At 37.6% G+C, this 72,089-nt stretch overlaps 1 protein-coding gene across 2 annotated transcripts; it reads left to right on the forward strand.

Moving 5' to 3' along the window:
* The first annotated feature begins 29,802 nt into the window (after positions 1-29,802).
* Positions 29,803-34,369, forward strand: LOC127118770 (probable pectin methyltransferase QUA2). Of its 2 annotated transcripts, XM_051049027.1 has the most exons (9): positions 29,803-30,109; positions 30,708-31,381; positions 31,614-31,746; positions 32,031-32,271; positions 32,378-32,591; positions 32,733-32,905; positions 32,985-33,288; positions 33,537-33,675; positions 33,906-34,369. In XM_051049027.1, the coding sequence occupies exons 2-9, from the start codon at positions 30,717-30,719 to the stop codon at positions 34,062-34,064; spliced, it is 2,028 nt and encodes a 675-aa protein (XP_050904984.1). In that variant the 5' UTR covers positions 29,803-30,109; positions 30,708-30,716; the 3' UTR covers positions 34,065-34,369. The 2 variants fall into 2 exon arrangements, with proteins under 2 accessions (XP_050904984.1, XP_050904985.1); XM_051049028.1 differs by lacking the exon at positions 29,803-30,109 and having other exon boundaries at positions 30,157-31,381.
* Positions 34,370-72,089: the final 37,720 nt, after the last annotated feature.

The raw sequence follows: 72,089 nt of genomic DNA on the forward strand, positions 1-72,089 counted from the left end.
ATTCTTATCCACGGTCTGCCGGTAATGGATATTATATCTCATGCGCTCTTTGGGTTTGTGTCCCCAGTTGAGTAAGATTCGTTTTCCCGTTGTGGATTCGAGTGTCCATCCTGTAAGTCGATTTGCTTTTTCAAGCCCTCCTTTCGGATGATGAGTGTTTTGGCATATATACCAATTCACGTCTTTGGTTAGTCACCTATTATATACTTTGGTATCTCTGGTGTCTTTTCCTTTCGAGTATATTATTCACGGTCTGCCGGTAATGAATAATATGTCTCATGCACTCTTTGGTCGGAATCCTTTGTTGATCTTTCCCAGTTGAGTAAGGTTCGTATTCCTTGTGGAATCGAACATCCATCCTATAAACAAGTCTGCTGTTCTAGCTTTCTTCAGGGTGATGAGTGTTTTGGAACACAAACCAATTCACGATTTCGGATCTTATCCTATAAACAACCTACAACCCGGTTCAGGATAATCTTCCTTTGTGAGTATTCTATCCACATTCTGACGGTAATGGATATTATATCTCGTTCGCTCTTGGGTCAATCTTTTGATTGTTTTCTCCGCAGAGTAAGATTCGCATTCCTTGTGGAATCGAATGTCCATCCTATAAACAAGTCTGCTGTTCTAGCTTTCTTCAGGGTGATGAGTGTTTTGGAACACAAACCAATTCACGATTTCGGATCTTATCCTATAAACAACCTACAACCCGGTTCAGGATAACTTTCCATGCGAGTACATTATCTACGTTTTGACGGCTATAGATAATATATCTCATGCACTCTTTTGTCGAACACTTTGTTTGTTTCCCCAACTGAGTAAGATTTGCATTCTTTACAGAATCAAATATCCATCCTATAAACAAGTCTGCTGTTCTAGCTTTCTTCAGGGTGATGAGTGTTTTGGAACACAAACCAATTCACGATTTCGGATCTTATCCTATAAACAACCTACAACCCGGTTCAGGATAACTTTCCATGCGAGTACATTATCTACGTTTTGACGGCTATAGATAATATATCTCATGCACTCTTTTGTCGAACACTTTGTTTGTTTCCCCAACTGAGTAAGATTTGCATTCTTTACAGAATCAAATATCCATCCTATAAACAAGTTTGCTTTCGCTCTCTTCAGGATGATGAGTGTTTTGGAACACACACCAATTCACGTCTTTGGTCGGTCACCTGTTACATACCTACAACCCGGTATCCTTGGTGTTCCTTCCTGATTTTTGTTACCCTTATACCCGGTAACACCTCATTTTCTTTGGTGCTTCCTCAGTGAAGTTTTCCTTTTGCTTCTCCCCCAGGAGTCAGCTTGTGTCTCTCCAATGGATTTATTTTCCTTTGGAATTTTCTTTTCCCCGGTGTGAGTCCTTCACTCCCCAGTGAGGTCTCCAGTCTGTTTTCTGTTATTTCCCTAATCAGAGTCGTGTCTCGTTCACGCGGTGTCAGTTTTGTTTATCCCCAACTAGAGTCTTGTTAGAGTCTCTATTCCTGGTGAGTGTATTACTCCGATGGATCGTCTTTTCTTCTGTGTGAATCATATTCCCCACAGAGTTTGTGTCTTTTGCATGCATACATTTGCATCATGAGGTCTCTTAGGGACCAAAATTTGTCTCATTACTGTTATTTAAGCCCATTCTACCGCGTCGAGATGAAGATTTCTAAACTTCACTTCTCCGGCTAGAACGACCTTAAATAGGGGCATCTGTAAGACCCCAATTTTGGCCCTAAGATCCCTCATGGCCCATAACATATCATATCATGGCCTCAAGGATCATTGCATGCCCTTGCTTCCCTCCTAGTGGGTAGATTGCCTTGTGAGTTGGTTCTTGATCACCAAGCATGTTTTGCATTTGTATATCTTTGCTTTTCATATGTTTACTAACCAAAAAGTACAAAAATATTGTCATATAACCATGTTACTTGCAGCTGAAGCAATCATCAGTCAAAATCAGTCAAAGGCAGTCATTGCAGTGGATGGTGGCCATTCTTGCAGAATTTGGGCACCATGATCAATAATCAAGAGTTCATATATGTTGTGACATCATTTGGAATCAAGATCTCAAGGAATTAGGGTTTGGAATTCATCAGAACATGCTTCAGTCAAGCAAAACCCTAGAAAGTCAAACTTGGTCAACTGTCCATTTAATCAGTGATTTGATGATGGAATTTGGTCTGAGAGGTCTCATTCATGCCTATACAAGCTTCATATATCATGTCAAGCATCCACAGTGAAGAAAATAAAGTCAGACAAGAAATTTCCAGAAATAGAAAGTTGACCTGTAATTCAAATTTGCCAAAAATGGAAACTTCTTGATCCTAATCTTGCATCATGATACAAGCTCCAAATGAATTTTTGCCCAACATGAACGTTGAAGATCTTGTTCTCCCATTTCCAAAAAGTCCAAGAACACTCAATTCCCATGTATGGTTTGCAAGTTATGATCATTTCAATTTCAAAAATTTGTGAACTTCAAAAGGCCATATCTCTCAAACCATTTGGCCAATTTTGGTGGGGTTTTTTCCTACAAGTCCTATTTAACCCCCTCTTTCCAAAAATGTCATTCTCATTCACCAAAACTTCACCATTCAAAATGGCCTTTTTGGACTTGCACTAATTAAATTCAAGTATGGTGCAAAAATGACTTTTTGAAATAACCACTTTTAACCAAATTGGCAAATTGGCAAATTTGGTTAAAAGTGGTTATTTCAAAAAGTCATTTTTGCACCATACTTGAATTTAATTAGTGCAAGTCCAAAAAGGCCATTTTGAATGGTGAAGTTTTGGTGAATGAGAATGACATTTTTGGAAAGAGGGGGTTAAATAGGACTTGTAGGAAAAAACCCCACCAAAATTGGCCAAATGGTTTGAGAGATATGGCCTTTTGAAGTTCACAAATGTTTGAAATTGAAATGATCATAACTTGCAAACCATACATGGGAATTGAGTGTTCTTGGACTTTTTGGAAATGGGAGAACAAGATCTTCAACTTTCATGTTGGGCAAAAATTCATTTGGAGCTTGTATCATGATGCAAGATTAGGATCAAGAAGTTTCCATTTTTGGCAAATTTGAATTACAGGTCAACTTTCTATTTCTGGAAATTTCTTGTCTGACTTTATTTTCTTCACTGTGGATGCTTGACATGATATATGAAGCTTGTATAGGCATGAATGAGACCTCTCAGACCAAATTCCATCATCAAATCACTGATTAAATGGACAGTTGACCAAGTTTGACTTTCTAGGGTTTGCTTGACTGAAGCATGTTCTGATGAATTCCAAACCCTAATTCCTTGAGATCTTGATTCCAAATGATGTCACAACATATATGAACTCTTGATTATTGATCATGGTGCCCAAATTCTGCAAGAATGGCCACCATCCACTGCAATGACTGCCTTTGACTGATTTTGACTGATGATTGCTTCAGCTGCAAGTAACATGGTTATATGACAATATTTTTGTACTTTTTGGTTAGTAAACATATGAAAAGCAAAGATATACAAATGCAAAACATGCTTGGTGATCAAGAACCAACTCACAAGGCAATCTACCCACTAGGAGGGAAGCAAGGGCATGCAATGATCCTTGAGGCCATGATATGATATGTTATGGGCCATGAGGGATCTTAGGGCCAAAATTGGGGTCTTACACTCATGCCTCCGGTTCTAGGGAGGCCGCTGATTATGTACTTGACAGTACTAGACAATTCCATGGGTTGTATTCTCGGTCAACACGACGAGACAGGTAGAAAAGAGCATGCCATCTACTACCTGAGTAAGAAATTCACAGACTGCGAGTCGAGATACTCAATGCTTGAAAAGACATGTTGTGCACTTGCATGGGCTGCTAAGCGATTGAGACAATATATGCTGACTCAGACAACCTTATTAATCTCCAAGATGGATCTAGTCAAGTATATATATGAGAAGCCAGCTCTCACCGGAAGGGTTGCTCGTTGGCAAATGGTACTAATAGAGTACAACATCCAGTATACATCCCAGAAAGCCATCAAGGGGAGTATTCTGTCAGACTATCTTGCTCAACAGCCGGTTGAAGATTATGAGCCGATGAAGTTTGATTTTCCAGATGAAAACATCATGTTCCTCAAGATGAAAGACTGCGAAGAGCTAGTTGTTGAGGAGGGACCTGATCCAGACGAAAAGTGGACTTTGTTGTTTGATGGGGCTGTCAATGCCAGAGGAAGAGGAATTGGTGCTGTCATTACTACCTCGAAAGGTGCCCACATGCCTTTCACCGCTCGTCTAACTTTTGAGTGCACTAATAATGAAGTTGAGTATGAAGCATGTATCTTGGGTATCGAGCAAGCCGTTGATTTGAGAATCAAGACTCTGGACATCTTTGGAGATTCAGCTCTAGTAATCAATCAAGTGAATGGTGATTGGAATACTCTCCAGCCTAATCTGGTCCCCTACAGAGATTACACGAGAAGATTGTTGACTTTCTTCACAACAGTAAGGTTGTATCATATACCCCGTGATGAGAACCAGATGGCAGATGCTCTTGCTACTCTATCCTCCATGATCAAGGTGATTCGTTGGAATTATGTTCCCATGATCGATGTTATGCGCCTTAATAGGTTCGCGTATGCGTTTGCTGCTGAACTGGTAGTTGATGGCAAGCCCTGGTACCACGGCATCAAGTGCTTTCTGAAGAATCAAGAGTACCCTGCAGGGGCATCCAACAATGATAGAAAGACTTTGAGAAGATTGGCAGGCAGTTTCTTCTTGAACAAAGACGACGTTCTGTATAAGAGGAACTTCGACATGGTTTTGCTCAGATGCGTGGATAGACACGAAGCAGACATGTTAATGCAGGAAGTTCATGAAGGCTCCTTCGGTACTCATGCCGGCGGACATGCAATGGCTAAGAAATTGTTAAGAGCGGGTTATTACTGGATGACCATGGAATCTAATTGTTTCAAATATGCTCGGAAGTGTCATAAATGCCAGATTTATGCTGATAAGGTACATGTGCCGCCAAATCCTTTGAATGTGATGTCTTCACCGTGGCCTTTTGCTATGTGGGGCATCGATATGATTGGAAAGATTGAACCTACTGCTTCTAATGGACATCGCTTCATCCTAGTCGCGATTGATTACTTTACCAAGTGGGTAGAAGCAGCTTCCTATGCCAATGTTACCAGACAAGTGGTTGCTCGATTCATTAAGAAAGAAATTATCTGTCGTTATGGGGTTCCTGAGAGAATCATCACTGATAATGGTTCTAATCTCAATAACAAAATGATGAAGGAGTTGTGCCAGAACTTCAACATTCAGCATCACAATTCTTCCCCTTATCGCCCTAAGATGAACGGCGCTGTTGAGGCAGCAAATAAGAACATAAAGAAGATTGTGCTGAAGATGGTCGTCACGTACAGAGATTGGCATGAGATGCTACCCTTCGCCTTGCATGGGTACCGTACTTCAGTACGTACATCGACCGGGGCAACCCCTTACTCCCTTGTGTATGGTATGGAAGCAATCCTACCTGTTGAAGTGGAGATTCCTTCTCTAAGAGTCCTGTTGGATGTCAAGTTAGACAAAGCGGAATGGATTCGGACAAGGTTCAATGAGTTGAGTCTTATCGAAGAGAAGCGAATGGCAGCCATCTGTCATGGGCAGTTGTATCAAAGTCGGATGAAGAGAGCCTTTGATCGGAGAGTGCGTCCTCGATGTTTCCAAGTCGGGGATTTGGTGTTGAAAAGGATCCTTCCTCCTCAAACAGATCATAGGGGCAAGTGGACTCCTAACTATGATGGACCATACATTATCACCAAGATTTTCGATGGTGGGGCCTTAATGCTTGCAACTATGGATGGTGAAAACTTCACTTCCCCTGTGAACTCAGACGCAGTTAAAAATTACATCGCATAAAATAGACCCGCTGGACAATAAAAAGAATAGTCCAGGCAAAAAATGGGCATCCCGACGAACCAAGAAAATGAAAAGGTTCGGGCAAAAATTAGGGATTAAAAATGAAAAGATTGTACACCCGGTAAGTTGAAAACCTGAAAGGGCAACTTAGGCAAAAATGGGTATCCCGGTGGATTGAAAACCCGAAAGGGCGATCCAGGCAAAAGTTAGGGATTAAGCGAATGACTGCGTTCTGAGTAGTTCTGAAACTGGAAACTTTCGAAGGATAGGAAACAGTCCAATCACCTTTTTCAGAAAGCTGATCATCTGGAGGATCTTGAAGACGAGCGAGTCATAGCAGAGTTGGAGCCCGATAGGAATCCATTTCAAATTGCCATTAGATTAATTTCTGTTTTTATCTTTTGTGCGATTACCTCTTTCTAGGGATTGCTTCCTGATGTAAACGCCTATTCAGAGGCCACTCAATCAATAAAATCATGTTATTCAGTACATCTTTGTGTTCATTTTCATTTTACTATTTTGTGTGCAAAAATGACGTCCGAATTTTTGATAAATTTTGCATCGTGAAACATAAGAGCTTTACAGGTACGTGCTCAATAAACATTGAAAATTGCTGTAAATTTTAAGTGCTTTGGATCTTCTATTCAGAACAGGTACAATCGGGGCATTTCCTTAAGCTCCCCATCAAATGGTCGCAGATGTTTTTCCTCAACAGTTGGAATTTGGTATCTTATCCCTACAGAGCTGGTCCGAGCGTTGGAACCTTCAATCCCTAGCAGACTCTCACCACTGTACTCCCCAAGCATTTGTTTCAGACTATACACTCCCCAGTAGAGTTGACAGTGCCAGACTATATATCCCCAACGGAGTTGACAGTGCCAGACTGTGTCTTCCCAGCAGAAGCGGCTGCTCCTCAGAGTTCGGTGTCAGATTGATGATCTCGACGCTAGATCCATGGTCTCTTTCCTTGAAGCAGAGTCTCGGTACCATATCGGTGTTTGCTTCCCCTACTGAGTCGTCTCTCTCGCAGATTTTGGTTGCCAGAACCACTGTCACTTTCCTCAGCAGCAGGCTTTCAGTGCCATTTCCAGTCAGAGTCTCAGTATCTTGTTATCGTCAGAACACCGTGTGGTGGGTCATTTCCCCACAGAGTGCATTGTGCGGTGTATCTCCAACAGCATTGCCAGGGTCCAGAGGACTGTGATCATTTCCCCAGCAGAATTCCTTGCCTTGACTTGGCAATCTCCCCAGCAGTTCACATCCCTGCATGTAGAATCATATTGCATTGCATCCTCCCAAATCGCGTAGCATTTCCATTTTCATGGAGCATTACGCCATTGAAAAATTCAAACATATGCATGTAAAGCGTAAGACATTCTCGGTATCCCAAGTGATAAACCAGAAGTTTGTTTCCAGTGCTCAGACTGGAGTTTGTTCATGACTTATTATCCTCAACATGGGTCGTTGGCCCACGTGCCGCCTCAATTATCATGTTCCCTGTTCTGCCGATGCTGACAGGGTATGAAATTTTCCGGTATTTAGGCTAATTTTCCGATGTTCAAATCGAAGAAGTTTCTGACATTCAGGTCGACGCAACTTGTGGCATTCAGGCCAAGTTTCTGGTATTCAGACCGAAGTGGCATTCAGGCCAGTTTTCCGATGTTCAGATCAAAGAAGTTTCCGACATTCAGGTCAACGCAACTTGTGGCATTCAGGCCAAGTTTCCAGTATTCAGACCGAAGTGGCATTCAGGCCAGTTTTCCGATGTTCAGATCGAAGAAGTTTCTGACATTCAGGTCGGCGCAACTTGTGGCATTCAGGCCAAGTTTCCGGTATTCAGACCGAAGTGGCATTCAGGCCAATTTTCCGATGTTCAGATCGAAGAAGTTTCCGACATTCAGGTCGACGCAACTTGTGGCATTCAGGCCAAGTTTCCGGTATTCAGAACGAAGTGGCATTCAGGCCAATTTTCCGATGTTCAGATCGAAGAAGTTTCCGACATTCAGGTCAACGCAACTTGTGGCATTCAGGCCAAGTGTCCGGTATTCAGACCGAAGTGGCATTCAGGCCAATTTTTCGATGTTCAGATCGAAGAAGTTTCCGACATTCAGGTCGACGCAACTTGTGGCGTTCAGGCCAGTTTTTCGGGTACTCAGACCGAATTGGCATTCAGGCCAGTCTCTCGGTGTTCAGACCGATATTAATAATCTCATATCTTCCGATGCTCAGATCGAAGTCATTTCCAGTATTCAGACTGATGAGCGGTATTCAGGCCATGGTTATTTTTGTGTTACCATTTATTTTGGTATCCAAGTTAACATTCTTTTTCGGTATTCAGACCGACTCTCACCGTACCAGACAGATTCTTCTTTCAAGACCACCTCTTTGCCGATTCTGACAGGCATTGTTACTTCACTTCACTTCAGTGTAAATTTTCGGGCTTTTATTGTATTCAATCCCTTGATACCTCAAAAGTGCGAAAGCCGCTGCTATCTTCTTTTTGGGTCTCCAGTTGATTGAATAGGGGCAGCTGTAGCACCTCAAACTTTCCCCCCTCATTCATGCATTCATTTTTAGGTCATTTAACATTTCATATTGCATTTCATCATGTCAATCAGAATTAGATCCAAGAGGCTTGAATATCATCCAAGAGACTTTGTGGGTTCTATCTGGGTGATTATTCAACACAAGGGAATGACTTGAGTTACTTCCAACATGTTCAAACGTGGTCTATTCATCATTCAAAACGCTAATCTTGAAGGAGCAAAAGTCTGTTCCTGAGTTGTCATGCTCGCTAGACGAGCAGCTCGGTTCGCCTAGCGAATCTGAACGGTCATGCTCGCTAGGCGAGCAAATTCTTCGCTAGGCGAAGCGCACACGTTTTAAAAATAAAAAATATAACAGAAAAATCTTGGACTTGGACCTCTCTCATTTGAGCCCACAAAGCCACGAAAATCAGGTTATAAATTCTAAAAATTCAGTGAAAAAAGAGAGAGAAGAGCTAACAGAATTCAGAGCAACCTCCATAGACACTGAAGAAAAAACTCCTTTGCACGGGGTCACCTCTACTAATTCCATCTCATTTAAACCCTAAGATTGCTTTGCAAACCCAATCGGGCAATTCAATTTCATTCGATCTCTCCAATCAGGTTTGCCCTATCTCCATTACTTTATGCTTTCAATTTGAAATTTCTGAATGTATGAGGCATCATGGGTGAATTTGGAAGAGTGTGTATCGTTAGGTTTCACATGTGGTTTTAGATGTGCATGAATGTGTAGAATAATGCCTTGAATGTTTAATCACTTCGTTGCTGAGATGGATACCATAGGGTTTGGGGTTTCTGAAATCGTAGTGTTATCAATGGAGAATCCAGAACCCGTAGGCATTCGCTAAGCGAACATGTAGCGAAGCTTCACTAGCACCTCGCTAAGCGAAGCAGTAGCGATCGTGACAGTACTTGTTTTTTTTCTGTTTGCTCTCTAATCTGTTTTGTGTGACATGTTTTCTATTGCATCCGTGCACTGTTTACCTGACGCTGTTGTGGTTATGGTCCTTCTGTTTGGTGCAACTCTTGATTGCACCCCATCTTGTTATTCTAACTTGTTTGTTGAGTTTTTGTGAGGGCTCACATGACTCTTGAAGAGATAGCTTGCTTGGTATTCCACTTTATTTGTGGGATACCATTTGGAGATTTATTCCGATTACTTTGCTGACTCGCTTTCTTTGATGGTGCTAGCTTGAGAGATCACCGGGTTTCTTGCTTCTTTAGTTGTTATTACTTCGGATTTTTATCCGTGTGGTAGATCTCTTGATCCCTTTATCTTTCCCGCATTTTACCGTTTTCTTAGCTGGAAGACCTCGATAGGAGGCGATGTTTTTTGTGTGTTTACTTTTGTGCCCCAAAGACCTCCAAGAAGAGGCACCCGTGCTAAAGACCTCCACGAAGAGGCAATTGACGGATAAAAGGGATTAGTAGTCAATCCCCCGTTATTCAGTGTGTCGTTATTTATGCTCGCACTACGTGTCGATGCTTCAGAACAAAAGCCCAAGATCTTTTGTCCGGTCGGTCAGTGGAGAGAGTTCCACCTTTCTGAATCCCCACTTTTTGTCATGAGCTCACCCTGTCCAGGGTTAAGAGCTATGAGGTCTTATCCTTATTACCCTTTTGATCTGCTCACCCTGATGTTCAGTGTCAGTAGTTAAGAGCCCGTTTGATTACCCTTCCATGGCTTGTTTGTCGAGGTTGATATGACCCCTCTTGACTAAAGCCCTACCCATGTATGTTTGAGCCCCCTTGTTGGCGTGTTTACTTTATGCATGTTTATTTTGTATGGTGTGATCGTCTCCCCATAGGATTGCTAGGCTTCGTATAGTCTCTCATTTGCATGTCAATTAAGGTAGCACGGTTCCTTCGTCTAGGACTTCCTCTTTTGCATGAGCATTCCTAAATCACAAACAAACTCATTGATTTTTCTTCTCCTAAGAACACGTTAACTCCTTCTACTACAGGCGAGTAAGTCTCCAAAGGTCGAGCATCCGGTAGATTGCATAGTAACGTCGTTCACCTAAAAAACACAAAACAAACAAATAGGTTAGCCGAACTACGACTTGCTCTAATTCTCATTCCAGATGAGATACGTAGGCATAAGACGCGATGTCTTAGCGAGCACACTCCTCTTTAACCCATAGGTAGCCGAGCTACTAAGACTCTGATTCTCATATTCATATGAGATACGTATACAGTGGATGCGACATCCGTGTGAGCCATTTTCTTTTGACCCCCTCTTTTAGTAAATAGTACACTAGATAAACCCACCCCCTTTAGACAAGAACAACAAGAGTGGATCCCGTAGAGTACTACGGATGCGTAGGGGTGCTAATACCTTCCCTTCACATAATCGACTCCCGAACCCAAGATTTGGTTGCGAGACCTTGTCTTTTCCTTTCCTTTTTCCAGGTTTACTTCGAGCGTTTCCTTCCCCTCCTTTGGGATAAATAACGCACGGTGGCGACTCTTCTGTCTTTTCTTTCTTTTTTTTCGCCGGTTATTTCGTTTTGCATTTAGGTTGCGACAGCTGGCGACTTCACTGGGGAAGGAAACCTTGGTTCGGTTCAAAGGATAGTTAATTTAAAACTCCATCTTCATTCGAGATAATTTTGTACACACTACTACAAAAAGTACATACTATGAAGCCCAACTCACCAAGGTTCATTAAAGGACCTTGGTGATATCTTGAAAATCAGATGCCATCATTTTATTTGTTTATTTTATTAAAAATAATTTACATTTTACCATGGTTGGATAAAGCAACTGTGGGGAAATCTGGTAAAGTTCATGGGTTTGAGTATAAATATTGTTGTTCCTTTTGGATTGGCTGCATTATGCAAAACAACACGGAGTTTGTTTAACCTATTTCCGGTGCATAAGGGACACATGTGGAACACGATATTCCAACATGTGTGCTACAACATCTAGTCTCTGACAACAGACAAATGATATTGCAGTTTTTGGTTTAGAACTATTTTATCAAAGATTCACTCTACAAAAAAGATATATAATTAACGGAGAAGAGTTAATTTGGATGTTTAGTGCAACACGTGGAACACGATGTTCTAGCATGTGTGCACTACAACATTTGTCCCTGGTCAGCATGCCATGATGTATGGTGCAAAATTTCTGATTGAGATTCAATCAGATTTGTTGTAGATTATTTAGCAATATTTGTTTGATTTGTTTGAAAACTGTTGAAGTTCAAATCAGCTTTAAATGGAGATTTAAATTTGAATCTAAAATATAACAAATCATATATTTTGTTGGAAAGATTTATGGAGAAAATCAAATCCAACAAGATTCAAATATTATTTTGGATGAATTTAACTAAGATATCCAAGGAGAAAAAACCCATAATACATTGTTATATAAAGAGAATCAATTATCATGTTTTGTGGGGTTTTGTGCGCTAGATTAAGATCTTAGTGCCTTGGGTTTGTGAGTCTGTTATTTCTTGTATTCCATGCTAATTTTATATTAATATTGAGTTTATTTGTGTACACCACTCTATGTTTTAGTAACTTGGCATAGTTGTTGGTTTGTCTTAGTTGAGTTGTAAATTCAACAATCAATAGATATGTTATTAGAGGTTAGTGGTTGAGATAAAGTGAGAGGGGTTCTCATATTTAGGAGGAGTCCTAAATAGAAAGTCATTAGGATTAGGAAGAGGCATTGGACATCATGGGGTTAATGTTCCTATAAGACTAATTATACTAATTTGAAGTAGTGAATTTAGGTAGAGTGCCCCCCAAACGTATGTGTGGTTTCACCGAACTGGGTTACCAATCTCTTATATTATTTTATTGCTTTCTACATTGTTTTATTGTTGTTGTTATATTATTGTCTTGATGATTTAACAAGTTGGATCAGATGTCCCAACATCGTGCCCAACATTTGTCCCCTCAGGAACAAAATTTCAATTTTAATAAGAGCATGCACCCTGTTCTATTTGGGTGAGCTCCAGGGAAATATTTTTTATTCTTATGGACAACACAAATGATGAAGGGTCTATCAACATACTAACTATTTTGGATGCCACAAATTATTACTATTGGAAAGCTAAAATGACTACTTTTATCAAATCCATAGAAATCAAAAATTGGAAGGATGTGATTAAACGGTGGAAACATCCTGTGATTACTTCTCAAGATGGTACAATAATTTTGAAGACTGAAGTTGAATGGACTGATTCCAAAGATAATGGAGCTCTTGGAAACTCCAAGGATTTGAATGCTATTTTTAATGGTTTTGACAAGAACATGTTTAGATTAACCAATACATGTACTGAAGCCAAAGATGCTTGAGAGATTCTCAAAACTTACCATGAAGGAACATCTAAGGTTAGTATGTCAAGGTTGCAGCTCCTTACTACAAAGTGTGAAAATATGATAATGGATGAAGGTGAACCTATCTCTAGTTTTAAAATCAGACTTAGAGACATTGCCAACAATTCATTTTCCTTGGGAGAGAAGATGTCAGAAGAGACTGGTCAGAAAAATCTTCAGATCTTTGCCTAAGAAGTTTAACATTAAGGTAACAACTATTGAAGAAACTCAATATTTAAGCACCTTAAAGGTTGACGAACTCATTGGATCTCTTGAAACCTTTGAAGTGGCTATAAATGGAAGATCATAAAAGAAGAACAAAAGTATAGTTTTTGTGTCCAACACTGAAAAGGACGAAGTTCAAGGAGGATAAAGTTTTTTAGAGGCTATAACTCTTGTTGGGATAAATATTAACAACTCTTTGAAGAAACTTGACCGAAGATTGAGGACAAATGTCCTAGACAAGGTCTCATACATCATTCCCTTGAACATAGGCAAAGGAGTCCAATGTCATCAATATTAAGGGTTTCGTCACATTAAACCTGAATGCCCTACTTTTCTAAAGAAACGAAAAAAGGGATTTCAGTCACTTGGATTGATTCTGATGATGAAAGTGAAGTAGAAATATCTAATAAAGTGTTGGCTTTTTTTGGGAAATATGACTCTTGCAGTAAGTCTAGTGATGAAGAGATGTCAATAGAAGAACTTGTTGAAACATATAGACAATTGCTCATTGAATGGAAGGAATCTTTCTTTAAAGAAGATAAACAAAATAATACCATAAGTGATTTACTCCTTGAAAAAGAGGAGCTTGGTACAACCATTAGAGATTTGGAAGAGGAGGTCACATTGTTAAAGTCCAAACTTAAGAATATGACAAAATATGTTCATATGTTAAATAATGGTTTTGATATGTTAGATGAGATCTTAGAGATTGGGGAGAAGAAAGCCATAGGGTTTGACTATAGTTCCATGAACAAAAAGGTCAAATTCCCCACTAAGAATTTTACTTCTCCTGAAAAGAAAACTGAGTTTCAGATGAAGGACCAGATGTCCCAGCATCCAGCTCAACATGTGTCCCTTCATAACAAAGGCAAGAAGAAATCATCTTGGAGGTGTCACCACTGTGGAATATATGGTCATGTAAGACCCTTTTGCTATAGACTATATGGAATCCTCTGTCTTATAGTCATCAAGGCACAGTAAAAGGAAGGGGAGGAAAAATCAAGCAAAGAAAATATGGAAGCCCAAGGAAACAGTCACTTGTCTAATAGCTCATACATCTCTTAGAGTTCCCTCGAGATAAGATTGGCATTTTGATAGTGGATGTTCAAGGCACGTGACTGGTGAAAAGACATATCTTGAATAGTTAAAGCCTTACTCTAATAGTTATGTTAACTTTGCAAATAGAACTAGAGGAAGAATCAAAGGCATAGGCAAACAGGTTAGTCCAAGTTTTCCTTGTCTTGATGACGTGTTATTGGTAGAAATATTAACTGCCAACTTGATCAACATAAGTCAACTATGTGATCAAGGTCTGAATATTAGCTACAACAAGTCTGAATGCATTGTCTCTATAAAAGATCAAGAGGTGTTAATGAATTGTTCAATATCTAAAGACAACTATTATATGTGGATCTCTCAGCCTTCATCCAAGATTAAGAGCATGAAGGAGATCATATTTGAAGATGTTGTTAATGGATTGCCAAAACTCGTGATTGAAGAAGGAAAAATCTGTAGAGAGTTCCCAATTGGGAAGCAAACCAAGATGTCATACAAGATGCTTCAACATATTACTCATGATTCTAAATTGCCACTTATGGACTTTATGAGAATCATGCAAGGATTTTTCATTGAAGGGAAGGTTGATGGTCAGGTTGGAGATCCTCCTAACATTGAACAACCAATAATGTATTAGAAGAAGAAGCTAAAGGAGATCAGTGATTGTCATACCCCAAAATTTTGTCTCCCTTTTTAATTTCCATCTAAACTTTTTGTTTAAGATTCATTTTCATTCATGTGCATATCATTTTGTGTACTAACCTCATCATAGATTCAAAGGTTTAAGGTTGATTTTACTTAACAAGGACCTAGAGTTTGTTTGAGGATTAAGCCCTAAGAGTTGTGATGTTATGGTCATTGAGGAGAGCCCATCATGGTGATCAAGGCAAAACCCTAATTGATAGGTGCTTAAGGCCTTAGAGGTTGCATCTTGATGTTCATTCCAAAATAAACACTAATTCTTGATCTTGTGACTTGCTTTGAGGGAGTTAAAAACCCTAGTGTGGCTAAGAGCATTTGTGCATTGCTTGTGTTGATTACTTCTTAGTTTGAGGCCTTTGGTTATTGTTTGGCTTTGAGATTTGATCTAGCTAAACCCTAGTCCTTGGCTTGTTTTGATTGGTTTAAGGCATGCTTACATTCATATTTCATTGCATATTCCTATTGGTCTCATTTGATCTGAGTTACACTCTCACCATTAATTTTCATGGTCATCATTATTTGGTCCAAGTTTCATTATCTATTTGGTTAAATCATTTCATGGTCATTTGATTTTAATGTCATTCATTTATCAAAGCATTTGTTCTCAATTGGTAACATTAAATTAGAGAAATGTTCAATTGAATCCAAGAGGTTCATTATATCATTAGAACATTCATTTTTAATTAAGAAATATATTGCATTAAAAAAATCAATTGAGTATATTGTCTAATATACATTGCATTGAAAAATTACAAAGTTACATCATTTTTTGCATAAGTTGACTTTTGGTAAACTATTGACTTTTTGGCCAACCAGTTGACCAAAGTCAACTCATTATTCTACCATCCCTAAACCCCTAATGTCCTTGTTCTTCATGATCACCTTTGCATTATCTATCAACTACACTAAGAAATAAAAAAAACACATAGGCAATGTCATGATTCAATACATGTTCATTTCAATACCATAACATTCCAAATGACCAAACACATAGCCATGACCATATTAACATCCACCACATTACCATTAGGACAACATGACCACATTCCAATACATTAGCATGAAACCCATTCCCACTTTACAACCTAACTTAGCATAATTTTCCAAACCTAAACCATTACAACATATACCATTCACCATTACAAACAAATACAAGCAGTCCTAACATTGCTAACACACAATGCAAACAATCCTAAGGCAATGTAAACAAATACCTGGCACATGAAAACCAAAATCCTGCAGCAAACATCACCAATCCAACTTCATCCTGCAACCATTTCACTAACTTAGTAGCCAAACATCCATCTTGTAAAAAAGCCTACAGCAACCCATACCTTCAAACCCCCTGCAGCAAGTGAGCACATCAAGGCCAAACCATCACAAACCTAGCAGTCACACTGCAACAATCAAAAGCAGGCCAAGTAACTCATCATCCAAATTTGAGCTAAGCATTTCATATAACATAAGCAAACATGAGAATCGAGCATCACTTAACATAACACAACAATTTAACTAACTCACAATTAAAAGTAGCTTAACATCACAAAGCTCAGTTTAACGCAAAAATTCCACTTAACACAATTTAACATAAGTTACTAACTCAGTTAAAAACTAATTTAAGCTTCATTCACTTCACTAACCAAGTCTAACTCACCATTTAACTGCAACTAACTGATTCATCCAACTCTAACTAACTAATTAACTGAAGCTAACTGACAAATTCACTCCATGGATCACACCTAACAAACTTTCACTTCACTCATATAACTGTTAAATTCATTTGTTGATTCCACACTATAAATTCCCAAATCATTCACCATTTTATTCAGTTACGTTTAATTCACCATTTTCATAGTTTTCAAGATTTACTAATTCACAATTCTCTCTTTCCTCTCTCTCTCTCTCTCTCTCTCTCTCTCTCTCTCTCTCTCTCTCTCTCTCTCTCTCTCTCTTCTCTCTCTCTCTCTCTCTCTCTCTCGAGTCCATAATCTGATACACAGAATTTCTAGAAGAGCTTTGAGAAGAAGAAGAGAAGAACAAGGAAGAAGAACAGGTAGAAGAGAAGAATCAAAATAAGAAAGAGGAAGGAGATTCGAGATTTGCAGATATTTCTTACCTGATCGTCGGCGCTTCTCTGACGAGTTACCATTCTTCTTCATTCTTTCTTAGCGTATGAGTTATCGGGTGTAGATTACGGTTAGGGGAATCAAATCCCTAACCCCTAAGGCTTTGATTCCGAGGGATAGCGATTTAATTTTAGTTTAGGATGTTTAGGGTTCTTCAAGGTTTAACTTCTATTCATACTGTTCATGGAGATTTAGGTTTTGTCACTATGATTTTTGGACTCAGGCCATAAAACTGAAGAAGATGATATAATTGGTGTCAACATTGAGGCTCTCGCACGATGGAGGAGAGCCTGAGCTCAGGTGGAGGGAGTTTTCTTCGTGGTTGAACATTTTCATTTAACTCTGAATTACAACACATGAAAAACATGTTTAGTGTGATTCAGCTTGCTTAGTCAATTGCACACGTGGCCTGAATGACTCATTATTCCATTCAATCATTTCAAAGATATTCAGGATGAGGATAGGAATGTTCCCTCTCACGGGACGAATGACCCAGTTGCTCAGAGTATTCATCTCCATTCATAGACTTTAGTATGATTTAAATCAAGACTTTATTTTCAGAATAAAAGCATACTCAACTATCAAACTCATTTTTTCCTTTGGCCATCATCTTCTATTCAAATGTTTTCAGAAAGGATGTGTTATTTCCGTTCTACCGTGAATCATTTCCAACTGTGGTGAAATGTACTTTTTGTAGTAGTTCCAAAATCTTTGTTTGGCTTAGAGACCAACCACTCAAAACTTTATTCGTTGTTTGGCGTGAATACTAACATTCCATTGTTCGCTATTTGGTTAGAAGTTAGTCTGAAACTTCACTTTTCTTGTGTAAGGGGGTTTGTGGGCTTAACCCTCTAAAATCTCTCAAGTATTATTTGATACTTTCAAGATCAATTATTGAGGAGAGGAGTATGTCACTTCTTTAAGACCGAACCTCAATAAATATATGGTGTTATATCTATTCCCTTAAGTTTTTACTTCCCACTTATTTTCTTTCCACTGCATATCCAAATATTTTTATTAAAATGTTTGAAAACTATAATTTAGAAAATAATTATTTTCAACTACTATTTTTAAAACCCTCACAATTCACCCCCTCTTGTGTGTGGAATCACATGTTCAACAGTTTCACGATATTTTCTCATATAAAAAGAAGAAGTTTGACCAAATTTACCACAATTAAATCACTTAGGCATTAGTTGATTAGAAGTCCTATTTAGACAACAAAAGTTTCTTAATATTTAGTATTAGTGAAATTCTAGTTATCAGACTTTAGATGTCACACGGGTTGTTATGACATCCAATTCTGCACAGACAGGAATTATGCAGAACTTAAATGTAAGTGCAGTAAATAACACAAGTAATTGTTTACCCAGTTCAGTCCAACATGACCTACATCTGGGGGCTACCAAGCCAGGGAGGAAATCCACTATTAGTAGTATCAATTCAAAGCTAAACTCACCCGTTTACAACTTATCACTTAATCCCTACCCAATGCAATTTCAATCTTAACCTAAGATCAGAGTTCCTACTCACTCCCCCTCAATCACCTCAGTGATTACTATCTTTAAACACTATTAAAGACAAGTTGAAGTCACACTTCAAAAACTCTTGATTGTGCTTCACAGCTTTAATCAAGATACACAGCACTCACGCTTAAAAGCTTTGAGTGACACAACACTTACAACTCAATGAACACCCTATGCCAAAGTTATCATCTACTTGATAATGGCTTGGCTTACAAGATACGTCTAATACAAGACTCACAAAAATACAGCAGTGAAGTATGATGGACACACAAAATCTTCACGCCTCAAAATCCCTGAAACTGAATGAAGGAACGCCTTCCTTTTATATTGCAGTATCCTGGGCTTTTGCACCTGTATTCTCCTGAATTTAAGGTCACACAAGTTCCCATAAATTCAACATTTAGGTTACTAACAAATAGGCTATTTGTTAGGTTCATTGAATGTAGATTGGTTGTTGATTTCCTGGTTTTTCTCTAAGCTGTTGACTTCCTGAAGAATAGCCTGAGAAAAAGCTGAAACAGAAAACTGAACAACCTACAATATAGCATATGCTGTCAGGCATGAATGTCATGACATTCAGCTTGACATCAAGGTCCATATGCTGAGTCTGTTTTTCCAGAAAACAGACTGTACAATTTTGCTGACCTGTACCTGATCAAATTGACCATACTACAGTGACAGCTTACATTAATAAATGTCAAAGTGTCCAACTTAACATTTACACAATTGGCCTTAAGTTAGTTCTGTTATTCTTTTGAAGAATAAACTAAGTTACATGCTGAAGTATAGCAGAACACCACTCTGTCTAATCTTCAGCAGCTGCTGTCAATGATGAATGTCATAACATCCAGTTTGACATTCAGTCAGTAGGCCTTATGCCAGGTCTGGTCTTTCCTTGATAACCAGACTGGAAATAAATACTAAGTTCTAACAGAACACCTGCTGTTCTATTCCTTAGTATCTGTTGACAGGTATGAATGTCACAGCATCCAGTTTGACATTCAATACATCCTGTGTTAGCTAGTCCTGCAGTAACTACACTGTAGTCACACATACATGTCATGACATCAGTCAAGACATTAGTAACCATCTAGTGTTTTACCATATAATGCAGCCAATTAAACACCTACAATTAGTTTCAATTTGATAATCTAAGCCATCTTTATTATAAGTTCCTCTCTGATGACCTAAGATGATATTCAAGATATCCCTCTATTTGGTAAAACCTTTAAGAGTGTTATGCAAGTCATCAATCTCATTTTTTTAAATGTGCATTCTACACACATGATAGATTTATCATATAAGTTCCTAATAGAAGTCGAAGGATAATTTTGAGTTAAAATTTTTTTGTCTCTCTCCAAGAAGTTTTTTTTTCTATTTCAAGAGAATAGATAGTCTTCTTAGAGATGAAAATAATATTTTTTTAACTTACTTGAATCATCACGTAAATCTTTAAAAATAGTAAACAATCCTTTATAGGTAAATCATGTTTTAAAGTTGTCTATCTCATTTTCTGTGTGGTTTGCCATGGAACACATATTGGCTTATTCATATTTTTTAGATTCATCTGACGAGTCCATGTTATTATCATCCTACTTAATATAAGATCTCTATGATTCTTTTTGTGGTATTTTGTATCTTTTAGATTTCCTTTGATTATGCTTACATTTGGATTTTTGTGACCTTTTTTCAACACTAGAAGCATGTTGAAATGAAGGATCATCTTTCTTTAATTTTCTTTTGAAAGTTTAGATGTTGTTTTTTCATGTCTTATAATTTCTTTTTTGAATTTTCAAATAGAAGATCCATGTCTTCATCACTTTCATTTTGACATTTTTCATCTTCTGACTTCTTGTCTTTCACCTCTTTAACTTTTAGTGCAAGTCAGTTCTTTTTCTTATAGCCTCATTCGCTTTTAGCAAGACGATTTACCTCAATTTCAGGTTCCTGCAATTCACTAAACAAAGTATCCAAATCCATATATGACAAGTATTTAAATTCAAAATTCATAGTGTTTTTAAGTGGTGAACTTAAGTTTAAGCATTTAAGGACTCTGTTAATTTAATCCTCACTTTGAAATTTTTTACCATGAGTTCTTAAGTGATTTACTATATGGATGAAACATATTTCCATATCTTGAATATTCTTCAGGTTTTATTATAGACAATTCATACTCATGGGTTATTATGTTCATCCTAGCCCTTTTTTTACCTTGGTTGTACATTCATGGGTAACTTGAAGGATGTCCGACATTTATTTAAAATTGTTACAATGTGATACACGGAAAATTTAGCAATAACTAAAGCGGAAGTGATGATAGTTTTAGCTTTGAAACTGTATTGCACTTTTTCTTTATCCTCTTTGGTCCAAAATGTGTAGGTTTGTTTTCTGCCACATCATTAACATGATGTGTGAGAACAAAATGATCAGTTTTTAAAGTGTCCTAAATATCATAGTTCACACCCATTCAATACATTTTTTTTATTTTCTCTTTCTAATAAGCATACCTTACACATTTGAAATATGGAGGTTTGTTTAATGAATCGTTTGATGCCATTCTTTCTTTTTAGAAGATTAGTCTTTAAAAAAAGGCTAGAGATGATTAGTCTTAAAAACCTTTATAAAATCATTTTATTTCTTTTGTTTTTCCGAAAAAAAATTATATCACAATTCACTCCCTCATATGTTTGAAGTCACTATTTAGGAAAAACTTTTCATTATTCATGACCAAAAAGTCTCTAATATGCAGTTTGGTATAACCTCACGGTTCCCTCAAATTATATTTACTCGTGAACCTACATGGTCTATGGCCATAGTTCTTTCGACCATATCTAGGTAGGCCTATAGTTTCCAAATATACCATAAAATATGATGCAAAATAATGCAGGATTAAAATAAGCTTCAAGCGAGTGTTTAACAACATGTAGATGCTAACAACCATTAGATGGTGAACATGTTCACTCACCAGATGAAGGCAATAATCAAACCATCGTTAAATATGTAATTATTTACGTTAAGTATGTTTGTAAGATGTAATATTCAACATAGTCGATGATGAATGTATTCGATAGAGTAGTAGTCGATTATAGTTTGTAATAGTTGAATCTGTATGTATTCGACAATAAATAAAATACAACTTTTAGTAGATAAATGTGCATGTATTCGACAAAGTCGAATACAACTAGTCAAAGTCAATTAGTTTAAGATTACTTGATGTGAAAGTAATATCATTATAAATAGGGAGGTGCCCTACATTTGTAATTAATATGAGAATTAGAGAAACTCAGAAAGAGAGAAACTTTGTATTCAGTAAGAATCAATTTTCGACACATTCTTATCTTCTCCCAAACCCTAATTCTCTCTCTTCCCCTTTTCTCTCTCAAATTATCTCCTCCATTCAAATATTTATGAGGAGGAATTGTCGTGCAACCAAGTTATGGTTGAATCACTCGAGTGAAGGGTGAAGAACAATAATCTTGAATCAATCGAGAAAGCGATTGAATCTTTTTCTATCAATATTGGTTCCAACATCTGGTATCTAGAGCGCTGATTGTGATTCATCGAAAGGATATAACAAAGAAAATTCTCATTCGAATGGACATTTTCTAGCAAATATTCATATCTTGGATGTAAATAATTATGATAATTGGTATAAGAAGATGAAGGTTGTCTTCTACTATCAAGATGTTTGGGATCTTGTGATGAATGGAGCAACAACAATTGGCGAGAACGCCACAAATGAAAAAAAGGTTGCACATAAATATTTGAAGAAGAAAGATTATAAAACTCTCTTTATGATCCATCAATGCGTTGATCTAAACAACTTTGAGAAGTTAGTGACGTAGACTCATTGAAGGAAGCATGAGACATATTGGAGAAATCTTTTGGAAGTGCTGAGAAGGTGAGAGAAGTCAAGTTACAAACTCAAAAAAGAACGAGTGAGTTGCTTCAAATGGAAAAAAGTGAAAGTGTGGCTGATTTCTTCACTAGGGTAACAAGGCTAGTGAATCAAATCAAGATGTATGGAGAAGTGTTGACATCAAAATTGATTGTTGCAAAGATTTTAAGGTCATTACTTCCAAAGTTCGATCATGTGGTTGTAGCCATAGAAGAATCAAAGTATTTGTCAAGAATGAAAAAAGAAGAGCTTAAAGGGACGCTTGAATCTCATGAGCAAATAATGGATGAAAGATCTGTAGGCAAGACAAAAGGTTATGTAGCTTTGCAGATGCAGTCAACAAAAGAAAATAAAGACAAAGGAAGATGGAACGACAACAAAGGCATATGAGTTTACAACAAGAAGGAAGTTCATAGAACTAGAGAAGACCCTCAAACCAAAGCAATCAAAGATGTGGTGTTGTAGTTAAATGAAGAGGTGGTGGAAGAAACCTGATAAGAGCCATATTTAGTGCTTCAATTGTCAGAAGCATGGCCACTATGCTAGTGATTTTACAGAGAACAAAAGAAGGAATCAAGAAAGTGATGTAAGACTTGTAAAACACCAAGAAGAGGAAGAAGAAGAAGAAGAAGTGTTGTTGATAGTCACAATCAAAGATGAAAAAATATTCAAGGATCAATGGTACTTAGACTCAGTTGTTCATCACACATGATTGGAAGGAAAGTTTGTCAACATAAGTCCCTCGATGAAGAACAATGTGAAATTTGCAAATGATAATACCCTAGCAGCTAAAGGTATTGATGATGTTATGATCATGAGGAAATATGGAAAAATATTAGTGACTTCCAATGTATTGTATATACCAGGCATGAAAAGCAACTTGCTCAGCATATGACAACTGATCGAGAAGAATTACAAAGTGTTGAAAACAGATAAAATGATGAGAGTACTTGACTCAGCTGGAAAGTTGATCTTGAAGGCACCAATGTCTCATAATAGAACCTTCAAGATTGAACTCGATGTTATGGAGCACAAGTGTCTGGAACCTGCAGCTAGCAAAGATGAATGGTTGTGGCACTACAGACTTGGTCATCTCAACTTCAAAGACATCAGAAATATGAAGAGAAGAAACATGGTTTCAGGTTTACTAGAAATCGAAAAAGAAGTGTGTGAAGAATGTGTTAAGGAAAAGAAACACAAAAATAACTTCAACAAAGATGCATGAAGTAAGTCGAAAGCAACCCTTGATATCATATACTCAATGGTGTGTGGTCCTCTTCAAGTAGATTCAATTGGAGGTAACATATACTTTATCACATTCATAGATGATTTTAGTCTAAAATTATGGATATACCAAATCAAGAAGAAAAAGGACGTGCTTGAGTTGTTCAAAAAGTTTAAATCTAAGGTGGATATACAAAGTGGTCAAAAGCTCAAGACTCTAAGGAATGATGGTGGTGTAGAGTATGTTTCCAATGTTTTTGCTGCTCTATGTGAAAAAGGAAGGGATTACGCATGAGGTGGTACCACCATACACTCCTCAACAAATGGCACTACTAAAAGGAAGAACAAGACCATCATGAATATGGTAAGAAGTATGTTAAAAGGCAAGCATTTACCAAATGAGTTATTGGGTGAAGTTGAGTCGACTGCAAAATACATCTTAAACATATTTCCATCAAAGAAGCTAAAATGAATCACACCAAAAGAATGTTGGTATGGTGTCAAGCATAGATTGAGTCATCTGAAGGTGTTTGAATTTATAGAACACATTTATGTGCTTAATTAGATGAGGACGAAACTCGATGACAAGTCAAGTATAATGATCCTGATAAGATACCATTGATTGGAGGATAGAAAGTGTTTGATCCCTCGAACAAGTAAGTTGTGATCAATAGAGATGTGATCATAGACGAGCTGAAGGAATGGTATTGGAATGACCATGTCAAGAAGGATTCAATTAGAGTCCTATGTGTTGAACCATCTATTGAAGTTGATAATGGAATTCGACTAGAAAGAGAAAGGGTTCAAGCAGGAACAAGCAAACCTCAAAGAATAAGAAGCATGTTTGCAAGGTTGCTGGAATATGTAATCACATCATATGATGTAGTAAATGATGAAGGTGAGTTGGTACACTATGATTTATATGCAGACACTGAGCCAATTAATGTAACAAAGGCATTTAAGGACTCAAAGTGGATGCAAGCCATTATGGAGGAACTAAAGTCCATAGAAGTAAGCAAAACCTGGTAAATAGTCGAATTACCACAAGGTAAGAAGGAAATTAATGTAAAATGGGTTTACAAAGTGAAGATAAATCCAAAAGGAAAAGTAACCAGACACAAAGCAAGACTTGTAGCCAAAGGATTTCTTCAGAAAGAAGGAATCGACTTTGATGAAGTTTTTACATCAGTTTCTAGGATGAAACAATTAGGTTGGTTTTTGGCATAACAAATATGAAAAACTGATATATGTGTCAGATGAATGTGAAATCACTGTTGGTGCACAAGATGAATATGGAATAAGAGAGAGAAGAGAGAATAGCAAACTTCCACTACTTTGCTAAAAAGATTACAGCAAAATGATAACACACACATTGCACACAATACTCAGTGGATACAACTGTTGACAACTACAATACTATATATACACAAATAATAATGCCACGTAGACAATAATGCTAACCTACACTAATTAGGTTAAGCTTAACAAAAGTAATACTACACTACTAAATATGAATTACTTCTAACATCATCCCTTAATTCATATTCATCTAATCAAAATTAACCAAAACTATAAACACCAATTCCATCCCTCAAGTTAAGAAATTGATCAATCTTGATCGCTTTTGTCAGAACATCTACCAACTGCTTCTGGGTGCTACAGTGCATAACTTCTAGCACTTCATTATGAACCTGACTTCTCAGAAAATGATACTTAGTCTCAATATGCTTGCTTCTCCCATGCAACACTGAGTTCTAGGCAAGATTGATTGCAGACTTGTTATCAATCATCAGCTTCAGAGGCTTGTTTACCTTGACCTTTAGATCATGCAATAAATTCAGAAGCCAAATAGCTTGGAATGCAGCCACAACACCTGCAATGTATTTTGCTTCATAGGTTGACAAAGTAACAACCAGTTGCATCTTGGAACATTAAGAAATAGGACTTCCCAGAAACTTAAACAAGTATCCAAAAGTACTTCTTTTGTCAACTCTGTCTCCACACCAATCAGAGTCTGAGTAATACATCAGCTCTGAATTAGTCTTTTCACCAGAAGGGAACAAAACTCCATACTACAAAATCCCCTCCCCTTAATATACCTCAGAATTCTGACAGTAACTTGGTAATGAGACCACTTCAGTTTACTCATGAACCTACTAACCGTTCCAAGTGCATAGCAAAATTCAGGTATGATATTACACAAATACCTCAGAGATCCAACTAACTGCTTGAAAGTTGTGGCATCTACATCATCACCTTCAAAATCAGAATCCAATTTTGGATTTGTTTCTGACGGTGTGACAGTATCCTTACAATTTAACATGTCAAATATCTTCAGAAGCTCAAGTTAATCTTTCATGTCCTTCAACCACACTTTCTTATTGAGCGCTTTTTCAACACTGACTAGTTCAGAGTCTACTAACATGACACATTGAATGACTTATTCCTTAGAGTCTACTTTACTATCTTGCAACAAGTCAAACTCTGCAAATCTTATAGGTATTTGTTTGATTCTTTGTGGCCTCTGAACTTGTTCAGAATCTCTTTCTGTTTTTGGAACAGTATTAGATGCCTGACCACCCTTAGAAGTTGGATCATCTTCAGAGGCTCCACCTTCAGAAGCTCTTACTTTAGAAGCTCCACCTCTAGAGATTGAATTACCTCCAGATTCTAGATCATCATCAGAGTCTAAATCAGAATCAGATTCACCTTCAGAATCAGATTCACCTTTAGATTCTTCTTCATCTTCAGAGTCATCTTCAAACTCTGACCCATCTTCATCTTCAAAGTCATCTTTTGACTCTGACTCATCTTCAAAACCCTTAGATTCTGACTCTTCTTCAGAACCTTCAGATTCTGACTCATCTTCTAATTTTGACTCATATTCAGAATCGGAATCGACTTCAGATTCAAAGTCATCTTCTGACTCTGACTCATATTTAGAGTCATCTTCTGACTCTGACTCATATTCAGAGTCTCATTCAGAATCATAAATCGTCAATTGCACAGGTTCATCATCATTAGATTTATAAGCCATCAATAACACAGGTTCGTCATCATAACCTCATATGGCTATGTTTGCTTCTTCTGACTTCCTTTTCTTGTTTGACCAACAGTCCTTATGGCCAAACCTGTTACAACAGTAGCATTGAATTATTCTATTGTCAAGCTTCTCCTTTCCCTTCGGATGTTTCTTCTCATTAGAATTGGAGGCTTCCGACTCTTAAGACCTACCATGTTTTTCTTGGCCTCTCACAAAGACTGCTTCTGGTCCTTCTTGACAAAAGAAGCTTTCAGAGCCTACTATACCTCTCTCTTAGATATTCTTTCAGTCAGACGCAACTCTTGCGCCTCTATACTTCTTTGCAGCTCTTTAATTCTCATGGTGCTCAGATCCTTAGAAATGTCAATTGCTATAACGATGTAATCAAATTGAGGAGTAAGAAATCTAAGTACCTTCTCAATGATGCTTTCTTCAAAGAGAGTTTCTCAACATGTTTTTATCTCATTTGTGATCTGAATCACTCTGGAAATGTAGTCAGTACCTTCTCATTGTTCTTCATGATGAGATTCTCATACTACTTATGTAGAGACTGAAGCTTTACCTTTTTCACTGATGTATCACCGTCGTAGCATCTAGTGCGTCCCACGTAGCCTTCGCCATCTTCAAATCAACGATTTTCTCAAACATGTTCACATATACACACTGATGAATCTAGAACAACGCCTTTTGATCCTTCTTCCTCAGATCACGCTGAGCATTTCTCTGCGCATCCGTTGCATTTGTCGAAAGTACAACCTAAACGTAATCGTCGTTGACGAGATCAAGAACATCTTGAACGTCAAACAACACACGCATCTGAATCATCCACCGATTCCAGTTCTTATCACCGAACACTGGAAGCTTGGTACTCAGATTACCTTTTTCGTTCATCTTCAACCTTATGCAAAACTCAGATCTCACCAAACACTAATGTTTCCCAATCCCGCAGAATCAAGAAATGTGATTCTGTTACGATTCCAATCAAAAAGTTCAACACAAACTCAAGAAAAGAAATCAATCACACAACCCCCACCGTTCACTCAGAATTCCCCGTGTTTCCATGTGAACCTGTATCATAGCTCTAGATATCAATTGTTGGTGCACAAGATGAAGAATATGAAGATAGAAGAAAAGAGAGAAGAGAAGATAACAAGCTTCCACTACTCTGCTAAAACAGTTACAATAAAATGGTTGCACACACATTGCATACAATACTTAGTGGATACAACTATTGGCATCTACAGTACTATATATATATATATATATATATATAATATAGATATATATATATATATATATATATATATATATATATATATATATATAATATATATATATATATATATATAATAATGCCACATGGGCAACAATGCTAATCTACATTAATTAGATTAAGCTTAACAAAACTAATATTATACTATTAAATATGAACTACTTCTAACATCATCTCTTAATTCATATTAAGCTAATCTAAATTAACCAAAACTATCAATACCAATTTCATACCACCACTTCGTAAAAAATGTGGTGAAGACTTCTGTGATTATTCCGATACCACCACTTCATGAAAAATTTCATATAGAGATGTTAAAACTCGATCACAAGAAGAAAACACACCAAGTAAGATATTGTTCCTCATTTGTTTATAATAGATGAATTGAAAAACACATCTGACAATTAAATTAATTATAAGAAAATCCATAAACTAAAATAATTAATAAGAGAAGCATTTTAAATTTGTGAACATATTTACAATTTCAACACATCTCACACATTAAGAAACTAAATTATATGTCCGCCTATCAGAAGCTCCAACTTGAGGTTTGAGCACAAGATTCGCGCTCCAATTTTTCAAAACATTTGCTTGCTTTACTCATTTCACAAACATATGCTGTTTTAGTTTAATGGATTTTCACCCGAATCACCCAATGAATTGGGTAAATATTCACAAACCAAAAGTACAAAGTGAATTTCTACCAAACCGCCACAAACATATCCATATGCTATCAAACAATATTTAATGAACAAGGACATTGCGACCCCTCTTGCAATTATGACTGCCTAATTGATCAATGTGAATGCACACCAATTGTTTGATTTATTAATTCATAATATCCAGCATTTCAATTCAGCCTCAAGTCAAAATAGCTAGTTTATTCCATTTCCATCAACAAGAAGTGGTGATAGAATCCCAATTTACCGACATATATAACCTTACCAGAACGGTTAGTAATATTATTTATTAAGAATTAGAATTAGTATTAGAATTGGTACAGGACTCTAAATTTTTAAGAAAATAGTTTTCTTTTTGTATTTACAAAAATGTTTTTTATAAATATATTTATAAAATATTATAATTTTTTATAAATTCTTTGTATTTTTTAAACGAAAAATACGTAATAATAACAATTAATTTTACTGCCCTACATCACTTTCAATGCATAACTTTTTTAAGAAAAGCATTTTTTTCTCCTTCATTTTAAGCTGGCATTGACACCTTATAAAAAGATGAGATAGATCCATATGAGAAAAAAGTGTCATGTGCCATTTTAATCACACATGTTCTATTCCATAGGACACGATTAGTTGCCTATCTTTTTCTATGTTTTATCTATTTAATTAATTAATTAATTGATTAATTAGGTTACCTTAATCAATCTTAAGTACCTTTCAGAGTTCACAAATAGAATTGAAAATCCACCGGCAAAGATAAGCGCGTTCATTTATTATTTCTAATTACAGTTATGTTTCACACAGGACAGTTAACAATTATTACAACTTTTTCTTTTTTAGTAGAAGTTTTAAATTATCACCAATATTTATGTTTTCACAGGAATAAATAACAGTTAACATTTCACTAGATGCTTAAAGACAAAAATGTCCTCCATTAAATTCTTTTGACGATTTTTTTTTTATTTTCAGTTTGATTCCGAGAATTTATCAAAATCAGAATCATAATCGATTTCAAGTCAAATAGAAATATTTACAGATCACTCAAAAAAAAAAAATCTTCACGTCATTCATAGAAATTAAATCTAATGTCTGAATCAACTTCTTAAAATACCCGGTTTCTATTAATTTTGTATTTAATTTATTAATTTTTGTATTATGAAAAATAAAATAGAAAAGTTGAAAAACAATGTCAGAAAAATGTTTTAGAAACTTGTATTTGAGTCAAAAAGAAAGGGAAAACAAAAACTTGGTACTACTGTATAAAAATATGCAAATTTCAGAATATTATTAAATTGTACTGAAACCGAAGCAGTGTCTGTGCTGAAATCGGATCAGTACAAAATCTGTTTGCATCTTGCTTCTTTCTCTTGCTTGTAGCTAACTCATTCTTTGTCTCTTTCTCTCTCTCTTTCATTTCCAATGCACTTTAATCATTCGACGAAATTACTCAGAGAGAAAGATAGAACAACAACCACACACACTCTCACATTACACAAAACACAATAAAACCATTAATCTATTGTGTTTTGCATTGCAAGTTAGTACTGTATTGTTTATCATCAAACAAACAACTAGGTACTATACTATTGCTTCTCTTTTTTCTTTGATCTATAATCACACCAATTGAGTTTTTCAATAGTTGGTTTTTAGTAACTATTGATTTGAATAATGATTTTTGACTTGCTAGTGGAAATTCACTGTTATGTAGTCTGTTAATGCTGCTCACCAACCCATATACTTCAAATTTTTTATTTTTTTTAAGTTTTGGTTTTAATGGTTACTGATATATATCCATTTCATTACTGGGTCCGTGATTTATATCAGATGCGGTGAATTAATTACTCCTTTTTCTTGTCTTTATTCCTCTGTTTTCGATTCCTTTTACAGGAAAAAGTTTTGTTTTTTCTTCTTCTCTATTCTCTCTCTTATTTAACTTTCATTTTTTTTTTTTAATTTTGGTTTTGTTTACTTGTGATTCCTTAACTGGAGCTGGATTCTTTAAAATGGGTTCTTGTCAAAAACTGATAACGTGTTGAATTGACATAAACAACACCTGTCTATTGGTTTCTTAGTCTTCATTTTCAGTGTCAAGAACATTAATAGTTTGAAGATTTAATAGTTGAATTGAAGATTTAATAGTTGAATTGAAGTTTTCTGTGTTGTGGTTATTCAGAGATAGAGAATGTCCAGGCCTCTACATAGAGGTGTGTCTGGAATTCGTGTACCTGACAGCATCAATGATTCATCATGGGACTCACAATCCAAAGACAAAACAGAAAAGGATGATTTTGATAAAAGGGGTTCTTCAGATCACACTCCTTTAGGATTGAGGTCTCCTCTGAGGTTGGTTTTTTCAGATAAAGAGAATGGTTTTGCATCTGATCCATTCATTGTTGGCACCCCAAGAAGCCGTTTTAAGTTGCTGTTGTTTTCATTGAAGTTTAGTTTAGTTTTTATAGCTGTTCTTGCTCTTGTTGGATCTTTCTGGTGGACTTTGAATTTGTCATCTTCGTCAAGAGGCCGCGTTTACCATGGTTATAGGAGGCTCCAAGAGAAGCTTGTTTCTGATTTGATGGATATTGGTGAGTTTTCTAGGGGTGCTTCAAGGTGGAAAGAATTGGAAACTTGTTCTTCTGAGTTGGAAAACTTTGTTCCTTGTTTTAATGTTTCTGATGGAAATGAGTTTGAAAGGAAATGTGAATATGACCAGAGGCAAAATTGTTTGGTTCTGCCACCAGTTAATTACAAAGTTCCTCTTAGATGGCCTACTGGAAAAGATGTTATTTGGGTTGCTAATGTAAAAATCACTGCCCAAGAAGTTCTTTCTTCTGGAAGCTTGACCAAAAGGTAACTGACATGTCTTTTTCACTCTCTTGTAACTTTGCAGCTGCGGTACGCTGCAAACCTTTATATTGCTGGAAAGTGTGTCTGATACAGTCAAAATTGCGCTTGCGAAGCCATTGCAGATACCTCAAAATTGTTTATAATGCAGTTGTAAACCACAATTTAAAAGCATGCTTGCTATCGATTGCACTTTTTGTCGGTAAAGTTTTAATATTTTTTCTTCATTCAATTACAGGATGATGATGTTGGATGAAGAACAAATTTCCTTTCGTTCAGCATCTCATATGTTTGATGGAGTTGAAGATTACTCACATCAGATTGCTGAAATGATTGGACTTAGAAATGAATCTTCCTTCAGACAAGCTGGGGTAAGTGTATATATGCTCTTTATTGAAATTGGTAAATTGAGTGTTTGTTGGTTTCATTTTTTCGAGATGTGTCTTATGATCCATCATATTTACACTTCACTTATTTGGTACTTTCTGGATGAAGCTTGTACCCTTGTCTGAAATTGTTTGTTCTAACCTGTGTTTGGAGGGACTTGTGTTTTGATAGATTTTGGTGACTTTGAAACCGAGTTGAGTTAAGCTTGACTGTGATATTCCTTACCTTAAACTTTGATTGATAAATTTTGGCTTCCTGAAATTTCCAGATTCGAACCATACTAGACATAGGTTGTGGCTATGGTAGCTTCGGAGCACACCTCTTTGATAGTCAACTTTTGACTTTGTGCATTGCAAATTACGAGCCTTCTGGTAGTCAAGTTCAGCTTACTCTCGAGCGAGGTCTTCCTGCTATGATTGCTTCTTTCACTTCAAAACAATTGCCATATCCGTCTCTGTCCTTCGATATGTTACATTGTGCAAGATGTGGCATTGATTGGGACCAGAAAGGTATTTTAATTTAGGATCTTTAATTTTTTATTTGGCTTTAAAACCATAAATTTTGTTGTATGTAAAAATTGTATTCTTATTGACATCCATATTATGTTTTGTATAGATGGAAATCTCTTGATTGAAGCGGATAGACTTTTAAGACCGGGCGGATACTTTGTCTGGACATCACCACTTACCAATGCTCGTAATAAGGAGAATCAGAAAAGGTGGAAGTTCGTGCACGATTTTACAGAAAATCTCTGCTGGGAAATGTTATCACAGCAAGATGAAACTGTTGTATGGAAGAAAGCAAGTAAAAAGAGTTGTTATACTTCAAGGTAATCCTGCTTTACATGTGTTTATGAGAAATTATTTCACGTTTGTGTAACTGGAAACAGATTACTATCTGTCTATGCCATTTATTTTACTTCAAAATTAAAGAGGCATTGATCCTTAGCATTACCTATTTTTATCATCAGAAAGCCTGGTTCTCGCCCTTTGTGTGGTAGAGGTCTTGATGTGGAGTCTCCATATTATCGCGAACTGCAAAATTGCATAGGAGGGACGCAGAGCAGCCGTTGGGTTTCGATTGAAAAAAGGGAAAAATGGCCTTCTCGAGCTAATTTGAACAAGAACGAGCTAGCCATACATGGTAATTGTTATGTTCTTTACAGAAGTGATTATACTTTAACAGAGTTTCTCAGTGATTAATTTTTTTGTATCGCCACTAGGATTGCTGCCTGATGAATTCGCTGAGGATTCTGACAGCTGGAAATCAGCTGTTCAAAATTATTGGTCACTCCTTTCGCCTCTAATATTTTCTGATCATCCAAAGAGGCCCGGTGACGAGGACCCTTCGCCACCTTACAACATGTTCAGAAATATTCTAGACATGAATGCTAATTTCGGAGGCTTTAACTCTGCATTATTGCAAGCAAGAAAGTCTGTGTGGGTAATGAATGTTGTCCCAATAAGTGGACTCAACTATCTTCCTTTGATCCAGGACCGAGGTTTTGTTGGCGTTTTGCATGATTGGTATTTTAATCTCGTTGCTCTTTTTCTTATATGAATTTTCTGGCTTATGCTAAATTTACTTTCTTCCTTCCATCTTATAAATCTTGTTTCCTTCTAAATACATAAGAGTTATGGTTTTCTTAATATTAGTTTCTTCCATAGCTTACAAAATATCAAAACTTGTGATTTATTAGAGTCTTGAAGTATAGTTTCTAGTTCCTAATACAGATTATAGTTTTTCTTATTATTGAGTTTTGTTGGCGTTTTAGGTGTGATGCTTTTCCGACGTACCCAAGAACCTATGACTTGGTGCATGCAGCTGGGCTTCTATCTCTTGAATTTTCCCATCCGCGCAAGTGCACCATGCTTGATCTGTTCATTGAAATTGACAGGTTACTTCGCCCTGAGGTAAGTCAAATTAAAGATTCTCGATTACATTAAATTTTTTGAGTCATTAAATTCACTACCTAAAACTGTGTCAGAGAGACAATTGTCGTTGAGAATCTTCAATTTCAAAAATCATTTTGAAATTGTGTCAATTTTGTCACACAAATTGTGTGACCCCTATAAATTCTGAGCCTAAGTTATTTTATCATATGGAATGCCTTCTGATATGCTGTTATTTGTCACGCGTGCAGGGTTGGTTTATAATTCGCGACACAGTTCCCTTAGTGGAATCAGCTAGAGCTCTAACAGCGCAGCTGAAATGGGAAGCAAGAGTCATAGAAATCGAAAGTAACAGCGAGGAGAAACTTCTGATATGCCAGAAACCTTTTTTTAAGAAACATGCAAGCTAATTAGTCGAGAAGTCCTGGAGAAATTATACCATAATATACATGTATTCATTTCCATAATTATCATAAAGTTCTGCATACAAAGTGAGGATTGCAAAAGGAAGAAGAAAAAGCAATAGAAGATGATACCTTCCAACACATATCTCCTATGTAGCCTAAGGTGTGCATAGGGTCATGTAATTACTACACAATCAACACAGCAGTTGATCAAGAATATTGGTAGATTTATTTTTCATTGTGATGTCTGATTAGAGTTTCATAAACACAAATTTGTTATTGGGAATAAAATGATAAATAAGTTGTTGCCATTGTTGTGGTATATAAAATGCTGAGTGTATAAGACTACCCTAGCTGGAGGCTGCTTCATCCAATCCATTGGATAAACCGAAACGACCTTAGCCGACTTTTTAGCAAAATGTGTTGAATGAGAAAATTGTGGTCTTTAATTTTGCTCAGTGTTTCATCAGTATTTACTTGATCATCCTCCTCTGTAATAACAACCATCCGTTCCTGGTCATAATCCTCATTCTCTTCAGTATATTGATCTAAAGATTTACCCATATCACAAAGAATCTTTAGTAGTCTTCTATCTTTCTCATTTCTGAGGGTCAGCGTCGACCTGGTATGTGGCACCTTTGGATTTACGTTTTGTGGTGTAACCACAAGAAAATTTCTTGATGGTGGGCTGTAGTTTGGAAGCTCGGGCAAAGGAAGGGGAATTGCTAAGTAGTGAAAAAATCTTATGAAAATCCAATTTTTTAAATCTTATATCTAAAATGCATTTTTGGACGCATTGTGCATTTTATAAAAGATGCCCTAATTGAGTTTCACTTCATATATTTTTTTTAAATTTATTTTAAAAATGCATCTTTAGAACACCTTCAATGTACATCTCATGCATTCCTCATTTAAACATCATTTTTTTATATAAATTGTTTTGGAGATGCATATCCGTATTCATACCAAAAAGAATTTGAAGATGTATCTCTGGAATCACACAAAACAATAATTTTTTACTTTGATTTATAGATGCTCTGATGAATTTGACGATATATTATAGCTATAATACCATTTTCGATTTTGTATAAATTAAACCACATACTTTCGGAATAATATGAAAATGACATATATAAATTAATAAATCTGGAGTATATAATGAAGTCAAAATAAAATAGAATCGAAAATAGTATATACTAATACTAATATACTATTGCGTATGACGGATTTGAGCCCTCATGTTCCTACGATGCCTCTCGTACTGCAGTGCCTCCTATACTTCCCTTATCATGACATCTAAAATGTCATTCACCTCAAAGCCATCCGAAAAGAGTCCTTTGTCAATACTCGCTTGCCCAATCTTCATGATAAGACAACATCTAGGCAACACATCAACACCATGATATGTTATAACTTGCTTCACCTCTAAGATCTCCTGATGTGCTGGCTTATGTGTCATATAAGGATGTGACACCCTGAAATACCACTGGATGTAGTCGTGTACAACACTCTAGTCGCTAGGAGCTATGGTACTCTATGACTCATCTAATATCATAAGATTAAGATAATCATCAAACATTGTATATATACCTCTACATGTCATAGCGGGAGGAAAAAACTCATAAGGATCTCTAGAAATAAATAGCATGTAGTCGAACTGAAGGAGAAGGGCGATCCAAAACGCAGCGAAATTTAAAATTTCTCCTTTAATGATCCTTACGAATGGGCATGATCAGTGATAGAATCGTTACCTCTTGTGGCGATTGCAACCTTTGATGCAGATCTACGAAGCGATCACGAACGTTGAACAATGACAACGCCTCTACTCAGTCCACACGAACGAATTCCTTCAATCTCAGTGCTAGCTGCTACGAATGAAGGCTTTGAGTAAGAGAGAGAGAGAGAGAGAGAGAGAGAGAGAGAGAGAGAGAAATGAAATTGCAACTGCACTAATGCTTCTACATAAGGGTTCTATTTATAGAACCACTTGTGTGGACTGCAAGCTAAAAAGTCCACTCAAGTGTATATGGCCCATATCTTATAATATGCCAAAATCACTTAAGTGTGTGGTACCTTACCATATTTCGTATTCTACTTAAGTACACCGTACCTTACGATGTTCTACAATTCACTTAAGGGCACCGTACATTACGGTATTCCTTAGTTACTCTATCTCTCATCAATCCGTCCTTTGTGTGTGACCCTGTAGGTTTTCGCGGCATTGGCAATTATATTAAATCACGTATTTAACATAATAAACAGTGAGCGGTATCTAGCAACACATCACTGCTACCCAAGACACGAAAATGTCATGTGATCTGACAAATCCTTCTGTGATAATAATTATATGTATAATTACCCTTTTGCCCTTATGTTTATATTGAACACAAGACATAGACCGTGTCATCCTTGTCCAGTTCAATATTGGGCCCATAGACATTTATCCTGTTACGCAGGATGGGCAAATTCCATCTAGGTCACTCATGTCCCTTAGCATGCTTCGTGGAATACCCATCAACTGTCTTTATGGTCATCCAGTTACGGATAATGTTTGATCAGCAATAAGGCACTCGACTCTACATCTATGGTCTATAGTGGTTTTAGGTCGAAGGGTGGTATACACCATTATCACCATGAAAATAACTTATGACACTTTGCATAACATTCTATATAGTATTCTCATAGCGGGTCAATCCAGTATAAATATTACTCTTAATATTCATACCTATGTTTAAGACTTGATAACTCCTTATCCATGATCTATGAGATGTGATCATCAGTCTATATACATAATAGTCTTAATGCTTTAGTATTATCCCACTTCGCAATAAAACTCGACTATGGATACTTTAAGAATAGTGTCCTTATGTTTAATGTGATCTCATGATTAAGTCACACTTGATACATTAAACAGACTATCTATTCTAGGGACTTTATTAGACAAACATAATAAAGAAAAAGCCTTTTATCATTGATAAATAATTCGATACAAGTACCAAAAGTATTGGCCTCTAGGGCTTACACCAACATGAACTGCCGCATGACACAGTCAAACATATGAGGATACGTCAGACCTGAGCTGTAAGCCAACCATCCAGAGTATAAGATTATGACGTCAAAGGGACGTGTCTCACGGTGAGTGACGTAAGTACGAAAATGTATATCATCTGCTACCAAGCGGTCAAGATACACTCTTATGGCTCAGTCGTCTGATTCAGTTAGCGAGACAAATGCAGAAGCACGTGGCATATCCTCAGTTTAGGTCAGAACACATGATCAACCGGATATGAGTGGGAGGTCTTGGAGGATCCAAGCCTAAAAATGGTACATATGAATCATTAGTAAAAGATGCAGAAATGGACGTAGCAAAATTTTTATGAAAATGACACACTAAAAGACGCATAAATATTACCGTCAATAATGTGATGTTTCCTGTCACATGTTTTGTCTTCCACATACAACCTTCAGCTAACTTGTAGTACATGTAGACCAAATAAGCGATCCCCAAATTATACTCATAGATCCGCTCTAAGTCATCGATGTATCGTAGGTAGACCACATCCACATAAGTGACACTATTGTCCACAAAAACGGACGTGCCAACCAAATACAACATGTACGCTCTCATAGCATATGCTTTATGCTGCATAACCTTCTCGTCATCACTAGAAACCTGTTTTACATTATGCAGTTGTTATGTATACAACCTCTCTTGGAATCGAAACCTAGAATGTCGTGGTCTAACAGTCTCCCCTTGATCAGAAGATGCGGGATGCACAAGACATGTCTAGTGTGATAGACATCTCACCATGTGGAAGATGAAATGATGACGTCTCTAAGTGGCATCTCTCTAGAAACACAGACAACATATTATGGTTAACCTTAACATAACCAATCCTGCACATGTCTCTCAGGCTAGATAGCTACACGGCATCCTGAAACCATGCTCATTAGGCTGCAGCAGACCTGTAAGCTTCCGACCATGGTTGGTGAATTTTAAAGCATCATGGTCCTGCAGAAAAATAAATCATCATCGGAAACTTTGAATATTATAACAAATATAATATTTCAAAGAATGAATACAACTGAATTTTACCTCTCTATCCCAGACATGTTTGGTAGTATGGTTTGGGTATAGAGGCAACAACGATAAGTTTGATGGGCCTCCTCCAAATCCCTCGGGTGCCTCAGGTGCTTGTGGAACCACTGGTGTTTAAGTAGTTAAGACTTGTATCCTACGGGAAGATGAAGAAAGATATGCATGAGCCCCAAAAGTTGACGCCTCTGCATCAACCAGGCTAAAAATGATAGGTGCCTGCATTTATCAAGATCTTTCCCTCCAAGTCGATGCATATTGTGCAACTCTGTCGTGCCTCAATCTATCTAGCTTATCAGCCATAATGCTTTTAAGTAAACCACAGAAGCATTATACATATGAAACACAATGATATCTAGCGAAAAAACACAGACCGATCAAATTCGGAGACGCGTCTTCGGATTCTAGTAATCGAAATGTTGGAAAATTCCAGAGGTGCATCTCCGTAAGGTTCTGCACCTCAGAAGCACGTTAATGGTGGAAATACAGTCTGTGCCAACATCCAAAAAATGCACTGATAATTTAAACTACCTATCAAACACATTTCTGATTTCAATAATATATTTAAACTACTTATTAGATAACCTAATGTTCAATTTCTACAAATGTATAAAGAAATATATTTTTATAGAAAAATTATAAACTTACCAAATGTGAGTTTAGTTTGATGTTGAGTGAGCTCTTTGATCGAATTAATGTTGATGGAAGAAGCTTTGAAGCGAGTTGAATGATTTTGAGAGAATATGAGTTGAGAGAGTTTCAGACTTGAGAGGTTGAGAGTTTGAGAGAGCATTTTAAGGAGTGAGGAAGGAGAAAAATCCTGGTGCATTTTTTATTATAGCAGCATCCGGAGATGTATCTTCGTAAGTTACACAAAGATGTATTTATGTAAAAAAATTGCATTGCCTTAGGGACTGACTCAGGAACGAATGTGTTTAAGGTGCATCTAGAGATGCATCTCTAGATTCTAGGGGTATATTTGGTTTTTCACGAGGATGTGATAGCAATTCTTATGGGGCTTTAAGAAACTCCCCAAAGGAAGTGGTTTGAATCCAATTTTATCCATTATCTCCAAATTCTAATGGAATTTCTCTCTAGACTCCATGAGGCATTCTTCCACCATCGTGAAAAGTCATAACTACACCTAGAATCCAGATATGCATTTTCGGATGCACATTTTTGTCTATAATCCTAAGCGCAAATTAGAGAGGCACCCTTATTTTGTCAAAATTTAGTCTGGAGATGCATCTCCATATTAACCTTAGGGTGAGTCTAGATATGCATCTCTATATTAACCTTAGAGTAAGTCCGAAGGTGCATCTCCGTAACAACCCATGATTCAAAATTCAATGAGTTTTACGGAGAGACATCTTCAGAATATGCTATGTTAGGTCAAACCATAAACAATTGCAGAATTTTGGAAAAATAACACAAATTAACATTCAAACACTTAACATTACATAAATAGTTATTAGCATAAATTTAATATTACATATCATTACAAACGGGTGGTTTAGGACGTTGCAACATCCTTAGTATATCTTCGGCGGATCTTGCAATCGACCCATCCACTTCAATTGGATCCTTTGTTGAGTAACGGTAAAATGCATTCCACATAACCTTTATAACCTCGTCCGTGTACAGTTCAACCTTGATGAACCGTATTTTCCATTTGTCGTCAATCGAGGGTGAACTATACTCGAGCTTGATAATTCTCTGATTTTGTGGATATTGTAGGAGTGTATTCAATTTGAATTTCAGATCGATGAAAGGTGTGTCCTCGGAGACGCTATATTGAAGTGGGGGGTTTACGCCATTGAAATACACAAAAGAAAGATGAGGATATGTATTCATTCTGTTTTGTTGTGTTTTTGTAAAAAAAAACATGAGATACCTCTATTTATACAAGTTTTAGATCAATTTGGACCTTATAAACAATATCCTTTCATCAAGGCATATTTATGATATAAATATCCAGACACACACTATTTTTTTTACCAAATAAGGATGTTTATAATTAAAATCCTCTGTTTTGTTTTTTACAATTAAAATAGGGTGTGTCCGGAGATGCATATTTGAACTCACCCAAAGCATTGTTCATACAGAACCAATATGTTATGCAGGGGAAAATTTTGCAACCAAAAATTTGTCCAAAAATTTCCCCCAAATTCTATAACATTAAAGCAGACTACACATTATGTATGTCTCCAATTGTATTGAGATTACATCATTGGCAATATTACATACAAAAAATGAGCTACATTGTTAGATAAAAACTAAAATATATCAAAACACATGTCACTACCTAAAAACAAAATTCTCTGATCTGACCTTTCCTTATTTGATTCTGAAATTCTGGCATCAGATATGAGATGTCGAAGGTAATGTCACGACACTAATATCTGAGTAACACAAACAGGATAAAGATAAATAATGGTAATGCAAAAGACACAAGCAATTGTTAACCCAGTTCGGTGCAACTCACCTACGTCTGGGGGCTACCAAGCCAGGAAGGAAATCCACTAAATAGAATCAGTTCAAAGACTCTCAGTACACTTCAACAAGTTACAGTCTTTCTCACTTAATCTCTACCCGTGCAATTTCTACCTAAGCACTCTTAGATATGAGAACCCACTCACTCCCCTTCAATCACACCTGTGATTTTAAACAACAATTCCTTGTGAAAAGAAAACACTTTTCAATAACACACACTTGATTTTACTTCACAGTTTCAATCAAGTAGACACAAACTTGATCTTGCTTAACATCTTTGATCAAGTAGACACACACTTGATCTTGCTTAACAACTTTGATCAAGTAGACACACACTCTTGCTTACAAGCTTAGAGTGACAAATTACAACCCACAAATCAGACCAATTCAATCATCTATGGATGTCTTGAATGGCTTACAAGTCTCACGACTAAACAAGACACAAACCCTTTCTCTCTCTCAATATTTCGTTCAGTATTGGTTGTGTGTTAAATCAGGTTTTCCAAGTCCCTTTTTTATAGAAGCTTTCAGTTGGGCTTGGACATCTTGAAAACCCTAAAACTATTTTCCAATTAAATCTTCTCATGACAGCTTGTTAGATCTCTTTGGAAAATAATTAAATCAGGTTGTAATCAATGATTGAATGCGCCTGCAAATCAGATCTTCAATCATACATAGATTGCCATTAAATGCGCAATCACATAACACATAACATTCACCCTTAATGTTTTGTGTACAGGATGTCATGACATCGGGTCTAACATCCTGGAACAATCCTGCATAATTGCATAATTCCTTTTATAATTTCCAGCAGGTACATAATATCAGATGTCATGACATGTGTATGACATCCTGAAACAATCCTGCATAATTATGTTTTTAAAATTCAGCAGGTACACAAATATCTTATGTTAAGACATCACATACAACATCTTGTGAACACTCTTTGTTTTACCAAAATTGTTGCCAACACTTAGAACCAACAAACTCCCCCTTTGGCAAATTTTGGCTAAAACATATATCTGTCCTTTTTGTTCACAAGAAAAACTATCAGCAGTTAAACAACAGTTTAAACAGCAGCAGAAGCAAACACAGAATTACTAGTTATAGAAGCAACTAGTAAAACACACAAATGCACAAGGGTACTTCTTCTCCCCCTAAGTCTGTTCAATACAGACATCTCCTTTGACAATAACAGCACTTGTAAAAACAACACTTGTAACAATCAGAGTCACCCTCTGACATTTGCTCCAACATCACCTGTGCACCACATAACATCAGACATCCCCTTTGACATCTGTAAACATAACAATATTTTGTCTTACAATAAACACATCTCCTTCAATAATAGTTGTTCATCTGTTCAGCTACACCAGCACATACATCTCCACACAGCTCCACATACATCTCCACACATCTCCACATAATCACTTCTCCCCCTTTTTAGTCAAAATTTTGACCAAAGGTGACCAATTAGACAAAATAAATGTCAATTAGCCTAGCAGAGAATGTCACAACAGATGTCATAACATATAAAATGTTAAAACATAATTGTTAGGAGATACAAACCATCATCATACACAGCTGTGACAGCTGAGATAATGAGAAATCCATGGAACTCATTAAGAGCCCAAATATTACATAAAGGCATCAGTAAGGACTGCCATAAATTACACATATTTCAAAAAAAACAATAAATTCTTCAGCATCCAAAGTAGCCAAAACAGCAGGGGAACCAACTTTCATAACATCACACACAACAGCCACACCAGAACAGTCTTCATCACCACATACAACACACAGTCTTCAAAACAGGGAGAACCATTTCCACTGAGGAGGTAACATCTTCTTCTTACAACCACTTTGTAAAACTCCATGCTATTTTTGTCAGAAATATCCTCTGGGATATTAACCACAAACCCCCTTGATTGCTATAGATTCTCATGAATACAAATTCCTAATTTCCCTCTTAGACATTCAAATTAATTGGCATCCAAAGCTTTGGTAAATATGTCAGTTAATTGCTTTTTAGTTGTAACATGCTCCAGTGCTATGATCTTCTCGTCCACAAGTTCTATAATGAAGTGATGACGAATATCAATGTACTTTGTCCTGTTGTGCTGAATAGGATTTTTGGAAATATTTATAGCACTCAGGTTGTCACAATATAATGTCATGACTTCTTGTGTGACATTGTATTCAGATAACATTTGTTTCATCCAGACCAGTTGAGAACAACTACTCCCAACTGTTATGTATTCAGCTTCAGCAGTGGATAGAGATACACAGTTCTGTTTCTTGCTAAACCATGATATCAGATTGTTCCCCAAGAAGAAACATCCTCCTGATATTCTCTTCCTATCATCAGCATTTCCAGCCCAGTCAGCATCACAGTAACCAGTCAGCATAGATCCAGATCCATGGGTATATAACATTCCATAGTCACTGGTGCCATTGACATATTTCAGTATTCTCTTCACTTGGTTTATGTGACTGACTTTTGGTTCAGCTTGATACCTAGCACAAACACCTACAGCAAATGCAATGTCAGGGGTGCTTGCTGTGAGATATAGTAGATTACCTATCATACTTCTATATAGACTTTGATCTACACTGACACCATTTTCATCTTTGGAGATTTTCACATGTGTAGGAGCAGGTGTCCTTTTATGGCTTGCATTCTCCATGCCAAACTTCTTAACAATGTTCTTGGCATACTTGTTTTGAGATAGAAAGATAGATTCTTCCATCTGCTTGACTTGTATCCCAAGAAAGTAGGTCAATTCTCCAACAAGGCTCATCTCAAACTCAGATTGCATTTATCTAACAAAATGTTCAACCATCTGATCCGACATCCCACCAAACACAATGTCATCTACATATATTTGTGCCACCATGAGCTTCCCTCCTTCATTCTTCACAAATAGAGTTTTGTCAATACCTCCTTTCCTGTATCCATTATTAGTGAGGAACACTGTGAGTCTCCATGCCAAGCCCTGGGAGCTTTATTCAACCCATAGAGGGGTTTCTTCAATCTGTACACATGTTGTGGAAGATTTGGATCTGTGAATCCTTTAGGATGTTCAACATATACTTCTTCATTTAAGTAGCCATTCAAGAAGGCACTTTTTACATCCATTTGGAACAGTTTGAATTTCAGAATACATGCCACTCCAAGCAATAATCTAATGGACTCAAGGCGAGCTACAAGAGCAAATGTTTAATCAATGTCCACTCCTTCAACTTGAGTATATCCTTGAGCTACTAATCTTGCTTTGTTTTTAGTAACAACCCCTTGTTCATCAGATTTATTCTTATATACCCACTTTGTACCTATGACATTTACTCCTTCAGGTCTAGGAACCAGTTCCCATACTTCATTCCTCTTGAATTGACCTAACTCCTCCTGCATGGCATTGATCCAGAACTCATCAGTCAAGGCTTCCTTGACATTCCTAGGTTCAATCTTTGACACAAAGCAGCCATGTGAGATCACTTCCCTTGCTCTAGTAGTGACCCCTTTATTTGGATCTCCTATAATAAGATCTTTTGGATGATCCTTCTGAATTCTGATAGAGGGTCCCTTGTTGATTTTGTCATCTTCAGGTTCAGCTTGAGGAGGTTCACTTTCCTTATTTTTGTCTGAGAAGTCAACTGGGGAATCATTCAGAGATGTCTCGACATCGTCTGTGACATCAGTCTGTTGGTCATCAACCACAACATTAATGGATTCCATCAATACATTAGTTCTGGAATTAAAGACCCTGTAAGCTCTGCTGTTTGTTGAATAGCCCGGAAATATTCCCTCATCACTTTTGGGATCCATCTTCCTTCTTTGCTCACGATAAGCCAAGATATAACATTTACTACCAAATACATGGAAGTATTTGACTGTAGGTCTTCTTCCTTTCCAGACTTCATATAGGGTTATGGGAGTCCCTTTCTTCAATGTCACTCTGTTGTGAACATAGCAGGCTGTGTTCATGGCTTCAGCCCAAAAATGGTAGGGCAATTTCTTAGCATGAATCATAGCTCTGGCTTATTCTTGAAGAGTTCTATATTTTATTTCCACCACACCATTTTGTTGGGGAGTAATGGGAGATGAGAACTCATGATGAATTCCTTTTGAAGAATAAAATTCAGCAAATTTGCTGTTCTCAAATTCCTTCCCATGATCACTTCTAATTTTGATGACATGACTTTCCTTTTCTCTTTGTAGTTTTAGACAAAGCTCCTTGAAGACTTCAAACACATCATATTTTTCTCTTATGAAATTGATCCAGGTGTATCTGGAGAAGTCATCTACCACTACATATGCATACTTCTTCCCACCAAGGCTTTCCACTTGCATGGGTCCCATTAAATCCATATGGAGGAGTTCCAAGACGTTGGTAGTGATGTCATGTCTGAGCTTCTGGTGTGACATCCTTGTCTATTTTCCAATCTGACATTCTCCACAGATTTTTCCTTCATCAATCTTCAAGTTGGGAATTCCTCTAACAACTTCAACAGATATGATCCTCTTCATACCTTTAAGATGCAGATGGCCTAATCTTTGATGCCATATTTTCACTTCTTCCCCTTTGGACAAGGTACACTTTGAAGAGTAACCAGTTTCTTGAGAACTCCATATGTAGCAGTTGTCTTTAGACCTAACTCCTTTCATGATCACTCCATTTTCCTTGTTAGTAATCAGACATTCAGTTTTAGTGAAGTTTACATTTAGACCTTGGTCACACAGTTGACTGATGCTTATTAGATTAACAGTTAATCCTTTAACAAGTAGGACATTATCAAGGTTAGGAACTCCAGGGCAATCAAGCTTACCAATTCCTTTGATTTCACCCTTTGCTCCATCACCAAAGGTTACATAACTTGTGGCATGGGTATGAAGTCCAGTTAGCAGGTTTTTGTTTCCAGTCATGTGTCTGGAGTAACCACTGTCAAAATACCAATCTTCTTTGGCTGAAACTCTGAAGGAAGTGTGAGCTATTAGACTTGAAACTTTAGTCTTGGGAACCCATAGCTTCTTGTTGACTGGCCTGTGATGGTTGGGTCTTGGTTGATGGTGAGTCTGATAATGAACAGAGCTAGGATAACCATACAACTTATAGCAGAAGGGCTTCAGATGGCCAAGTTTTCCACAATAATGGCATATCCATCTTTGATGTTTCCCTTTCTGCTGTCTTCCCTTCTGATGTTGTGACATGTGATGTGACATTGCAGGTTTGTTATCAATATGGCTGCACTTAGGTTTGGATTTAAATTTGCCATTTTTGTAACTGCTATCAGCCCTAGATTCATTGAACCCAATACCAGATTTATCCCCTGTTGGTTGACCAGTCTGGAGAATCTTGTCTAAGATGTCAGATCCATTGTTAAGCATTCTTACATACTTGGTCATCTCATCTAGTTTGGAATTCAAGAGTACAACTTCAGTTTTCAACTTGGAGATGGTTTCCACATGTTCCCCCTTTTCACTTTCCAGCTGAGCTATCACTTTCTTCTGGTTTTCAACTTGTTTGCACACTTCTGCACTTTTATGACACAACTCTCTGTAGGTAGTGGCCAGCTCTTCAAAGGTTACTTCATCATCACTTGTCTCCTCATCAGAACCCCATCTTCCTGTCAATGCAGTCCCATGATTTGCAGCTTCTTCTATTTCACTTCCATCAGACCAAGGGGCAGCAAAACTCCTCTTCTGTTTCTTGAGATAGCCCCCACATTCAGTTTTAATGTGACCATACCCATCACATTCATAGCACTGAACTCCTTTTCCTTCTTTGGGCTTTTCTTCTGGCCTTGATCTTCTTCCAATATTGTTGGATTTACTGATGTCAGATGCGATGTTCTTGACATTTGCCTTAGATCTTACATCCCTCTTTTTCATGAGTCTGTTGAACTGTCTTCCCAGCATTGCTACCTCATTTGCCAGATCTTCATCAATCTCTTGACCACCTTCCTCGTCTTCCCTACAGTGTTTGACATGAAGGCTATGCTTTTGGCTTTCTTTTCAGATCCATCTCCTATTCCCATCTCAAATGTTTGGAGGGATCCAATTAGCTCATCAACTCTCATATTTGAGATGTCTTGAGATTCTTCTATGGTTGTCACCTTCATAGTAAATCTCTTGGGGAGTGACCTGAGTATTTTACTTACTAGCTTCTCATCTGACATCTTCTCTCCCAAAGCTCCAGAGGCATTGGCAATTTCAAGGATATTCATGTGAAATTCATGGATATTTTCATCTTCTTTCATCCTTAAATTTTCAAACTTGGTAGTGAGCAGCTGTAGTCTAGACATCTTTACTCTAGAGGTGCCTTCATGAGTGGTTTTGAGAATGTCCCAAGCATCTTTAGCCACCTCACAGTTATTTACCAATCTGAAGATATTCTTGTCTACTCCATTGAATATGGCATTCAATGCTTTAGAGTTTCCAAGGGCTAGATCCTCCTCCTCCTTGGACCATTGTTCTTCAGGCTTCTTATCAGTAGTGGCTTCCCCTTCCTTAGTAATTACTGGATGTTCCCAACCTGTTAACACAACCTTCCAAGCCTTGTTATTAAGAGATTTTAGGAAAGCTACCATTCTAGGTTTCCAATAGTCATAGTTAGATCCATCCAAAATTGGTGGCCTGTGAACAGATCCTCCATCTCTCTCCATAGTACCAGAAAGTACTGTCCCTAGATCTCACCCAAAACCAGAGCAGGTTGCCTGCTCTGATACCAATTGAAATTCTGGTATCAGATATGAGATGTCGAAGGTAATGTCACGACACTAATATCTGAGTAACACAAACAGGGTAAAGATAAAGAATGGTAATGCAAATGACACAAGCAATTGTTAACCCAGTTCGGTGCAACTCACCTACGTCTGGGGGCTACCAAGCCAGGAAGGAAATCCACTAAATAGAATCAGTTCAAAGACTCTCAGTACACTTCAACAAGTTACAGTCTTTCTCACCTAATCTCTACCCGTGCAATTTCTACCTAAGCACTCTTAGATATGAGAACCCACTCACTCCCCCTCAATCACACCTGTGATTTTAAACAACAATTCCTTGTGAAAAGAAAACACTTTTCAATAACACACACTTGATTTTACTTCACAGTTTCTGTAGATGTTTGATTGGCTGCAGTTTATGGTAAAACACTAGCTGTACTCTAATGTCTTAACTGATGTCATGACCTGCTTTGGAGATGTTTGATTAGCTGCATTTTGTGTTAGATCATCTAACTGTACTCTGATGTCTTGACTGATGTCATGACACACTTGAGTAGTATGCTGCAGGTTTAGCTAATACATGATCTACTGAATGTCAAACTAGATGTTATGACATTCATCCCTGACAGCAGATACTGAGGAATAGAATAGTGGGTGTTCTGTTATAACTCAGTATTTATTTTTAGTCTGTTTATCAAGAGAATAACAGACCTGGCACAAGGCCTACTATCTGAATGTCAAATTGGATGTTATGACATTCATCATTGACAGCAGATACTGAATAATAGGCAGGTTGGTTTTCTGCTACATTTCAGTATGTATCTCAGTCTGTTCTTCAGGAGGATAACACACCTGGCATAAGGCTAATTGTGTAAATGTCAAATTGGATGTTTTGACATTTATTAATGTAAGTTGATACTGAAGTATGGACGGATTGGTCCTTTACAGTACAACAAATTTGTACAGTCTGTTTTCAGGAAAATAACAGACTTAGCATATGGTCCATGCCTTGGACGTCAAACTGAATGTTGTGACATTCATTCCTGACAGAATATGCTAAATTGTAGGTTGGTTAGTTTTTCTGTTTCAGCATTTTTCTCAGGCTATTCTTCAGGAATTCAACAGATGAGCTAAAATCCAGGAAACTAACAACTGAGCTACAATTAATGAACCTAACAAATAGCCTATTTGTTAGTACCCTAATATGTGGAAATTAGGTTAACTTGCTTGACCTTAATTTCAGGAAATACAAGTACAAGGCCCAAGTGCTGCAATATAAAAGGATGGTAATCCTTCATTCAGAACTCGGGAATTTTAGGCGTGAAGATTTTATTGTTCCATTTACTTCACTACTGTATTTTTGTGTGTGTCTTGTATTAGGTGTATCTTGTGAGCCAAGCAATTATCACCTAGATGATTGCATTGGACTAGGGTGTTCATTGAGTTGTAAGTGTTATGTCACTCTAAGCTTTTAAGCGTGAGTGCTGTGTATCTTGATTAAAGTTGTTAAGCACAATCAAGAGTTGTTTGAAGTGTGACTTCACTATAAACTTTAATATAATTAAAGGTTGTAATCACTGAGGTGATTGAGGGGGAGTGAGTAGGAACTCTGATCTTAGAGTAAGATTGAAATTGCATTGGGTAGGTATTAAGTGATAGAGTTAAACAGTTGGTTTAAGGTCTGAATTAATACTACTAATAGTGGATTTCCTCCCTGGCTTGGTAGCCCCCAGACGTAGGTGTGTGTGACACCGAACTGGGTAAACAATTCCTTGTGTTATTTACTGCACTTACTTTTTAAGTTCTGCATAATACTAGTCTGCGCATAATTAGATGTCATAACATCCCGTATGACATCGAAAGTCTGTTAACTAGAATTTCAATTGGCATCAGGGCAGGCACCCTGCCTGTTAATTTCTGGGTGAGATCTAGGGAAATTACTTTCTAGTACCATGGACAAGGATGTAGGATACTCAAATAGACCACCCATGTTGGATGGTTCTAACTATGATGACTGGAAGCCTCGTATGATAGCCTTCTTAAGGTCTCTAGATAGCAAAGTCTGGAGAGCTGTCAGCAAAGGATGGGAACATCCAACGAAGACAGGTAAAGATGGAGTCAGTGTGCAAATTCCTGAAGAAGAGTGGGACAAGGAGCAAGAGGCATTAGCCCTTGGAAATTCTAAGGCCTTGAATGCATTATTCAATGGAATAAGTAAGAACATCTTCGGACTCGTGCACCACTGTGAGTTGGCTAAGGAAGTTTGGGATACCCTCAAGATAACTCATGAAGGTACCTCCAAAGTGAGGATGTCTAAACTTCAGATGCTGACCACCAAGTTTGAAAATCTGAGGATGAAAGAGGATGAGACTATTCATGACTTCCACATGAATATTCTTGAAATTGCCAACACCTCTAGTGGCTTAGGTGAGAAAATGGCTGAAGAGAAACTTGTAAGAAAGATTCTCAGGTCATTACCTAAGAGATTTGCCATGAAGGTCACTGCTATAGAAGAGGCTCAGGAGATCTGCAATATGAAGGTGGATGAGCTCATTGGTTCTCTTCAAACCTTTGAAATGGGCTTGTGCGAGAATGTTGAAAAGAAGAACAAAAGCGTAGCTTTTGTATCAAACACAGAAGAGGATTCAGAAGCAGGAAGTACTGGAGGTGATGAAAGCATATCAGAAGCCATAGCCATGCTTGGAAGACAGTTCAACAAGTTCGTAAAGAAGATTGATCAAAAAGGTAAACCAAATGTCAAGAACATCTCGTCTGACATCAAGAAAAGATCAACTTTTGAAGAAAAGTTCAACCAAGGCAAGGGAATCCAGTGTCATGGATGTGAAGGTCTTGGACACGTTAGAGCTGAATGCCCTACTTACCTCAAGATGCAAAAGAAAGGGCTATCTGTCACATGGTCTGAAGGAGACTCTGAGAGTGAATCTGAAGGAGAATCTGCCAAACATGTCACTGCACTAACTAGTGTTTGTGCCACTGATGATGACTCAAGTGGAGATGAACCGACCTTTGATGAACTTGCTGCATCATATAAAGAGCTATGTGTCAAAAGTGAAGAAGTACGGGTACAAGGAGAAAAGCAGAAGAAACTCATCAAGGAGCTGGAGGATGAGAAACAGAAGCATCTGACAGTCATAGATGGTCTAAATGGTGAGATAACCTTGCTGACCTCCAAGCTAGATCAAATGACAAAATCCATCAGAATGCTGAATAAAGGAACGGACACCCTGGAAGAGATCCTAAAGGTGGGACAGAAGTCAGGAACCATGTCTGGTTTAGGCTTTGTGAAGAAATCCTTAGCTGAACTCAAACGCTCAAAGGCTAAAGTTCAGAAATTCAAGCGGAGATCACACCCAATGTCTCAACATCAGGGAACCAGGATGAGTAACCATCAGAAGCAGAAATTCCAAAGATGGAGATGTCACTACTGTGGTAGGTTTGGTCATATAAAATCCTTCTGCTACAGACTGCATGGTTATCCTAACCAAACCCCTTATGTCAGACCTAAGCATAAGGCATATAAGCATAATGCCCCCATCAAGAAACGACAATGGTTTGCTAGGTTAGCTCATACAGCTCTAAGGGCTTCTACCAGAGAAGATTGGTACTTTGATAGTGGCTGCTCAAGACATATGACTGGTATGGAGAATTTATTGGTGGATATACAACCTCACACTATCAGTTATGTGACCTTTGGTGATGGTGCTAAAGGAAAAATCAAAGGTGTGGGTAAGTTGGACAGCTCTGGAGTTCCAGAACTGAATAATGTGCTGTTAGTAAAAAGACTAACTGCTAATCTCATCAGCATAAGCCAGTTGTGTGATCAAGGGTTCTATGTTCAGTTCACTAAGGAGCTATGTGTTGTGACGAATGGAGATAATCAGGAAGTTATGAGAGGATCCAGATCCAAAGATAACTGTTATCTGTGGGAACCTAAAGTCTCAAACTACTCCACAATTTGCTCCTCAGCCAAGGAAGAACAGGAAGTGAAGTTGTGGCATAGACATCTTGGGCATCTCCACTTAAGGGGAATGAAAAAGATCATATCCAAGGAAGCAGTTAGAGGAATTCCAAAGCTGCTTATTGATGAAGGAAGAGTCTGTGGAGAATGCCAGGTTGGCAAGCAAACCAAGATGTCACATCCTAAGCTGGGACATCCTACAACATCCAAAACTCTGGAACTTTTGCACATGGACTTAATGGGACCTATGCAGGTTGAGAGTCTGGGTGGAAAGAGGTATGCCTATGTGGTTGTTGATGACCATTCTAGATACACTTGGATAAGCTTCATCAGAGAAAAGTCAGATGCATTTGATGTCTTCAAAGAACTGTGCATCAGACTTCAAAGGGAAAAGGATAGTTGTGTTGTCCGAATTAGGAGTGATCATGGGACGGAGTTTAAGAATTCCAAGTTTGATGAGTTTTTCTCGTCTGAAGGAATAAGTCATGAGTTTTCCTCTCCTATAACTCCTCAGCAAAATGGGATAGTTGAAAGGAAAAACAGAACTATTCAAGAATCCACCAGAGCTATGATTCATGCAAAGAAGCTCCCTATGCACTTTTGGGATGAAGCTATGAATACAACTTGCTATGTTCACAATAGAGTTACCTTGAGAAAAGGAACCTCGTCCACTCTGTATGAAATATGGAAAGGCAGAAAACCCACTGTGAAGTACTTTCATATCTTTGGAAGCAGATGTTACATTCTTCCAGATCGTGAACAAAGAAGGAAAATGGACCCCAAAAGTGATGAGGGGATATTCCTAGGATACTCAACTAACAGTAGAGCCTACAGAGTATTCAACTCCAGGACCAATGTCCTGATGGAATCCATAAACGTTATTATGGATGATAAAGAGGAAGGAGTCAATGTCGTAGAGGATGTTGGAACATTCCTTGATACTTCAATAGACATACCAGTCAAGTCTGAAGAAGTACAGGAGACTCCTCCTGAATGTGAGGTAGATGCATCCACCAAAGTGTCGTCTATCAGAATTCAGAAAGACCACCCTAAGGATCTTATCATAGGGGATCCCAATAGTGGTGTGACTACCAGATCAAGGGAAATTGGCTCAAATGCCTGTTTTGTATCCAAGGTTGAACCAAAAAATGTGAAAGAAGCCCTGACTGATGAATATTGGATCAATGCCATGCAAGATGAACTGGAGCAGTTTAAAAGGAATGAAGTATGGGAGCTAGTTCCACGACCTGAAGGGACTAACATCATTGGTACCAAGTGGATTTACAAGAACAAGTTTGATGAGAAAGGAGTAATAACTAGGAATAAAGCAAGACTAGTGGCTCAAGGATATACTCAAGTTGAAGGGGTTGATTTTGATGAGACGTTTGCACCTGTTGCTAGACTTGAGTCAATCAGATTGCTGTTAGGTGTGGCCTGCATTCTGAAGTTCAAATTGTTCCAAATGGATGTGAAGAGTGCCTTTTTAAATGGCTACTTGAATGAAGAAGTCTATGTGGAACAACCTAAAGGGTTCCGTGATCCTACCCTGCCTAAACATGTATACAAGTTGAGGAAAGCCTTGTATGGGTTGAAGCAAGCACCTAGAGCTTGGTATGAAAGGTTGACTGAATTTTTGACCTCTCATGGGTACAAAAAGGGTGGGATAGATAAGACCTTGTTTGTGAAGGATAAAGATGGCAAAATCATGATTGCCCAAATTTATGTGGATGATATTGTCTTTGGTGGAATGTCAGAGCAAATGGTGAAACATTTTGTTCACCAGATGCAATCTGAGTTTGAAATGAGTCTGGTTGGGGAATTGACTTATTTTCTTGGAATGCAAGTTAACCAAATGGAGGATTCTATGTTTCTCTCCCAAAGCAAATATGCCAAAAACATAGTTAAGAAGTTTGGTATGGATAATGCTAGGCACAAAAGAACTCTTGCACCTACTCATTTAAAGTTAACCAAAGATGATGGAGGTCCCAGTGTTGATCAATGCTTGTATAGAAGCATGATAGGTAGTCTACTATACCTAACTGCCAGTAGACCTGATATTTCCTATGCAGTTGGTGTGTGTGCTAGATACCAAGCAGAACCCAAAGTGAGCCACTTAAATCAAGTCAAGAGGATTCTCAAGTATGTCAATGGGACTTGTGACTATGGTATGCTATACTCTCATGGCTCTGAGCCTGTCTTATCTGGGTATTGTGATGTTGATTGGGCTGGGAGTGCTGATGACAGAAAAAGCACTTCAGGAGGATGTTTCTTCTTGGGAAACAATCTCATATCATGGTTCAGCAAGAAACAGAAATGTGTATCACTGTCCACTGCTGAGGCTGAGTACATAGCAGTTGGAAGCAGTTGTTCCCAACTGGTGTGGATGAAACAGATGCTTACTGAGTACAATGTCTCTCAGAATGTCATGACATTGTTCTGTGACAATCTCAGTGCCATCAATATCTCCAAGAATCCCATCCGACACAGCAGGACCAAACATATTGACATCAGACATCACTTCATCAGAGATCTGGTGGAAGACAAAGTGATTACCTTGGAACATGTAGCCACTGAACTACAACTTGCTGACATATTCACAAAGGCTCTGGATGCTACTCAAATTGAAAATTTAAGGGGCAAATTGGGAATATGCCTCTTTGAGGATTTATAGCAACCAATGACGTTTGGGATGTATTGTTTAATATCTCAACCTATTAAACAATTGAAAGTGTGCTATGACTGGACAACAGCTCACATCTATGTTACTTGCTGCAAGTGTGGTAACAAGATGTTAAGGGGATATCCTAACATGGGACAGCCTATGTGTCTGCTGGACTTCAAGAAAGTGTTCATGCAGGAGTGGTTCAAGATGTCAGACTCAAAGTCATGGCATCTGATATGGGCGTACTTGCTGTAAAGCAAGAGTGTGTGACTACTTGATCAAAGCTGTGAAGCAAGATCAAGTGGGTGGTGTCTTGATCAAAGCTGTAAAGCAAGATCAAGAGGGATTATTCTTGATTGAAACTATGAAGTAAAATCAAGATTGTGGTTCTGTCATTTGTGTAATTCTGTTTATTTTGGTCTGTAATTTAAAGTGTTGCTTTGGCAACATTTTTGACAAAAAAGGGGAGTAACACCTGTGATGCCCCAGGACAACAGATTATTTTCTTGCTAAACAGATATTGAAGATCCTCTAATCCAGAGGTTGTGCTGCAGCTGATGTTCCACTTCTATGAGTGTGAGTGTGTGAGTGTGTGCTGCTATTAGAAGTTTTTATTTAACTTCTATGTGTGCGATGCTGGTAGAAGTTTTTATTTAACTTCTGTGTGGGTGCTGATATGTGAAGTTCTTATTTAACTTCTATGTGTGTTGAGTGTGCTACTGCTCTGAGTGTATTAGCTAAGTTTGTTTTCCTGCTAGATGTGTGTTTTCCGCTGCTGTGTACTCTGTTGTGATGCCAAAGTGTTTTAGCCAAAAATTTGCCAAAGGGGGAGTTTGTAGATGTTTGATTGGCTGTAGTTTATGGTAAAATACTAGTTGTACTCTAATGTCTTGACTGATGTCATGACCTGCTTTGGAGATGTTTGATTAGCTGCATTTTGTGTTAGATCATCTAATTGTACTCTGATGTCTTGACTGATGTCATGACACACTTGAGTAGTATGTTGCAGGTTTAGCTAATACAGGATCTACTAAATGTCAAACTAGATGTTATGACATTCATCCCTGACAGCAGATACTGAGGAATAGAACAATGGGTGTTCTGTTATAACTCAGTATTTATTTTCAGTCTGTTTATCAAGAGAATAACAAACCTGGCACAAGGCCTACTATCTGAATGTCAAACTGGATGTTATGACATTCATCATTGACAGCAGATACTGAATAATAGGCAGGTTGGTTTTCTGCTACATTTCAGTATGTATCTCAGTCTGTTCTTCAGGAGGATAACACACCTGGCATAAGGCTAATTGTGTAAATGTCAAATTGGATGTTTTGACATTTATTAATGTAAGCTGATACTGAAGTATGGACGGATTGGTCCTTTACAGTACAACAAATTTGTACAGTCTGTTTTCAGGAAAATAACAGACTTAGCATATGGTCCATGCCTTGGACGTCAAACTGAATGTTGTGACATTCATTCCTGACAGCATATGCTAAATTGTAGATTGGTTAGTTTTTCTGTTTCAACATTTTTCTCAGGCTATTCTTCAGGAATTCAACAGCTGAGCTAAAATCCAGGAGACTAACAACTGAGCTACAATTAATGAACCTAACAAATAGCCTATTTGTTAGTACCCTAATATGTGGAAATTAGGTTAACTTGCTTGACCTTAATTTCAGGAAATACAAGTACAAGGCCCAAGTGCTGCAATATAAAAGGATGGCAATCCTTCATTCAGAACTCGGGGATTTTAGGCGTGAAGATTTTATTGTTCCATTTACTTCACTGCTGTATTTTTGTGTGTGTCTTGTATTAGGTGTATCTTGTGAGCCAAGCAATTATCACCTAGATGATTGCATTGGACTAGGGTGTTCATTGAGTTGTAAGTGTTGTGTCACTCTAAGCTTTTAAGCGTGAGTGCTGTGTATCTTGATTAAAGCTGTTAAGCACAATCAAGAGTTGTTTGAAGTGTGACTTCACTATAAACTTTAATATAATTAAAGGTTGTAATCACTGAGGTGATTGAGGGGGAGTGAGTAGGAACTCTGATCTTAGAGTAAGATTGAAATTGCATTGGGTAGGTATTAAGTGATAGAGTTAAACAGTTGGTTTAAGGTCTGAATTAATACTACTAATAGTGGATTTCCTCCCTGGCTTGGTAGCCCCCAGACGTAGGTGTGTGTGACACCGAACTGGGTAAACAATTCCTTGTGTTATTTACTGCACTTACTTTTTAAGTTCTGCATAATACTAGTCTGCGCATAATTAGATGTCATAACATCCCGTATGACATCGAAAGTCTGTTAACTAGAATTTCAGTTTTAATCAAGTAGACACACACTTGATCTTTCTTAACAACTTTGATCAAGTAGACACACACTTGATCTTGCTTAACAGCTTTGATCAAGTAGACACACACTCTTGCTTACAAGCTTAGAGTGACAAATTACAACCTAAAAATCAAACTAACTCAATCATCTATGGATGACTTGAATGGCTTACAAGTCTTACGACTAAGCAAGATACAAACCCTTGCTCTCTCTCAATATTTCGCTCAGTATTGGTTATGTGTTAAATCAGGTTTTCCAAGTCCTTTTTTATAGAAGCTTTCAGCTGGGCTTGGACATCTTGAAAACCCTAAAACTATTTTCCAATTAAATCTTCTCATGACAGCTGGTTAGATCTCTTTGGAAAATAAGTAAATCAGGTTGTAATCAATGATTGAATGCGCCTGTAAATCAAATCTTCAATCATACATAGATTGCCATTAAATGTGCAATCACATAGCACATAACATTCACCCTGAATGTTCTGTGTACAGGATGTCATGACATCGGGTCTGACATCTTGGAACAATCCTGCATAATTGCATAATTCCTTTTATAATTTCCAGCAGTTACATAATATCAAATGTCATGACATCGTGTATGACATCCTAAAACAATCCTGCATAATTATGTTTTTAAACTTCAGCAGGTACACAGATATCTTATGTTAAGACATCACATACAATATCTTGTGAACACTCTTTGTTTTACCAAAATTGCTGCCAACACTTAGAACCAACAGATTCTCTTTCAATATCGCTCAACTTTGTGAACTCTTCCATCCTTTCTAGAAAATGATCCGACCAAGTTTCAACATCTTTTGTGAAATGTGTCGTCCACTCCGGTGATGTCTTTGGTATAGGACATTCTGGTTTCAAATAAACCTGAACAAAATTTTTTGGTTTTGAAATTCTCCCAATACACATGATTCATGTAGATGGATTTTGAGGTGGCCTACTCCTAAGTGGAAAAAATGTTTCCCGTAAAATTTATCTTGTTAGATCAATACACACCTTATCATAATCACTTGTTATAAGATGTCCCATTTCGGGGAAGCGCATCCATATTTCAAATGGTGACAGACCACTAACACAAGGAACAAGAGCATTGAGAATTTCATCGTATTTTTCTTTTTTTCCCGTATAGCGACGTGTATGATTTCTTATGCACCGTCAACTCTTGTATAAGATGATGGAAGAAAATTGATGGTTCTCCTATGCTTTATCAAGCAAACCCAAAATAGCTTGAAAATCACAATTGTCGTCATCTATAACATTTGTAATCCGCTCAATGTATTTGTGCATAAAAAGTGATACCTCTTCAATGAAGATGACTTTTGGTAACGATGGTGGAGGAGATGGTTTTCTAATGCGAGCACCCTTGAAAACACTTATTTGAGATTTTGGTGTTAGAGATTCTGGAAAGTGTGAGTCAACATGTTCAAAGTATGAAGGAGACAGTCTCGTAGAGTTGTCAGTATGTGTCGGTTTGACCTTTTTAGGGGCACCCTTTATTTTAATCGGTTATGACGATGGTCTCAAATCAGTTGCTTATGGGTAGGAAATCTTCTTCAGCTACTCTTTGATGTTCAATTTCATGATGTCACAAGCTTTCATAAATATATTTTGGATTACTTCCCATTAAGTCATCATAGTTATACTTGATTTATCATCCTTCATAAAACCATTATCATCAACCAGAGCCTTTTCCAATGAGTGTAAACTTCACCCATACGTATCAGTTTAAAAAGCTTCATCTTCTTTGAAATTAAACATGCACATGGAAGACCGAACATTTTCCTAAGTGTACAACCATACTTTGAGCTATCTGAACCTATTTTATCAGCTCGATTGGATTCGTGAAAAATAAAATTGATACGCGCCCGAGATATGTTTTCAACCAACTGTGAATAAATGATGTTATCTTTGAATCAATGTTGTAACACAATAATGCTTCTACCAAAAGGTGTTTGTACTCTCAACATATTTCAGGAAATCTGGATATCTCACACACACCATTCTGAAGTGTATTACAAATTTGACATATAACTCTTTCATGGAAGAATTTATTATTCCATTCCATTCATCCATTATCTTTTCCAACACCACACAAGGTTTGGCCATTTTTTCATCTCCACCTTTGATTTTCTTGGTGCCTACCGCGTGTTTCAGTCGACTTCTCACATTTTTAGTTATGTGATACTTACAAAAGTAATGCATACGATGTATGAAACATAATTGCAACCGAATTCATTGGTGCGATATCGTGATCGGTGACAATTACATTTGCCATGTTTTATTGATCCTTCAACATGGTATTACACATTTCCAAAGCCCATATAACATTGTCCTCTTTTTCGGATTTGAAAAATGCAAATCGAGTGAAAAAAGTCATCTTCGTAGAAGTAACACCAATAATTTCCAGGAGTGAAAGTCTATACTTGTTTGTTTTGTATGTTGAATCAATTATGATCACAATGGGAAATATGTTAAAGAACTTGATGGAATTGGGATGAGTCTAAAATATATCTCAAACTGTGAATTTATCCTTACAAACTATCTACCTAGAAACATAATGGTCATCCTCTAAAAGCTTTAATAGTTATTGCATTTCAGATCTTGGACCTCTTACCGCCTTGTTGTTTCGGGCATGCAAGTTGTATAATTGTTTTTAATTTGAAAACATTTGATGTCTTTTCCATTTTAAAGTTGCAAGTATGTTTTTTCGGCACCAACATGTTTAATGTCATGTCCGAAACAAGTTTCTTCTCCTTCAGAATAAAGCGACATACAATGGGATGAATGACTAGCTTGCCACTTAAGGCATGATCATGTATACCACAAATCACATTAAATTTTCGCCTTACGATACATGCGCAATTTAAACAAATACTTTTTTTTATTCATCCAGTGTCATCACGTTTCAACTACCTAATTGGTGGTTGGTACTGTTGGTGTAAGCCCTAGAGGCCAATACTTTTGGTACTTGTATCGAATTATTTAAAGGCATTTTCTTTATTATGGTTGATTAATAAAGTCCCTGGAATAGATAGTTCGTTTAATGTATTAAGTGTGACTTAATCATGAGAACACATTAAACATAAGGACACTATTCTTAAAGTATCCGTAGTCGAGCTTTAATGTGAAGTGGGATAACATTAAAGCATTAAGACTATTATGTTTGTAGACTGATGATCACATCTCATGGATCATGGATAAAGAGTTATCAAGTCTTAAACATAGGTATGAATATTAGGAGTAATATTCATACCGGATTGACCCGCTATGAGAATACTATATAGAAAGTTATGCAAAGTGTCATAAGTTATTCTCATGGTGATAATAGTGTATACCACTCTTCGACCTGAAACCACTATGGATCCTAGATGTAGAGTTGAGTGCTTTATTGCTGATCCAACATTGTCCGTAACTGGATGACCATAAAGACAGTTGATGAGTACTCCACGAAGCATGCTGAGGGACATGAGTGTCCTAGATGGAATTTGTCAATCCTGCGTAACAGGATAAATGTCTATGGGCCCAATATTGAACTGGACAAGGGTGACACGGTCTATACCTTGTGTTCAATATAGACATAAGGGCAAAGGGGTAATTATACACATAATTATTATCACAGGAGGTTTTGTCAGATCACATGACATTTTCATGACTTGGGTAGCAGTGATGTGTTGCTAGATACCGCTCACTGTTTATTATGTTAAATGCGTGATTTAATATAATTGCCAACGCCGCGAAAACCTATAGGGTCACACACAAAGGACGGATTGATGAGAGATAGAGTAACTAAGGAACACCGTAAGGTACGGTGCACTTAAGTGGGAGACGAAATATGGTAAGGTACCAAATACTTAAGTGATTTTGGGCATATTATAAGATATGGGCCAAAATACACTTAAGTGGGCTTTTTAGCTTGAAGCCCACACAAGTGGTTCTATAAATAGAACCCCTTGGGTAGAAGCATTGTCACTCCAATCCACTCAGACAGAAATTCAAGTAGAGACTTGGAATTTTGTTTCCCTCTTTCTCTCACTCAAAGCCTTCATTCATAACAGCTAGCACTGCGATTGAAGGAATCCGTTCGTGTGGACTGAGTAGAGACGTTGTCATCGTTCAACGTTCGTGATCACCCCGTGGATCTGTATCAAAGGTTTTGATCATTATCAGAGATCTGCACCAAAGGTTTGAATCGCCACAAGAGGTAACGATTCTATCACTTATCATGCCCATCCGTAAGGATCACTAAATGGAGAAAATTTTAAATTCTGCTGCGCCATGGATGGCTATTCTCCTACAGTGGTATCGGAGCCACTTACGAAACCATGAATCTGATAACTGTTTTTGTTCTGTAATAATATGATTAAAGACAGAATGAATCAAAGGTTAAATTGAGATCGATCAAGTTACATATATGTGATATATGTAATCCTGATGCAAAATACATTATATATGATATAGTGTTCTTGTTTCGTTCATTCAAACCCTCGATGATTGTTTTCCTTTGAGCGATCAATGGTCGTTTGCTTCTTGATCCGACATTAGTATGGTGAAGCAATGACGTGTTGATCAATCATACTGAATTAACAATCGAGATGTGTTTGACGGTCTGAAATTGGTGCATCAGGGTTAGTGACGACACAAGGGTTGTGTCGTCAGAGAGTTATGCGATTGGGGTATGACTGCACAAGAGTTGTGCGTTCTAAACACTTTTCCGAACAGTGTTAACCGGTTAACGCGTATGGTTAACGGTTAACGCAATGCGAAATAAAAAATTTGAGTTTTCAAACAGTGTTAACCGGTTAACGCTTTTGGTTAACCGGTTAACGCAAGGCGGAAAACAGTTTTCCAAGACATTTTCAAACAGTGTTAACCGGTTAACCCATATGGTTAACCGGTTAACGCAAGGCAGAAAAGAGTTTTCTAAAAGTTTTCAAACAGTGTTAACCGGTTAACGCAAGGAAAAATTCTCCCGTTCGGCTAGAAAAAGTGCTTTGAAGTATCAAGTGTTGATACGAAAAACGACGTCAATTTTAAATGAATTGTTCATTAAAATTTTCGAGCAGGGGGGCTGCCCCCTTGACCCCTGTCCGCTAACCGGGCAGCGGAACACCCGTTCCCGCTGTCCGGGCAGCGGACCCCCGGCTAACTCTGCATAGTGTGATCGGTCGTCGAAATTTAATTTGATTTTAATTAATTAAAGGAATTAATAATTATAATAATAAAGTGTTTATTATTGTCTTGTGGTGATCGGTTATGGCCTTAGTTTTCCTTTGTTTTGTTTGGGTTTTTAAAATACGACCTGCGTGTCGTGCCTCTCTCTTAATCTCCTAAATGTAACTTCTTTTCTCATCTCACTCCCTCGTATGTAAAACGAGTTTCTTTCATGTAATGTAATGATATGAAGAAAGCAAAGAAGTCAGTGCCAAAGGAGGACAACCTTGAAGATCTTGCTTGGAGAAGCTTAGATCGTTGTAGGTTAGCTTAGGTTCTCTCATTGGCTTGGGAGAACAATTGCGCTAGGGGCCATAACTGTTTCATTTTGTATGTATGTATGTTGATGCATGTGAATGTATGTTGATGCATGTGAGAGACGGTTTATATGATAAACAAGCCGGTGAGATCAGAAAATTGCAATTCCCTCAAAACTAAATATTAAGTTTTAAGCTTTCCAAGTTTTAACACTCATCAAGACTAGTATCGAATAATGTAGGTTTCGCCTACGCGAGGTGCATGTTCTATATTAGTAAGATGCGACGGGATAATTGTAATATCCAACTGTTAAAATAATGGGTCAAACTTAACTAAACAAATTATAATAATATTATATGTGTTTGCTTTCCAAGTTTTAGCACTCATCAAGACTGGTATCGGATATGTAGGTTTCGCCTACGCGAGGTGCATGTTCTGTATTAGTAGGGTGCGATGGGATAAATGTAATATCCAACTGCTAAGACAATGGGTCAAACTTAATTATAATAATATTATATATGTCTAGAAGCAAGAGTTGGGAATAATCCATATGATGGATTGGAATAAGGAGTTATTCACCCAACTGAAATTTTCGAGAGTTGTATGAGATACAATTGGAATGAGTTCCTACCTAAATAACCTAGTTTTGTGTAATCCGCCTACGCGGACTTAGAACGAAGTGAAATATGGATCTCGACCCACTAGAAAATCTTCCAACGGGATTTTCCGAATCAGATGATGAGGGTCATTTGTTTTGAGTAAAATAGTGGGAGCATGTTTAATTAAAGGCCTAATTAAATATGTCAATGATACTTATATTTTCATAAATCCTTGTGTAGATTACCATGACAGCAAACACCTCTAACAACATCTTGCGATCAATCCTTGATAAGGAAAAATTGTCTGGGACAAATTTTCTGGATTGGTACCGAGACATGAGGATTGTCCTCAAACATGATAAAGGGAAAGGCAAGGAAGTTGCCAAATCCAAACCCACTAGTGCTGCTTTGAAGCCTAGTTGAAGCATAGAAAAGGAAGGTACCTGCTTCCATTGCGGTAAGACCGCACACTGGAAGAGGAACTGCCCAAAGTACCTGGAAGATAGGAAGAATGGAGTAGAGACTCCAACTTCAGGCATTTTTGTTATTAAAATTAATTTATCTACTTCTGCATCATGGGTATTAGATACTGGATGCGGTTCTCACATTTTTACAAATGTGCAAGAACTAAAAAGGAGTAGAAAATTGGCAAAAAGTGAAGTCGACCTACGAGTTGGTAATGGAGCAAAGGTTGCTGCCTTAGCCGTAGGAACTTATGAATTGACTTTACCTAGTGGTTTGATAATTCAGTTAGAGAACTGTTATTATGTACCAGCAATTAGCAGGAATATTATTTCCGTTTCTTGTTTGGACAAGTTCGGTTTTTCATTCATAATAAAGAACAATTGTTGCTCAATTTATTTGAATGATATATTCTATGCAACTGCACAAATGAACAATGGACTATATGTCATTGATCTTGAAATGCCTATTTATAACATTAATACTAAAAGGATGAAACCTAATGAGTTAAATCCAACTTACCTTTGGCATTGTCGATTAGGCCACATAAATGAGAAACGCATTTCCAAACTCCATAAAGATGGACTGTTGGACTCTTTTGATTATGAATCATATGAGACATGCAGATCTTGTTTAATTGGAAAGATCACAAAGTCTCCATTCACAGGAAAAGGTGAAAGAGATAATGATCTTTTGGCCCTCATACATACTGATGTATGTGGACCACTGAACATGCCGGCCAGAGGAGGTTTTCAGTACTTCATCACATTTACTGATGATTTCAGTAGATATGGTTATGTGTGTTTAATGAAACACAAATCATAGTCCTTTGAAAAGTTCAAGGAATTCAAGAATGAAGTACAAAACCAACTAGGTAAGAATATTAAAACTCTTCGATCAGATCGAGGCGGTGAGTATTTAAGCCTAGAGTTTGATGACCATCTGAAAGAGTGTGGGATCCTATCCCAACTCACTCCTCCTGGAACACCCTTATGGAATGGTGTATCTGAGAGAAGAAATCGAACCCTGTTAGACATGGTCCGATCCATGATGAGTCAAGCCGATCTTCCAAACTCCTTTTGGGGACATGCGTTGTTGACCGCAGCTTACACACTTAACCGTGTTCCATCCAAAAAGGTTGAAAAGACACCATATGAGATATGGAGTGGTAAGAGACCACATATGTCTTACATGAAGATTTGGGGTTGCGAAGTTTATGTGAAATGACAAATTTCAACTAAGCTTGAGCCTAAATCTGACAAATGCTTATTTGTGGGGTATCCTAAAGAAACAAGAGGGTATTACTTCTACAATCCTTCAGAGGGCAAAGTGTTTGTCGCTCGAACTGGAGTTTTCCTGGAAAGGGATCTTATTTCCAAAGGAATCAGTGGGAGGAAAGTAGAACTTGAAGAAATTCAAGAATCACAAAGTATCGATACACCTATGGAGGAATTAGAGCAGGAAACACAAGTAGTTGTGTAAGAGCAACCTGCTCAAGTAGAACAAGACCAGCGTAGGTCAGGCAGGATACGTCACCTACCTGAGATATATGGATATCTGATCAAAGTGATGTATTACTCATGGATCAAGATGAGCCTGTGACCTACTCATGGAATCTTCGCCTTGATGAAACAGTAAAACTGTATGGATTCATCAAGAATGAAGATGAGCCTTGTGTCTACAAGAAGGTTAGTGGGAGCATGATCGTATTCCTGGTATTATATGTAGATGACATATTACTCATTGGAATCGATATCCCTACCCTGCAACAAGTAAAGTCTTGGTTGAGGAAATGCTTTTCTATGAAGGACCTGGGTGAAGCAGCCTATCAGAATCTATAGAGATAGATCATGAAATGCTTGGCCTAAATGGTGGCACTGTGAGCTTGAAAAGTTCAACGCAAGATGCAGTTGCTGATTCTACAACTGAGGCCGAGTATATTGCTGCCTTAAGTGCAGCAAAGGAAGCTGTTTGGATCAATAAACTTGGCATAGTTCCTAGCATTGTGGATCCCATTGGTCTCTATTATGATAACAATGGTGTTATCGCACAAGCTAAGGAGCCTAGATCTCACCAACGATCCAAACACATACTTAGGCGTTGTGCAAAAATATGTAGAGTACCTACACTTGACAATAGGATTGACCCACTGACAAAGCCTCTTGCGCGGCAGAAGCATGATAGCAATATTAGATCAATGGGCATAAGGGTTATGCCTGATTGGCTCTAGTGCTAGTGGGAGATTGTTGGTGTAAGCCCTAGAGGCCAATACTTTTGGTACTTGTATCGAATTATTTAAAGGCATTTTCTTTATTATGGTTGATTAATAAAGTCCCTGGAATAGATAGTCCGTTTAATGTATTAAGTGTGACTTAATCATGAGAACACATTAAACATAAGGACACTATTCTTAAAGTATCCGTAGTCGAGCTTTAATGTGAAGTGGGATAACATTAAAGCATTAAGACTATTATGTTTGTAGACTGATGATCACATCTCATGGATCATGGATAAAGAGTTATCAAGTCTTAAACATAGGTATGAATATTAGGAGTAATATTCATACCGGATTGACCCGCTATGAGAATACTATATAGAAAGTTATGCAAAGTGTCATAAGTTATTCTCATGGTGATAATAGTGTATACCACTCTTCGACCTGAAACCACTATGGATCCTAGATGTAGAGTTGAGTGCTTTATTGCTGATCCAACGTTGTTCGTAACTGGATGACCATAAAGACAGTTGATGAGTACTCCACGAAGCATGCTGAGGGACATGAGTGTCCTAGATGGAATTTGTCAATCCTGCGTAACAGGATAAATGTCTATGGGCCCAATATTGAACTGGACAAGGGTGACACGGTCTATACCTTGTGTTCAATATAGACATAAGGGCAAAAGGGTAATTATACACATAATTATTATCACGGGAGGTTTTGTCAGATCACATGACATTTTCGTGACTTGGGTAGCAGTGATGTGTTGCTAGATACCACTCACTATTTATTATGTTAAATGCGTGATTTAATATAATTGCCAACGCCGCGAAAACCTATAGGGTCACACAGAAAGGACGGATTGATGAGAGATAGAGTAACTAAGGAACACCGTAAGGTACGGTGCACTTAAGTGGGAGACGAAATATGGTAAGGTACCAAATACTTAAGTGATTTTGGGCATATTATAAGATATGGGCCAAAATACACTTAAGTGGGCTTTTTAGCTTGAAGCCCACACAAGTGGTTCTATAAATAGAACCCCTTGGGTAGAAGCATTGTCACTCCAATCCACTCAGACAGAAATTCAAGTAGAGACTTGGAATTTTGTTTCCCTCTTTCTCTCACTCAAAGCCTTCATTCATAACAGCTCACTGCGATTGAAGGAATCCGTTCGTGTGGACTGAGTAGAGACGTTGTCATCGTTCAACGTTCGTGATCACCCCGTGGATCTGTATCAAAGGTTTTGATCATTATCAGAGATCTGCACCAAAGGTTTGAATCGCCACAAGAGGTAACGATTCTATCACTTATCATGCCCATCCGTAAGGATCACTAAATGGAGAAAATTTTAAATTCTGCTGCGCCATGGATGGCTATTCTCCTACAGTGGTATCGGAGCCACTTACGAAACCATGAATCTGATAACTGTTTTTGTTCTGTAATAATATGATTAAAGACAGAATGAATCAAAGGTTAAATTGAGATCGATCAAGTTACATATATGTGATATATGTAATCCTGATGCAAAATACATTATATATGATATAGTGTTCTTGTTTCGTTCATTCAAACCCTCGATGATTGTTTTCCTTTGAGCGATCAATGGTCGTTTGCTTCTTGATCCGACATTAGTATGGTGAAGCAATGACGTGTTGATCAATCATACTGAATTAACAATCGAGATGTGTTTGACGGTCTGAAATTGGTGCATCAGGGTTAGTGACGACACAAGGGTTGTGTCGTCAGAGAGTTATGCGATTGGGGTATGACTGCACAAGAGTTGTGCGTTCTAAACACTTTTCCGAACAGTGTTAACCGGTTAACGCGTATGGTTAACCGGTTAACGCAATGCGAAATAAAAAAATTTGAGTTTTCAAACAGTGTTAACCGGTTAACGCTTTTGGTTAACCGGTTAACGCAAGGCGGAAAACAGTTTTCCAAGACATTTTCAAACAGTGTTAACCGGTTAACCCATATGGTTAACCGGTTAACGCAAGGCAGAAAAGAGTTTTCTAAAAGTTTTCAAACAGTGTTAACCGGTTAACGCAAGGAAAAATTCTCCCGTTCGGCTAGAAAAAGTGCTTTGAAGTATCAAGTGTTGATACGAAAAACGACGTCAATTTTAAATGAATTGTTCATTAAAATTTTCGAGCAGGGGGGCTGCCCCCTTGACCCCTGTCCGCTAACCGGGCAGCGGAACACCCGTTCCCGCTGTCCGGGCAGCGGACCCCCGGCTAACTCTGCATAGTGTGATCGGTCGTCGAAATTTAATTTGATTTTAATTAATTAAAGGAATTAATAATTATAATAATAAAGTGTTTATTATTGTCTTGTGGTGATCGGTTATGGCCTTAGTTTTCCTTTGTTTTGTTTTGGGTTTTTAAAATACGACCTGCGTGTCGTGCCTCTCTCTTAATCTCCTAAATGTAACTTCTTTTCTCATCTCACTCCCTCGTATGTAAAACGAGTTTCTTTCATGTAATGTAATGATATGAAGAAAGCAAAGAAGTCAGTGCCAAAGGAGGACAACCTTGAAGATCTTGCTTGGAGAAGCTTAGATCGTTGTAGGTTAGCTTAGGTTCTCTCATTGGCTTGGGAGAACAATTGCGCTAGGGGCCATAACTGTTTCATTTTGTATGTATGTATGTTGATGCATGTGAATGTATGTTGATGCATGTGAGAGACGGTTTATATGATAAACAAGCCGGTGAGATCAGAAAATTGCAATTCCCTCAAAACTAAATATTAAGTTTTAAGCTTTCCAAGTTTTAACACTCATCAAGACTAGTATCGAATAATGTAGGTTTCGCCTACGCGAGGTGCATGTTCTATATTAGTAAGATGCGACGGGATAATTGTAATATCCAACTGTTAAAATAATGGGTCAAACTTAACTAAACAAATTATAATAATATTATATGTGTTTGCTTTCCAAGTTTTAGCACTCATCAAGACTGGTATCGGATATGTAGGTTTCGCCTACGCGAGGTGCATGTTCTGTATTAGTAGGGTGCGATGGGATAAATGTAATATCCAACTGCTAAGACAATGGGTCAAACTTAATTATAATAATATTATATATGTCTAGAAGCAAGAGTTGGGAATAATCCATATGATGGATTGGAATAAGGAGTTATTCACCCAACTGAAATTTTCGAGAGTTGTATGAGATACAATTGGAATGAGTTCCTACCTAAATAACCTAGTTTTGTGTAATCCGCCTACGCGGACTTAGAACGAAGTGAAATATGGATCTCGACCCACTAGAAAATCTTCCAACGGGATTTTCCGAATCAGATGATGAGGGTCATTTGTTTTGAGTAAAATAGTGGGAGCATGTTTAATTAAAGGCCTAATTAAATATGTCAATGATACTTATATTTTCATAAATCCTTGTGTAGATTACCATGACAGCAAACACCTCTAACAACATCTTGCGATCAATCCTTGATAAGGAAAAATTGTCTGGGACAAATTTTCTGGATTGGTACCGAGACATGAGGATTGTCCTCAAACATGATAAAGGGAAAGGCAAGGAAGTTGCCAAATCCAAACCCACTAGTGCTGCTTTGAAGCCTAGTTGAAGCATAGAAAAGGAAGGTACCTGCTTCCATTGCGGTAAGACCGCACACTGGAAGAGGAACTGCCCAAAGTACCTGGAAGATAGGAAGAATGGAGTAGAGACTCCAACTTCAGGCATTTTTGTTATTAAAATTAATTTATCTACTTCTGCATCATGGGTATTAGATACTGGATGCGGTTCTCACATTTTTACAAATGTGCAAGAACTAAAAAGGAGTAGAAAATTGGCAAAAAGTGAAGTCGACCTACGAGTTGGTAATGGAGCAAAGGTTGCTGCCTTAGCCGTAGGAACTTATGAATTGACTTTACCTAGTGGTTTGATAATTCAGTTAGAGAACTGTTATTATGTACCAGCAATTAGCAGGAATATTATTTCCGTTTCTTGTTTGGACAAGTTCGGTTTTTCATTCATAATAAAGAACAATTGTTGCTCAATTTATTTGAATGATATATTCTATGCAACTGCACAAATGAACAATGGACTATATGTCATTGATCTTGAAATGCCTATTTATAACATTAATACTAAAAGGATGAAACCTAATGAGTTAAATCCAACTTACCTTTGGCATTGTCGATTAGGCCACATAAATGAGAAACGCATTTCCAAACTCCATAAAGATGGACTGTTGGACTCTTTTGATTATGAATCATATGAGACATGCAGATCTTGTTTAATTGGAAAGATCACAAAGTCTCCATTCACAGGAAAAGGTGAAAGAGATAATGATCTTTTGGCCCTCATACATACTGATGTATGTGGACCACTGAACATGCCGGCCAGAGGAGGTTTTCAGTACTTCATCACATTTACTGATGATTTCAGTAGATATGGTTATGTGTGTTTAATGAAACACAAATCATAGTCCTTTGAAAAGTTCAAGGAATTCAAGAATGAAGTACAAAACCAACTAGGTAAGAATATTAAAACTCTTCGATCAGATCGAGGCGGTGAGTATTTAAGCCTAGAGTTTGATGACCATCTGAAAGAGTGTGGGATCCTATCCCAACTCACTCCTCCTGGAACACCCTTATGGAATGGTGTATCTGAGAGAAGAAATCGAACCCTGTTAGACATGGTCCGATCCATGATGAGTCAAGCCGATCTTCCAAACTCCTTTTGGGGACATGCGTTGTTGACCGCAGCTTACACACTTAACCGTGTTCCATCCAAAAAGGTTGAAAAGACACCATATGAGATATGGAGTGGTAAGAGACCACATATGTCTTACATGAAGATTTGGGGTTGCGAAGTTTATGTGAAATGACAAATTTCAACTAAGCTTGAGCCTAAATCTGACAAATGCTTATTTGTGGGGTATCCTAAAGAAACAAGAGGGTATTACTTCTACAATCCTTCAGAGGGCAAAGTGTTTGTCGCTCGAACTGGAGTTTTCCTGGAAAGGGATCTTATTTCCAAAGGAATCAGTGGGAGGAAAGTAGAACTTGAAGAAATTCAAGAATCACAAAGTATCGATACACCTATGGAGGAATTAGAGCAGGAAACACAAGTAGTTGTGTAAGAGCAACCTGCTCAAGTAGAACAAGACCAGCGTAGGTCAGGCAGGATACGTCACCTACCTGAGATATATGGATATCTGATCAAAGTGATGTATTACTCATGGATCAAGATGAGCCTGTGACCTACTCATGGAATCTTCGCCTTGATGAAACAGTAAAACTGTATGGATTCATCAAGAATGAAGATGAGCCTTGTGTCTACAAGAAGGTTAGTGGGAGCATGATCGTATTCCTGGTATTATATGTAGATGACATATTACTCATTGGAATCGATATCCCTACCCTGCAACAAGTAAAGTCTTGGTTGAGGAAATGCTTTTCTATGAAGGACCTGGGTGAAGCAGCCTATCAGAATCTATAGAGATAGATCATGAAATGCTTGGCCTAAATGGTGGCACTGTGAGCTTGAAAAGTTCAACGCAAGATGCAGTTGCTGATTCTACAACTGAGGCCGAGTATATTGCTGCCTTAAGTGCAGCAAAGGAAGCTGTTTGGATCAATAAACTTGGCATAGTTCCTAGCATTGTGGATCCCATTGGTCTCTATTATGATAACAATGGTGTTATCGCACAAGCTAAGGAGCCTAGATCTCACCAACGATCCAAACACATACTTAGGCGTTGTGCAAAAATATGTAGAGTACCTACACTTGACAATAGGATTGACCCACTGACAAAGCCTCTTGCGCGGCAGAAGCATGATAGCAATATTAGATCAATGGGCATAAGGGTTATGCCTGATTGGCTCTAGTGCTAGTGGGAGATTGTTGGTGTAAGCCCTAGAGGCCAATACTTTTGGTACTTGTATCGAATTATTTATCAATGATAAAAGGCTTTTTCTTTATTATGTTTGTCTAATAAAGTCCCTAGAATAGATAGTCTGTTTAATGTATCAAGTGTGACTTAATCATGAGATCACATTAAACATAAGGACACTATTCTTAAAGTATCCATAGTCGAGTTTTATTGCGAAGTGGGATAATACTAAAGCATTAAGACTATTATGTATATAGACTGATGATCACATCTCATAGATCATGGATAAGGAGTTATCAAGTCTTAAACATAGGTATGAATATTAAGAGTAATATTTATACTGGATTGACCCGCTATGAGAATACTATATAGAATGTTATGCAAAGTGTCATAAGTTATTTTCATGGTGATAATGGTGTATACCACCCTTCGACCTAAAACCACTATAGACCATAGATGTAGAGTCGAGTGCCTTATTGCTGATCAAACATTATCCGTAACTGGATGACCATAAAGACAGTTGATGGGTATTCCACGAAGCATGCTAAGGGACATGAGTGACCTAGATGGAATTTGCCCATCCTGCGTAACAGGATAAATGTCTATGGGCCCAATATTGAACTGGACAAGGATGACACGGTCTATGTCTTGTGTTCAATATAAACATAAGGGCAAAAGGGTAATTATACATATAATTATTATCACAGAAGGATTTGTCAGATCACATGACATTTTCGTGTCTTGGGTAGCAGTGATGTGTTGCTAGATACCGCTCACTGTTTATTATGTTAAATACGTGATTTAATATAATTGCCAATGCCGCGAAAACCTACAGGGTCACACACAAAGGACGGATTGATGAGAGATAGAGTAACTAAGGAACACCGTAAGGTACGGTGCACTTAAGTGGGAGACGAAATATGGTAAGGTACCAAATACTTAAGTGATTTTGGGCATATTATAAGATATGGGCCAAAATACACTTAAGTGGGCTTTTTAGCTTGAAGCCCACACAAGTGGTTCTATAAATAGAACCCCTTGGGTAGAAGCATTGTCACTCCAATCCACTCAGACAGAAATTCAAGTAGAGACTTGGAATTTTGTTTCCCTCTTTCTCTC

The sequence above is a fragment of the Lathyrus oleraceus genome, chromosome 2 (genome assembly GCF_024323335.1).
Source record: "Lathyrus oleraceus cultivar Zhongwan6 chromosome 2, CAAS_Psat_ZW6_1.0, whole genome shotgun sequence".
Classification (NCBI taxonomy): domain Eukaryota; kingdom Viridiplantae; phylum Streptophyta; class Magnoliopsida; order Fabales; family Fabaceae; genus Lathyrus; species Lathyrus oleraceus.

Bases quoted from the DNA above. Each gene is read 5' to 3' on its own strand.
- LOC127118770 (XM_051049027.1), top strand. From the start codon at position 30,717: ATGTCCAGGCCTCTACATAGAGGTGTGTCTGGAATTCGTGTACCTGAC. The intron at 31,747-32,030 runs GTAAGTGTATAT...TGAAATTTCCAG, and splicing joins CTTCCTTCAGACAAGCTGGG to ATTCGAACCATACTAGACAT. The intron at 32,906-32,984 runs GTAATTGTTATG...TATCGCCACTAG, and splicing joins GAACGAGCTAGCCATACATG to GATTGCTGCCTGATGAATTC.